Source organism: Pantherophis guttatus, chromosome 2 (genome assembly GCF_059756535.1).
Source record: "Pantherophis guttatus breed Tessera chromosome 2, ASM5975653v1, whole genome shotgun sequence".
Taxonomy (NCBI): domain Eukaryota; kingdom Metazoa; phylum Chordata; class Lepidosauria; order Squamata; family Colubridae; genus Pantherophis; species Pantherophis guttatus.
The window spans coordinates 27,934,426-28,006,514 of NC_142064.1; the positions used below are offsets into that span (position 1 = coordinate 27,934,426).

Sequence of the window (72,089 nt, forward strand, 5' to 3'; positions counted from 1 at the left end):
TGGGTCCCGTCCCCGAGGGAGATTCACCTGGTGGGACCCAGAAGAAGGGCCTTCTCCGTGGTGGCTCCCTCTCTCTGGAGCATCATTTCCCCAGAGATTAGAATGGCCCCCACTTTAATCCTCTTCCGGAAGGCACTGAAGACCTGGTTCTGTCAGTGGACCTGGGGAACCCAGAGCCCATTAAATGGCTCGCGTGAGGTGTTGTCGCCGGGGTGGGAGGTGGGGGGGGTGATTTTGTTATATTGTACTATATATTAATTTATTTGATTCTTTTTGTTAGTTTTTATGGTTTTAAATGTGGTTTTATATTATGTAAGCTGCCTTGAGTTGCCATGGGTGAATAGGTGGCAATATAAATTCAATAAATAAAATAAATAAATCTATCCAAATGCCAATCAGGCATGATTATGTCTAACTTTCAAGGTCAGCCAAGAGTGGATGGCCATATCTCACACCCAAAGCACAAACTTAAAAACTTTAGTGGTATGAAATAGTAGGCCCAGTTGTATTATTTTTTAAAAAAACCCTTGGCTCCAACTCTACTCCTACTTGCTGTTTGAAGAAAACTAGTAACTTCCCAGGGTCATGCAGATGAGATAGAGAACTATAGAGATATCAGCTTATTAAATAAACGTCACTAGAGTTCTACTAATACTTTTGCCATTGAGCTGAAGAGTGATATTGATAGACAATCCATTAAAAATGGGAAATGTTTAGCATCCTCAGCCATGGAGGCTTTTCAGCTGAAAAATACACAGTATGATATATTGTAGTGGGTTTCAAAATTTTTTACTACCGGTTCTGTGGGAGTGGCTTGATGGGCATGGCTTGGTGGGCGTGGCAGGGGAAGGATACTGTAAAATCTCCATTCCCACCCCACTCCAGGGGAAGGATACTGCAAAATCCCCATTTCCTCCCAATCAGCTGGGACTTGGTAGGCAGAGAATAGGCTAGTCAGAATTTTTACTATCAGTTCTCCGAACTACTCAAAATTTCCACTACCGGTTCTTCAGAACTGGTCAGAACTTGCTGAAACCCTCATCTGCTACAGGAAGTTTTCAGCATATCACTAACATTGGGATCAGAATTTCCATTGCTAAGCATGGCAGATTTTATGACCTTTTTTGCCATGGTTGTTAAATGAATTACTATAGTTGTTAAGTGAATCATATGGCCATTAAGTGAATCCAATTCTCCCATTGACTTTGCTCGTCCGAAGCTGTCTGGAAAAGTCACAAATAGCACTCACAGGACCCCGGGACACTGCAACCATCATAAATACATGCTAGTTGCCTAAATTTTGATCATGTGACCCTGGGGACGCTGTGATGGTCTAAGTACAAGGACTTCATAAGAGCCTTGGTGGCGCAGCAGACTAAAGTGCTGTTAAGTAGCACCAGCTGTCTGCAATTACTGCAAGTTCAAATCCTACCAGGCTCAAGGTTGATTCAGCCTTCCATCCTTTCGAGGTAGGTAAAATGAGGACCCGGATTGTGGGGGCAATAAGCTGACTTTGTATAAAAAGAACACAGCTTGGGGGTGGGGAGGGCGAAAGCCCTACTAAGCAGGTATATATAAAAGTATGAAGGCTATTGCTTAACGCATTGTAAGCCGCCCTGAGTCTCCGGAGAAGGGCGGCATATAAATCGAACCAATAAATAAATAAAATAAAATAATGGTAAGTCACTTTTTCAGTGCTGCTGTGATTTGAAATGGTCACTAAACGAATGGGTGTAATCAAGTGTAGTTGAACAAACACGTCTGCCATTGTCAGTTTTGAAATCTTCCAATGAACCTACTCCTGAGGTCAAATAGGAGATAAGCTAACAGGGTTTCCAAGTTCAAAATTTGCCAATCAAAGCCTCATTCCTCACAATGAACATATAGTAAATGCCAGTCTGATTGCAGACAAAATGGCACCATCTGCATACCAGAGGGAGGCATCCACCAATTGAATAGAACCACAAGATTTGCAGGAGTCCCAAAATTACTAAGGGGAAAACCAGAAAACCAGCAAGTAATGGCATCACTCAGTAACCCCAGATAAAGTCACAGTCGGGAAAGGAAAGGAGAATATGGCATGGGGGCAGAACGGAATGCTTTGCTGGAAGAGTGGTTGTCCAGAACCTCCCAAAAGGAGCTCTCCTGTTAGGAAATGCTTGGAGTCCCACTTGAGAGTTACTTATCCCAAGTTCTCTAGAGGCCATTATAAGCATTTGCTCTTCCTATAGCATTTTCTCTGGCAGCCAAGCCACAAGATTCCCACACTGCAACGCACAAAAACACAAGCAAAGAAAAAGTACAAGATGCTTCTTTTTTTAAAATGTGTGTAAATTCCAAACAAAGACCGTAAACATCTTGAGAGGAATTTTGCAATCTCATTCTGAACTGTTTGTGCTTTCTGCAAGAGGGGGAAAATGCATACAAGAAGTTGATTGGTTTTTATTTTCCAGTTTATTCTCTTCCAAAGACTTGGGCTTTGTACGACCGATCTTTCTCTTCGGGTGCATGTCCTGCTATCTAGTCAATACACTGATGGGTTACAACCTGTTTTCAGCAGCTGACCCAGACATAACATCAGTGTTTCCTGATTAGATTGATACGGGTTTCTGTTATTTGCTTTTTTTGCACCCTGAGAAACAATTCTTTTTTGTTGTTGTACGGTAAACAGCATTGCAAGGCCCATATTAAATCATAATTATTTACTGGGCTGTTCGTGCACCTTTGTCCCTGAGGAGTGCGGTGACGTGAATTTACAGGAAGATCAGGGTATTTCTCACCAACAGCTTCCTGTTATTGATATGCCTTTGTTTAGTTGTGATCTTACTTTTAGCCTTTCAGATTCTCAAGGGAAAAATAAAACAGCACATTCCATAACACTGGAGACCATAGTTGGGTGTCTAACAAAATACTTTAAATTCTGGGCAATGGATTCCATGCTATATTATGTCAAGGTTTAAAAATAAACTAGCTTTTTAAAAAAAAAAAAAAAAAAAGAATATTATTAGTTCAAATTATATTGCTTGGAGTAGCTGCAGTAAAGCCCCTGGGAGTACTTCGGTTGTAAACAACACTGCGCTGACTTAAAACTATGTTCTTTGGAAGTACGTGGCACAGCCAGCTGAATATTTTGGTCAACCAAAATCCGAATCAAGAGCGGAGCAATGGCTGTACAAATAAATTCCTTCGTGTGACTCTAAAACTGCTCTTGCCAGCCAAGCAAACGTTACTGATTGAGATGGCCACCACACTGGCCATTAAGGGAAGACACCAATCAGTGCATTAGGATGTCTGAAATACTTGTGACCATACCAAACCTCTGCACACATATCAGCTGCGAGGAATGTACATCCTAAAAAGATACTGCAGGTCTTTGCACAAATACAGGGGATTTCTACATAAAAGCTTGATTCTAGCTAGGAAAAGAATATCTTCACTTAGAAAACATGTTTAACAAAGCAGGCCTTTTTGGAACAGATTGACCTAATGCTGAGTACTCTGCATGTTCACCTATTTAGTTAATGAGTTTAAAAGAGAAATTGATGAGGCATTATAGCCTGAAATACAGCCTCGGCATCTCTTTGCTGCCCTGAACCATGTCAATTCCTGATGTCCTACCTTAATTATACCATGATTATCAGAGAAAGATAAAGCCCAGACCAGGATAAGTTCCTACCTGTTATAAACAGTGAATTGTGCAGTAATGTCCAAAATTGTGGAAACCTTTTGGGAAAAGTGTATTTTCTAAAACTAGCTAATAACACCACTTTTTTTTGGAGTAGTACCATAAAATTATATATCAATGGAAAGATAATTTAATCAAGAATGTAATGTAATAATTTTTATGAAGGATTTGCTATTAGAATAGCAGTTACAGTATAAAGAAGAAAAGTGAAACATGTAGAAAAAACGAGATATACAAAAATTATCACCATAGAAAAAATGAGATATACAAAGATTATCACGTCAGTTAATACTTAGTTAGGTAATCTTTAGCACGAATTATGGCCTTACAATGTCTTCCCATGGAGTGAACCAAGTCTTTTAGTTCTGCAGCTGTTATAATGTGAAACCAAGATTGAATGATTGCTCCTATTAACTGAGTTTTATTGCTGGGTCACTTCTGACTAACAAGTTTCTTTAGTCGGCTCCATAGATTTTCAATTGGGTTAAGACAGTGGTGAAATCCAAATTTTTTTTACTACCGGTTCTGTGGGCATGGCTTGATGGGCGTGGCTTGGTGGGCGTGGCAGAGGAAGGATACTGCTAAATCCCCATTCCCTTCCCACTTTTGGGGGAAGGATATTGCAAAATCTCCATTCCCTCCCCACTCTGGGGCCAGCCAGAAGTGGTATTTGCCGGTTCTCTGAACTACTCAAACTTTCCACTACTGGTTCTCCAAACTGATCAAACTTTCCGCTACCGATTCTCCAGAATCTGTCAGAACCTGCTGGATTTCAACCCTAGGTTAAGCTCTGGACTATTCCCAGGCCATTCCAGCAGTGGAATATGATTATCTTGAAACTCCAAAAAAAAGTGGCGTTATTAGCCATCAAGCCTCAATTTTGGCCACTACTGTACTGGAGAAGGAACAATAGGGAACACTAATGTGGGGGTGCATTGTCCTCCCCAGTAGGAAGGTATTGTATTTATCATCATAAGGAGTTTATTAATGACAATCCCTTCTCACCCCCTGAGTGTGTATTCCAAGGGCAGAAACATATTGATACTGTGCAATCCTCTCTATCTGCCTGTTCAATCTAAATAGGCCAGTCAGATTTACTGTACTTTCAGACAATTGGTAACAGCAACTGCTCTTCAGATTGGCGAGAATGATAAAAGCTGGGTTGGTTTTGACATTTTTCTACCTTCAAACCTGTTTAAAGTTAATTATCTCTGCTTTGCGGACAGGATCACATGTTCTCTGAGATGTTTTTCTGTAAAATAATTTAAGGAACAAAGATTAGGCAGTCTGGGCTCTCAAACACTAACCATGGTAAAAAAGAAATCAGTTCACTGATATCTATTATCTACACATGGAACATATGTGTACATGCTATATTCATACTGCCTTGGTTCCTTACATACACATTCTTTCATTCTTCCCCCTCAGCTGGAGGGACACTGTCCCATTACTTTAAAATGATATCTTTGGATGTGTTCATTTGCAGCCTCACTCTGCTGCTCTTTATTTTGCTGGATCAGGAATGTTCAAACTTGGCAGCTTTAAGACTTGCAGACTTTAACTCCCAGAAATGGTTGTTGCATGGCTGGCTGGGGAATTCTGGGTGTTGAAGTCTAGATTAGATTAGATTAGATTAGATTAGATTAGATTAGATTAGATTAGATTAGATTAGATTAGATTAATTAGATTAGATTAGATTAGATTAAGAGTTGGAAGGGACCTTGTAAGTCATCTAGTCCAACCCCCTGCCCAAGCAGGAGACATCATTTCTGACAGATGACAGTCAAGTCTCTTCTTGGAAGCTTCCAGTGATGAAGCTCCCACAACTTCCGAAGGCAAATTCTGTTCCACGTTCTCACAGTCAGAAAATTTCTCTTTTATTAAGTCTTAAAGTTGCCAAGATTGGACACCCTTGTGCTAGATGGAGCTTTTGACCTCTACCCCAAAATGCTATCCCAATATGCTCTTTGAGTATGACTGATATTTCATGACCCCCAGAATCTTATTCATTGTAATGGATTAGGGAATGAATGAATAAGGCAGTGGCCATAATAAGGGAGTGCCTATAATACTTGAAAATTCTTTATCAGGGTTACAGCCTTAGGTCACAATGTTCACATCTATCAGCTGTTACATTGCTTATCTCCTTCACTGGGAAAGTTATTCACTGGTCCTTTGGCACCATTCTGTCTGAAAGTTGCATTGTTTCCATCAACTGAGGATAAGTTGCAATTTTCCTGAAAAGAGCAGTTTCCTTTTTTTATATAGAAAAGGTTTCACCCAGCCCTCTATTAATCCAAAAAGATTAACAGAAAAGACTTCACTCACCATGCTCCTAAAAAATTGCAAATAATATGAAATGACACAACAAAATCCATAGCTTCATAAGTATTGAAAAACACTGTTAAAGTTTCTCTTAATTTTTCCCTATCCCTGTCCCTCTCCCCCTGTCCCTGTCCCTCTCCTTCTCCCTCTCTTTCTCTCTCTCTTCTTATGAAGAGAAGTAATGCTTATCACTGAAAATGATAATATAAAAGTAATAAGTAATTCTTTCCATATATTTTACAAATAATTAGCAGTCTGTAGAGATTCTCAGTCATCCAGGTCATGGTTGTCTCAAAGGTGCTTTTTCAGGAGGCAACTGCCTCCTGCACTTTCTTGTTTTTTCTTTGAAGACGTTTCGCTTCTCATCCAAGAAGCTTCTTCAGCTCTGATGGGATAGTGGGGAATGGAAGGATTTATACTCCTTGCAGACAGCTGGTCATTTGCATCCTTTTAGAAGGTTATTGAAGCACTTGGACGTTTATGTGTGTCCTCAGGGTCACCTGAGTAGTGCACCTGGTTCCTGTAGTCTGCAATTTTTCTCTGGAAATCCATTCCTACTCCCACACCATTCAAAGGGTGTTCATCCCAAATTGCATAGCTAAACGTCTGTAGAGATTCCCAGTCATCCAGGTCATGTTTGTCCCAAAGGCACTTTTTCAGGAGACAACTGGACTTTCCTGTTTTTTTCCTTGAAGACATTTCGCTTCTCATCCATGATTCACAAGAACATTCATTTTTTTGTTGCACATCCTACAAAGTACAAATAAATTTTAATGCCTAAAGGGCACTAAAATAGCATTATCTTGGTTAATAGTTTAATGGAGTTGGAATGAAGGATTAGGCTGACCCCAACAAAATGAGCTAACAATTACTTTCAGGTTCGAATATTCCCCTTTAGGGAAATAAAAGTCAACTCAGGAAAAAAAAAAGTGTGCTTCCAAATCTAATCTCTGCGTCAGGCAAAAATGTTATAAAAAGCATAGCAATTGAAACAGTAAGATGATTTGAGCTTAAACTGATAACGTTTGCATGTCTAATTCAAGATATTGGGACAGTAAAGGCCCCAGATCAGAATGTTGGTTGTTTTAATTCAATGTTTCTTAAACTTAGCAAGTTTAAAATGGGTGGACTTCAACTCCCAAAATTCTGGGCTAGCTAGGGAATTCTGGGAGTTCAAGTCCAGCCATCTTAAATTTGGCAAAGTTGAAAAGCACTGCTTTAGTTGATTAAAATAATAAACAAAAGAATAAGAAAAGAACCAGTATGGGACAATGGGACAATGAAGTGATACATTAAGTCCTATATTAGTGCTGTAATCCCAAAAGCCATGAAACAACCTAGGACCAAACTCTGTAAAATAGACTAGCAGCCCTTCCAATAAAGGAGAGTTTCAAACACAGCACCTACTATTAAAAAGCTTTTATATAAAGGGATGTCCTCACTGCACTAGGATATATGGTCATACAAAATCTCTTTTGGGCAGAATTTCAGTGATCTTTTTCTAAATCTCTATTTCCATTTGGAAAATCCAAATGTTCTATTAATTCTAAATTTCACTGGATCCAGGGTTGAAATCCACCAGGTTCTGACAGGTTCTGGAGAACCGGTAGCAGAAAATTGGAGCAGTTCGGTGAACCGGTAGCGGAAAGTTTGAGTAGTTTGGAGAACTGGCAAATATCACCCCTGGCTGGCCCCAGAGTGGGGTGGGAATGGAGATTTTGCAATATCCTTCCCCCAGGAGTGGGGAAGGAATGGGGATTTAGCAGTATCCTTCCCCTGGAGTGGGGTGGGAATGGAGGTTTTGCAGTATCCTTCCTGTGGAGTGGGGTGGGAATGGAGATTTTGCAGTAACCTTGCCCTGCCATGCCCAGCAAGCCACACCCACAGAACCAGCAGTAAAAAATTTGGATTTCATCACTGGCTGGATCTGCATATAATGTTAGACCTGAACTTTTACTAATCTAATAATCTAATATAAGGGAGATGAAGAGTTTGATATATAAATAAAATAAATCTACATAACTTCATTCAAAGGAGATCTAGAAAATCATAAATACTAAGAAGCAAAAGAAAAAAACCAGTTTTCTCAAATGATACTGACCAAGAAAGCTAACTTTGCCAAGATAAACACATATCTATAAAGCTGGCTAGGAGTCCTTGGGTTTCCTTTGAAGGAAAGAAAAGAATGTTTGAAATGCATTCTATAAGGAAGAGCTATAAAAGAGTTAGGGAAGTATTATAGGAGGCCAAACAAATCCAAAATAAAAATCAGGAATAGCATGCTAAAAATAGCAAGTAGGAAAATGTGTCACAGCTGCAAGGACTCTCTTGCATTCTCCTCTTCCATTGTATTCCATTCTTCAGGTCTTGCTAATATTGTTTTTGGATTTCAATAGCTTTTCAGTTTTGTGTTTTGGCCTTGTTCTTCAAAAATAGACCTAGGAAGAGAAGGAATGCTTTGATCTTCATTTCTGCACTTTGAAAATCCATTTCTCATCATGTTGACAAGCACAGAATTCTCCAAGTAGTACATTTTAAAATTAAAAAGACAACCAATATTATTTTTCTAATATTTTGCTATCAATTTGTGGTTGACAGAAAGATTTTTAGAATTATTCTGTTGTTTTTGTTCTGATTATTTGTTTAAGAATACTCTACTTTTCCTCAGAATCTGCAGAGTGATTTACAACATTAGAGCAGTATGAATAAAACCAGTGACAAATAAATAGCATCACAGTAGAATAAAAAAGAAATGGGTAATTTAGGCCAGCAAATCCAACTCACTCTTGCAACTATTCAAATAAAAATATCCACAATTGTTACCAACATTTGGCTAAAAACCTCCACCCCACCAATCTTCTTAGATAATAAGTGTTAACTAAGTGCCATCAAGTCAGGTTTGACATCTGATGATTGTGTTTGGACGAATGTTCACCATTTTGACCTGACTGTAATAATAAATAAGAATGCCATAAAAATATCAGAGTACATCAGAGTACAGAGTACATATTCTCTAACTGGAGCCAGGAAGAGGGAAATAAAGAGTAATGTGCCAATATGGGTAATCTAATATGTGATTGTTCTGTAATAAGCAAGTGACTGATATATAAATAAGAAATGAAAATGGACAAAGCTATCCAAAGACATTTTGATGCCCTTGGTTAAGAACAAGATGGATTTATACATGGATTTATGCATAGAAACCATATCATGCTCTAGTCCCTGAAAAGTTTATGGTGGTTGATTTTTATCTTTCCATGGTTATCAATGGCATCGGAAAGCTAAGTTCATTTAACTCTGGTATAGAAGCCATTAAGTTGAGACTGCTGTGAAGCCAAAGTGCTTTTGTTCAAAGGTTTTTGAGAATTTGAATATTAAAGTAGTATTGGTATTGTTCTGTCCCTTTTTTTCTTCATTCAATCAAGTGTGTCCAATTCTCAGAAATAGCCTGAACATATCCCTGCTGCAGGGATGAAATCCAGCAGGTTCTGACAGGTTCTGGAGAACCGGTAGCGGAAATTTTGAGTAGTTCGGAGAACCGGCAAACCTCTGGCTGGCCCCAGAGTGGAGTGGGAATGGAGATTTTGCAGTATCCTTCCCCTGAAGTGGGATGGGAATGGAGATCTTGCAGTGTCCTTCCCCAGCCACGCCCACCAGGCCACACCATGCCCACCAAGCCACGCCCACAGAACCAGTAGTAAAAAAAAATTGGAATTTCACCACTGCCCTGTAGTATTCTTGGCAAGGTTTGTCAGAAATGGTTTATCATTACTTCCTTCCTAGGGAGGAGAGTGACTGGGCCCAAGGTCCCCTGCTGGCTTTGTGACTAAGGCAGTACTATAACTCACCGTCTCCCATTTTCTAGTTGGATGCCTTAATCACTACACCAAACTGATCTCTTGTTATCTTTAGCCTCCTGATACCGGTAGTTGTTGCCGGTATTTTGTAAGCCAACTTGGGAGGATTGGAATACTAACAGAGTGGCCTAAATATTTTGGAATAAAGAATTGAACAAATGCTTTCTTTAAAATGGACAAAGTTATCCAAAGACATTATGCTGCCCTTGGTTTTGAGCACCAAGGTGAACTAAAGGATGGATGGGCATAGAACTGAAATACGAAACTGTGAATATAATATATCAAGGATTTGTTTTTGAGGAATGAAATTTGTCAGAGGTTATCTGCTATCTGTCATCAGTTTATGAGAGTTAGAGAGTGTTCCTATACATATTTTCTGCATTTGCTGGGTGGATGGATGGGAGGATTACACTACTATCTCTTCTAGTTTGTTCCATAGGCTTACTCTTTTGTAATTGTGTTTAGATTGCAACCACCAAGAATGATTAAAAAATAGCAAGGATGGCTAATAACTATTATGAATTGCATGTTAAAACTAATGTTATACTCACCACTTGTACAATGTTATCACAAAAAATAATATCACAGTCAGCATTTAACTAGTTTTGAACCCCAACAGTCAATTTTGTCTTTTCCAAAATAAAATGAGTTCATATTGATATCCAATAAGGAAAAAAACAAATACCCATTTGTAGGTCATCCAAGTGTCTGTCAAGGAGTCAGATTCAACTTGGGAAATTCCTGTCTTCTCCAGACACAATAAAAACAGGAAATATTTACCAAATTTCCAGGTGTCAGGAAATACTTTCAAAACTTTGCAGTGATCAAAACAGCTATTTAAAGAGATACGGTGCTATAGACAGGTGTTAATTATGATACCTAACTTTCAAAATATATGCTTTGGTACCCGTGGGATAGATTAATCTCTGTTCTTTAGCACCCTGTAAAAGGGATGTGAAGACTGACCTTTGAAAGATAGCATGAAAGCTGTTTTCCTCATTAACATTCATGAACACTAAGGTTTTATAAAACTAAAATTTCATACATTTCTCATTTATCCTTTTCTCTTTTCAAGAACTTCTGGGTATAAGCAACATTCTTCACATCCTAACACACAGAGTAACCACAAAAAAGGTTATATATTAAGTTATTTATTTATGAGCCCAGACTAATAAAATACAGGAAAGTACAAAATTTAAAATACAGGGGAAAAGCAAATGTGAAACCATTAATGAGAAGAGGATATCACCCAGCTTCTGTAAATTGTAGTTATATCTAGAAACTAGGCAACCTTTATAGTGGCTGTCCAAGTTAGGTCTTGCAAAAGGAAGATTGTAATTTCTTGATCAGAGAAAAACTAAAATTTCTGATAATCCAATGATTATGAGTACCAGACATCATGGGTGCTACAATGGATAGTATAACAATACATGTATCACTGACCCAGTCTCTGTAATGGGCAAACATATATTTCTTTTGGTATGGAAGACTCTTAAATTTGCCTAAGGTCTTGGTAATAGATAGTGCACCAATCTAAGCCAGGATGTTACAGTGTGGAGATAACTAGGAGTCATCCATGCCATGGAGAACTTTCAATTGTGCCATTAGAGGGCTGGATGATTTTGACCCTGTCATTTTATAGATCTTAATCCCAAATACTTTGTTTTAGTTCATTTATTTTTATTTTTTTATTTATTTGTCAAGTACATATTAGATAATATATATAAGTATAAGCACGAATTGAATACATAAAATGAATACAATTAAAGGGAACATTAGGACAGGGATGGTAAGCACGCTGATGCTCTTATGCACGCCCCTTACAGACCTTTTAGGAATGGGGTGAGGTCAACAGTAGCCAATCTCAGGCTAAAATTTTGGGGGCTTTGGGATGAAACCACAGTCAGGTAGTGCATTCCAGACGTTGACAACTCTGTTACTGAAGTCGTATTTTCTGCAGTCTAGTTTGGATTGGTTTACCATGAGTTTGTATCTGTTGTGTGCTCGATTATTGTTGTGGTTGAAGCTGAAGTATTCATTGACAGGTAGGACATTGTAGCAGATGATTTTATGAGCTATGCTTAGGTCATACCGAAGGCGGTTTAGTCTGGTGGCATAAGGTATTTTGTTGCGAGCGGAGGAGTGGAGGACTCTTATTGTGAAATATTTCTGGACACATTCAATTGTATTAATGTCCAATATGCAATGCAGGTTCCAGACAGATGAGCTGTATTTGAGAATTGGTCTAGCAAATGTTTTGTATGCTCTGGTTAGTAGTGTAATATTACCGGAGAAGAAGCTACGCAAGATTAGGTTTACACCTTTAATGCCTTTTTGGCCATGTTGTTACAATGGGCTTTGGCACTTAGATCATTTGATATGAGTACTCCAAGGTCCTTGACAGAGTGAGGGTCGTCTGTTAGGTCATATCCGCCCAGGTTGTATTTTGTGTTCTGATTTTTTTTTGCCAATGTGTAAAACAGAGCATTTGTTGGTTAAGATTTGGAGTTGCCAATTGTTTGACCATTCCTTTAAGGCTTTATCTTGGCTGAGTGATGATGCTATAAGGGATGAGAGACCAGATCGGAATCAGAATTTGCCTCTTTAAATCTATCCAGTAGGGTGAGATGAACCAGATATTTCCTCCCCAAAATTTGTTTCAACCAAAATTCAAGTTAGCTCAGTTTCATGTGGGCTCCAAGAGAAATGCAAACAAATTCTAGTGAAATGAGGACATAAGCATAGAACATGGAACTTCAGAACTGGATTGTAGGTACCTTTTGGGGAGTCCATCATAACTGTGAATGGTCACTAAGAGAAAAGTTGTAAGTTGAAGACTACCTGTAGAAAGCTCACAAAGTTGATTATTCCACAGGATGAAGAATTGAAGTAGATGTCTAGGCACTTGAAATCTTTAACTTCCTCATTTGGTCTTTTGTTAACTTCCCATTTAATAGCAGACTTAAAACAGTTTCCAAAGAAAATTGGAGGAGCCTCGGCTTTTTTTTTTTTTTTTTTAATTTTGATTTATATGCCACCCTTCTCCGAAGACTCAGGGCGGCTTACAATGTGCTCAGCAATATTGTGAAATTGACTTCAATAAATTGCTTAGAACAATAGGACACTAAATCAGCTAAGCGTCTGTAAAAGCGCACCTGGGATACAGGTAAAATGGCCAGGTCTTTTGCATTCAAGAGAATTGAAATAGGACAGTGGGCAAGAGAGGGTGAAATTCTGGTTTAGAAAGGGTCACAATCATGTCATTTATATAAAACAGTGATGGCTAACTTTTTTGCCATCGCATGCCAGGAGGGGGGGTGCAGGGGAGTCGTGCGCGCATGTGCCCACACCCATAATTTTATGTGCCCGTCCCCACGCATACACACGTGACCCCCCTCCCCATGCTCCTGGCACGCGATGGCCCGATAGGCCCGTTTTTCTCTCTCAACTGATTCCAGAGCCTCTCTAGGAATCTGGGGAGGGTGAAAATGGCCTCCCCCCCCCGGAGACCCTCCGGAGGCCAGAAACGGTCCATTTGCCAACTTCTGGTGGGCCCAGAAGGCCTGAAAATCAGCTGGCCGGCGCACACATGCGCGCCCGAGCTGAGCTTGCATGCCCACTGATATGGCTATGCGTGCCACCTATGGCATGCGTGCCATAGGTTTGCCATCACAGGTATAGAAGTTGAAAAAAAGAGTCACAGATAGAAACAGGAGAGGTTAAATCACTATTAAAGTTGCCTATAATTTGCATTCTGTTTTGATATAACAAAATTATCAGCTTGAGAAAGTGACAATCAATGGATGCTAATTTCCTCCCTAGTCTCTCATGAGAAATAGAGGAATAGAGTCAAAAGCTGCCCTTAAGTCAATATAAGCAGCATAACGGGTGCCATGAATAAGGATAGAGTATTTTTCAGCTAGTCCTCAACTTATGACACAATTGGGACTGAAACATCTGTTGCTAAGCAATGTGGTCATTAAGTGAGTTGTGCCCAATTTACAACCTTTTTTGCTGTGGTTGTTAAGTGAATTACTACAGTTGTCAAGCATATCACTGGGGTTGTTGTATGAATCCGGTTTCCTCCATTGACTTTGCTTGTTGGACGCCCCATGAGAAAGTCATAAGTGGCATTCACATGAATCCAGGATGCTGCAATCATTGTAAATGGATGCTGGTTGCCAAGCACCCAAATTTTGATCACATGTCTGCAGGGACACTGCAGCATTTATACTACAAGGACTGATCATAAGTCACTTTTTCAGCACTGTTGTAACTTTAGTCATTAAACAAATGGTTATAAATCAAGGAAATTACATATTAATCCATTGTAGAATATCCTGATCTAAAACCCACTTGTATAGGAGTCAAGATTTTCCCTCAGTACATCCAATCTAAATGTTTGCAGTATAAAAACCAGGCATAGAGTTTGCTAATTACTGACACTAAAATAATTGGGCAACACATAGCTGAATTTTGCCTATTGTTTTTCTTGTATATTGGGAGTGTATTAGAATTAAGCCATTCTTTGGCGAGCAAAAAAGTATAATTATTGGCACTAAATAGGTGATTTCTAACCCCGAGGGGAAAAATGAAAATGGAGAACATATATGTTCATAAAGCCTGGGTTATCTAAGGATTACCAGTACTTTTTATTCTCTAGGCTTAGTCATTCAATTTTGTGGATTTTTTTTTAAAGTCAAAGTGTTCATTGTGATATAAATTGAATTACACTCATATACACTAAAATAGCTATAATTCTATGCATTAGTCTTCAACTTTTAACATTTTCAGGTTTTTTTTTTTTTAAAATACTCTGTTTTTATGTCTTCTTGTCTGACATAAAATTCTGGTTACCATGTTCAATGTTTCAAGTTACAACAAAGTGAATAGTATAAACCTCCAAATCTGATAGAGTTAGATGTAGAGAACATTTTTGAAAAGTGTGATCAAGTACTATATGTGATGCTTCATTAACATAGAAGGACTTTCTATTTCCACAGATTTATGTATAAGCATATCTCAAATGGTTGAGTGATTGTAAAATAAGACATCTGTTCCAATGAAAGGCTAAGTTTTACTTGTTATTGCAACCTCAATGTGAGTGGATCTTCCAAGGAATTTTTGACATGATTAATTAACATGCTGATCAGGGGTGGGTTCTACTTACCTTTACTATCGGTTCGCAACGGGATTGCGCGTGCGCGTTCGCTTCGCTCGAGCACATGCTTTGCTTCTGCGCATGCGCAGATCGCTTCTGATGACAGCAGGGTCAGTGGGCGGAGCCTCCCACCAGTTTTACTACCGGTTCTATAGAACCAGTCCAAACCGGGGGCTACCCATCACTGATGCAGATGCTTCCACAACCCAATTGTTAATCCACACCTTTCAGTTTCATATCAGACATGGGCTGAGTTCAAAGAACACACTGTGCTATGGTTTGATTAACAAAGATTGTTTTGGTTAATCATAATTAGCTGGACTAATATACCATATTAAGCCATAAGTCATGATTACCAAACACAGTGACTGAATTCATACCTCATGTTATGCCAAATGGATGAATCTAGCCATGTTCTCTCTTTTTCTCTTTCTCTCTCTCCCTTCCTCCCTTAGTAACATTCCTAGTGTAAAGTGGAAAATAACTTCATGGAACCGGTAACTATACTTACAAGTTTATTTTAGTGTGTATGTTTTGACCTGTACTGAATTCAAGAGAGTTTTCAGAAATTTAAATATGCCATAAACAAAGCTTCTAAAATTGTTGAGTAGATATAACAATTTGCCTCAGCCTTTCCCAATCTACCACCCAAACAGGATGGCAATTTGGGACAATTTTCATCCTGTTTGGTTAAATCCTTTCAAAATAATGAAATTGCCTCTGATGTGAGATTGAAAAGGAGCTCAAATGAGAGAAGGACGAAAAATACAAAAAAAAAAAAAAAGGAATTAGGCCCACATGTATAGTATATGAAAGTGCTTTCTCTGGCTTCAGAAAGACTGATTTTTCAATTGCAATATTTTTCCAACAAATATCTATTATCAAGGACATGTGCTAGCAATGATATAGAATTGACAACAGTGTGCTTTTCAAAGTTGACCCAAGAAACATACAAGTCTAGAGACTACACTGTTCATAAATTTGAAGGGGCTGGATTAAAACTAACTGCTGGAATCAAGAAATAAATTATGTAAATCTAAGCTTTTGAGTCTGTGGAATGAGAAAAGAAAAAAAAGAAGCAGCAAGATCACAATACATGAAAGTATGAATGACTGCTGTTGTGAAAATGGTCCAAGCTCATCCCACACTATACAGAAGACACTCCAAAAGTCAGACAGTATTTGACTTTAAGGCTTTGCCTGCTGGACAGAGAATATGAGGACAAAAAGGAGAATATGTCCTCCTTTGGCTGGATGCCAGATAGCCCCACCTGAACTCTATATTTGCCTTTGGTGCAAAAATATCGGAATGAAGGAGCGCATTTGCATACCTAAGGTTAAACTGTATGTATGTTGAATTAAATTAATTTAAATGAATAAAACTAAACCTGGACAGAACTCAGACTGTGAAAGCAATAGGCTTTATCCATTTTATTAGGGATTAATTACATTAACAATAACAATTATAGAACTACAATCTTATATTGTAATAACAGTTAGTTAGTTACACAGCTTTGAAGGATTCATCGTATTTGGCAAAGCAAACAACGAAAGAGTTATACTCATGTAAATATTCACAACACTATTTAAATAAACTCTTTCATCCTGCCCACCAAACTACATAAGCAACTTTCTCCTTTTTATGCAACTCAGAATTCCTGAAGGAGCCTCAAATCTTATTTGCCTTCAAATGATCCATTAACATAGAGAGCAAGTGTTTGCACGTCTGTAATGTTGATTGTATTGGCACTCATATTGTGAGCTGCAATCTTCAGATACACAGTTCAGCTTTACGTTTCAAGCCAGCACAATTCAAGCCAGACTAAGTTTTGATTGACCACAAAAGGGAATAATGAATTTAATCCCAATAAACACATTATGAGACACAGAGCTTTCACAATTTAATTTTCACAAATATGTTACCTATAAGGAAAGTAATTGTTAAGACCAGTCTTCCATAAAGCTTTTACCATCTTCTTGATTTCAACAGAAAAAAACTAATCTTTGAGGATTGCAATCAGAGTTGGTATTCAGCCGGTTCAGACCAGTTCAGGTGAATCGGTAGCAGAAATTTTGAGTAGTTCAGAGAACCAGCAAATACCACCTCTGGCTGGCCCTGCCCTCCATCCCCTGCTGTTCCCTGTCCGATATTCCCTTGTTTTTTAGCTCAGCTGATTCGCATAGCAGAGCGGATTGTCACGCCTCAGCTGAGCTAAACAACAGCTCAGCTCACCAGCCCTGACACCGAGGGCAGTCTTTGAGTGCTGCGCATGTGTGCAAAGCACGCGTTAAGCAAAGCACGCTCTCACAGAACTGGTAGGAAAAGATTTGGAATCCCACCACTGCTTGCAATAAATGCTAAATTAGTAACCCAGAGATGAAGGGGAGACCTATCTATATCTGAGTCAGAAGAACTGAATGTGGGTAAAGCTAATTGGTAACAGTAAAAAAGTTGTTTAGTCTATGTTTTAGCTCTGAATAAGATTGTGGCCATATATTAAAATCTCTGAATGCTTAATAGAAAAGGAAATCCTACTGTATTCATTGGACCTGCTGGCAAATATGTATAGGATTCAGAATTAAGGCTGGTGCCATATTCAACAGCTATTGCCTGTATTATTGTTACTCTATTGCTGGAATTAGGATTTCAGTCTAGACAATACATATACTAATTTTTATCCCCCATACATTTTCAGTTCATTGATGAATAAATATTTTGTGCAGGACATATAGAATTGAGAATGTTAAAAAATAAGATATATGTGTTTTTCAATATATATACGTAAGCTCCAGCAATATGCAAGTTCCAACTATATTTTACATTCAAGGATTCATGATACATTTAGTATTCAGAAGATATTCTAAAAATCATGTACATTGTACACAGTTTCTTACTGAAATTCAATCTTTTCCCAAAGATGCACAAACCGGATCTTCTTTTTTAAAAATTACCATTTCCTCTGCAAGAGATCTACTGTTTTAAAGTGGTTTGTGGAACATTCACTATTAGACGAAAGCATGGGTTAGAAATCTAACCCACATAGGCTAATATCAGCGAGGATTTAGCCATTTCAGGATTGGAGAGTGAATGTCTTTTTCCTTCACAAAATCCTCTTCTACGGAATTACCATCGCCAGATCCCATGTCATTCTCTGAAAGTTTAAATGAGAAAAAAGGGAGATTAGTTTTTTTTTTAAATCAAGATGCGAATTTTTAACTAACTTTTTGTCTGAATCAAGAACTTTAAATATTATGTCCATTCGCAACACATTATGATGTTCTTTCATGCTGGCCACATGATGAGTGTCTCTCGGACAATACCGACTCCCTAGGCCAGTGATGGTGAACCTTTTTGGCACCGAGTGCCGAAAAAGGAGTGCATGCGCACACACGCGGCACCAAGTGCCAAAAAGGGAGCACACACATGAGCGCACTCATCAGGGCTGCAACCAGGAAGAAGAGCTGCCCAGGAGACATGCACACACCGAATAAGGTACTTCCAGTTTATGGCACTGCCACATGCACAAAGGCCAGCTGATCGTCGAATGTGCATGTGCGCCAGAAACCAGGAAGAGAAATGGGCGACGCCGCACGTGCCAGGCAACATGGCTCCGCATGCAACTTTGGGCACGCGTGCCATAGGTTCACCATCACAGCCCTCGGCTGAGAATCAGAGATGAGCACCATCCCGTTGAATGGTCTCAACTGGAGAGAGAAACTTTTAAACCAGTGGCCCCCAACCTTTTGGGCGCTAGGGACTGGTTTCATGGGGAAAGGGTTTTCTGCGGACTGGAAGGGGCATGGCTTTGTATATTGCCGGCATCCCGCGAATGAGGCTTCACTTGTTTGTGTGGCCTGGTCGCTGGCAACATTCGGTGTATAAGACACACTGCAATTTTCACCCACTTTTAGGGGGGGGGAGTGCGTCTTATACTCTGAAAAGTACAGTAATTAAGATAATCAAACATTTTTAATTGATTATGTGCCATCAAGTCATTGTTGACTTTTAAGTGTTTGTATCGATATGGTTATCTTGGTGAAAATATAGAACTGGTTTACTTATGCCTCCTCCTCCCACAGAGTATGAATTGATGCCTTTGCCAGTGTCAGTAAACTGACCATTTGCTTCCATCATCTTCCTAAATCACTGTCTCCATCATCTTCCATGATCATTTGCCTCCATCATCTTCCTAAATCACTGCTGCCAATTTAGATTTAGCAGGGCAAATGTGAGAGCCTTAACATCTTGGGTGACCCTGCTGGGAATATATACTTTTGGCATACGGTCCAGCATTCTTTGCTCATCCTCCTAGGAATATGCTGCTGCCATAATGGGGCAGCACAGCAGGAGTTGGGAGGTCAGGGGAATAATCAGGGAAGTAGTAATCATTCTTTGATTACAACAACAGTATTACTAAAGCACCATGCCTCATGCCTATTTAGTTTCAACAGTCTTCTCTGTGTGCATTTATTGAATTCTGAGCCAATAAATAATTACCGGGGTCAAATGTTTCTTGAAACAAAGCATCAGGGGATTGTCATCTACCAGGATAACAATGGGGTATGTATAATACGACTGTGATACACAACTCAATTAATTCAATACAATTTGCGAATGAGAATACCCTTGGCATGAACAAATCTTCAAATGCTTTATACCAGGGGTGTCAAACTCAATTTCATTGAGGGCCGCATCAGGGCTGTGGTTGACCTCGGTGGGGTGGGGGAGGCAACTGGGTGGGTATGGCCAACTGGGTGGGGGTGGGTATAGCCAACTGGGATGTTTCCTCTTTGCATTGGGTAGACTGGGCCATAGCTACGTTGGCCTGATCTTTCCTCTTTGAATTGGGTAGACCAGGAGGGTCCCGCACGCCAGATCTGACCACATTGTGGGCCATATCCGGCCCAAGGGCCTTGAGTTTAACACCCCTGCTTTATACCCTTAAGAAATATATGCAATTAGGTTTACCTGCAGATGGCAGTAATTTCCGTTGGTGGGGAGGTTTTGATGCAGCCAATTGGAAAAAAGAAAACTTTACACACTTCCCAGTTACTCTGTCACATATGCCAGATGGACAGCTGCAGGTTCTTAAACAATCCAACCCATAAGTACCATAAGGACACTCTGCAAGATAAAATATTAGAAAACAATAGACACATTACTATACTTTAAACTTTCGCTATATTGCAGAAGGTTTTGTTCTATGTCAGCATTTTGCAAGTCGCTATGAGTCTAAAAGATTCAGCAGCATGCAAATTTGATAATTAAACAATTAAGTAGAATGTTATGAGTACAACACTAAATATAGTTGCCTCTGCTCTCTTTACTGAATAGGCATGTATACCATGGAATTAAATCACAGAGAGTATGGCATTTCCTTTAAGAAATATGCAGAAGATTCACAATTCCAAACATACACAATTTTTACAAAGTAATCCATTATTTCACAATTATTTTTATTTTCAGTTTATTTAGTAAACCTCACTAGATTCAACAGCGTTCATTCTTGGATAGTATAAAATGTCACCTCTTCATTTAAGATCTCTTTCCCTCAAAAGAGTTTTTTGTCAGAAATACGGGATTGCAATTCCTGGAACTCCTAGGGACCAATCTTCCTAGGAATTATGAGAGTTGTGTTCCAACACAAGCGGAGAATGCCAAATGAGGAAGGCTTGTCTAAGGTTTTCATCATATAATAACATGAAAATTCATTATAGCAGTACTCATATATTTATCTTCCTACATTTCCAAGATTGCAAATAAATTATCTTTGTTCCTTGAAAAATTCTATGAATATGTTCTGTTCAACTGTATATATTTTTTTCACATCCAAGAGGTTAATCCCAGATTTCAGCCTTTTAAAATACAAATTTGGGAGGAGTGGATAAAGTTGGCTAGGTATAAAAATTGCTCGCATCAATCAGTACAAAGACTAGTGCTATTACCCACAATATTTGTCTATATTTTCTTTTCATTTGAAGGTTTGTTTGCACAGAGTGATGGTAGAACAATCCCACTCGACCGGAGACTGTATTAATATTGAAATAGCAGGGAAAAATAAATGAAGCTTGAGACAATAAACATATTCCTTGTTTTCATATGACATGTTCATGTGCAAATGCATATCATCTTCAAAAAAGATACATCCTTTCCTACAATGAGCTGGAAGGGGTTGGGTGTCATTTAATCCAATTTTTCCATGATGCCAAAATCTGTGGCTATAGCAATCTTTCCTCATCTCTAAGCAGCCACTTGCTTAAAACCCCTACAAGGAAGTATCTGTCACCTTTGAGGGGGGAAAAAGACAGCTTTTTTCATGGGTTTAAACTGTTGATACACCAAGGTAGTTTCCATAATGTTTAGCTAACACAAAATTAAGGGGCAATGACAAAGGGACATCTGGGTCATGACACACATTAAAAAGGGAAAGAGATTCATGGTTGCCATCTTAACATTCTCTCCTCATCCACACAGGTCCAATGGACGCCTGTGCTATTCATTTAAATATTTGAAGGAAAAAGTATTGCAATATTTACGAGAGCAATTTTTTAATAAAAAAAATCAGCTGAATGTAAATATGATTCAGACTGAGGGAGTTGGGAAAGTCTTGATAAATTATTATTTATCTAATGTATTATTATGGCCCTTGACGAACTAATTTAGCTACATTTGACTATGCTGCATTTCGACTTTGGAATGTAAGAAAGACAGAACTTTTTGCTCCACCTCAGGATCCAAAACGTATGTATTACAAAAATGTCTGTCATCCCCATTTAGTTGATTCTAGAAGTTCGATATGGCCTTCTGGAACTTCACCTTTTCTTCTAACAGATTATCCTTATTGTAGGAGTGTGAGGGTTTTTTTTTCCTCCTCAAGGCTAGAGAGCATGCCTAAAAAGCAATGATTAACCATGGCCTTTCCTTCTTACCTACAATGGTTATCTTGAATGCAGAAATAAAGACAGCCACTGGTAGATAGCAATTGATTTATTTTCTGTGTCTCTTTGCTCCCGTCTAGTGGTCACGTGGCTTTTTGCAGCTCAAACCTGACAATCCTATTGTTACTACTAGCCATGGTTTTGTTGATTTTGTTCTAGTAAAATTAAGTTATCCTTAATTGAGACTTTGCTCAATACTGGATCTTGTAAAAACAGTTATTTGATTTTATCTCTTTTATTCATTAAACATGAAACTCAGTCAACTGATCATTTAAAAATGTGTCACAAATACCATTGACTGGTGCTAATGGTTGATATGGGTTGCTGCCAGCGTCCTAGGTATCAGCCAAGTACATCATCATCATCATTATTAATTATTATTATCCTTCAGAAATCATGGGCGCTCCATCACTGGAGGTTTTTAAGAAAAAACTAGACAGCCATTTATTTAAAATAATATAAATTATCCTGCTTGAGCAGAGGGCTGGATTAGAACACCCCCAAAGTCCCTTTCAGTTCTATTTTATTCTAATATTCTAACTACTTTTAACAGCCTTGTGAGAGATTTAGGCTGGCTGTCAAAAGCATTCTTCTTGCATTGAGATTTGAATCAACATCTAAAATTGACATTTGAATCTAGATGGATCAAAAGTTTAATGGCTGCAACATGTATGGGCCTTTTCCAACATGCAAATTATTTAAACTAAACAATTCAATCAAGTTGTAGGAAAGTGTTAATTGCTTTAGTACACAGCAGTACATAACATATTAACCAACTTTTAGGTACTAATATAAGCAGGAAAGCAAGATATACTATCATCATCAACGTTGGTATTTTGAAGTTGGAAACTTGTAAAAAAAATATACAAAACATGCTATACTTTAAAGCAGGTTTATATAAGATGTAATGCAAGCTTACATCTTATATAACCAAAAATGATTATTTGAATAACAGAAATCTTTTTTTCCCCTTTGTTACTAATAGAAGAAGGACATATGGAGAAAGCCCCATGTTTGCAAGAGCTAATAATCTATTTACAGGTTATGTAAATAAATTATTTAGTTAAGACTGAACTGGATTTATCAATTTAGACAGTAGATAGAAAATTATATTCTGTCAGAGGAAAGGGGAGAGAGAAAGAATGTTCAGAATGTTTATTTTGGATAAGAGAAGCATCTCATTTTCTTATTTCCTATTGGCACTGATCTCATAGTTACATAAATTGTTCTTAACTGTCAAGAAAATATCTGTAAAGGCGTTCAAATGACTACAGTATATTTTGGAAGACTTCAGAACCTGGCAACTGAAGGATCCTTATTATCTCCCAGCGTATTTTAAAAGAGAAGGGGAATTTATCAACATTATTAATCCCCTAGTGGGAGTTTAAAATCTTCTTGGTAGCCTTGTTTACTTATTGAACAACAAAATGTGGGTTCAGAGATTGCTGTTCAGAGTTAGAAGCCCCTGAGATTTATTTTATCCATGTGCTTTTCCAGTTTTTATTTCGAATTCTGTATGCACTGGGCACCCGCCATGCTCTATCTTTATTTAGTTTGCTTTTGTAAGAATGGGATACCCCTTCTCTCTGCATGTTTGTCTTTCTTTCTTTCTTTCTTTCTTTCTTTCTTTCTTTCTTTCTTTCCTTCTTTCTTTTTTCTTTCTTCCTTCCTTCCTTCCTTCCTTTTTTCTTTCTTTCCCAAGTTAAAATAGACCAGCAATCTAAGGTGTTTCTTGGGTGACATACCACAAATGCTTTGAACACTTTTTTAAAAAAGTTCTCAAAGTTATCAAAATAGATTGATAATCAAACTAATTACTGAAGAAAATAATTCTCCAATAATTGTGTTTGGACATTAATGTTAAAAGTCGGCAGATACTTACCTGGGAGTAAACTGCATTGAATGCAGTAGGACACACTCCAAATGAACATCAGAAAAAGTAAGTTGTATTGCTATTTGTAAATAAATGATGTTACTGAAGTTATATCTGGAATAATTTGAAACTATTTATTTTGTCAGAATATTTAGCTTATCTTCTCCTTTCTTAAAAACCACCAAATCACTTCACTCACAGTACACCACTCCAACATCTAAATATGTAATATATTCACTCAAGAAGCCTGTTTGCAAAAAAAGTGTTTTCTATAAAATGACCAAGAAGTTTACTTAAGAAGTAATAACTGCAAATTTGAAGGAAAATTGAACACAGTCACCTAGAAGATATTCTCCAACAAATGTTTGCAAGATTATAGCCTCAACTAATCCAAAAGAGGCTATAGTCACTTTATTTATTTATTTATTTATTTATTTATTTATTTATTTATTTATTTATTTATTTATTTATTTGCACGTATTTACCAGTCTAACAGATTCCTATAGCTATATAGACACTTTAATTTATACTAACAAAAAAAGAAATGACCAGATTCCTTCTGACTTCTGTACAGGCATTTTTTGCCAGTTTGTTAGCCTTGCTCCAAATTAACTGGACCATTTCAATCTCACTGAAACTCAGCAGAAACTTCTTAATCAGCTAAGTCCCATATATCTGGACCTACACTTTTCTTTTAAAGTGTTCAAAGCATTTTTGGTACGTCACCAAAAAAAACATTTAGATTGCTGGTCTATTTTAACTTGGAAAAAAAAGAAAGAAAGAAAGAAAGAAAGAAAGAAAGAAAGAAAGAAAGAAAGAAAGAAAGAAAGAAAGAAAGAAAGAAAGAAAGAAGAAAAGGACTGCATACAAAATTACTTCAGTAGAAAGAAGAAAGTACATAGTTGTCTACATAGCATACTTGTATACAATGTGCAGCAGGCCTTTTTTTTTAACATGGGCAGCATTTTAAAAAATGGAATCCTCCTTCTGCAGCCTAACGTAGTCCACTCTGCTTTTTACATAATATATAGGTGAAAGCTTTAGACCAGGGGTTTCCAACCTTGGCAATTTAGCAACCTTGGCAAAGCTGGCTGGGGAATTCTGGAAGTTGAAGTCCCCCAGGCTTAAAGTTGCCAATGTTGGAGACCCCTAATTTAGACGATCTGAAGAGAAACCAGAGTATATCACCATATCTATGCTTTCCTTCTAAAGCTTATATCCATGTTATTAAATGCAGGTGTTATTCTCTTGATTGCAGCACATATAAAATATACATTATATATCTCTGGGAAAGAATATTGACCTAAGCACTTTTGAAATACTTTTATAAATCTCTCAGATAATATTTGCATATTGTTTCCCTACAGGTAATAGAGTGCCAATAGAATTAAGATTAAATGCTCAACTTCTTGGGTACTTTAGGCAATTCTTTTCCAGTCTGACAAGAAGAGAAACTCTGAACCATTTTACAGCCTCTGGTAAAATGAAGATACCTTTGCTAGGTATATGAATAGCATCAATAACTATCTTTTTCAATCACGGGTTAATTATCCTACTTCAAAATATTATATATATATATATATATTCTTACTTTTTCGTAGGTTTTATGAGTGTTTTTCTTTTAGCCAGGTTTTTCCTACGTAACCAAGATTTTTCTTAGTAACCAAGATAAACCTGGCTAAAAGAAAAACATATATATATATATATATATATATATATATATATATATATATATATATATATATATATATATATATATATATTGGAGCAATAGATATATATTGGAATAATTTTCAACAGCTATACATTGACCATTAATTGTCATGATCAATAATGTTATCCAATGACCATTCTTTACCTTTGCAGATACCAAACTCATCTCCAAAATCATCTTCTTCAGAAAAAAATTGGCACTTCAGTCCGGGCCCACATTTAACACCATCCATTCCTGCAACTGTCCGGTAGCAAGTTTCTCCCAGAGCTGCAGCACACACCCTACAACAGCCACAGTCATCCAATACAGTCCGCTTACAATGCTGCGGATTTTTACATTCACTGCTGTCGCAGGACTCCGGACAATCTACTGCATACTTGGCGCTCCAGGTAGCTCTGACATTCATGGGTACCAGAAGTAGAGTGAGCACCAGAAAACCGGTCATGGCTCCTGGTGTGATGAAAGCCCAATTCCACTGTCCGCAATGACAGGTTGCAAAAGTTCAGTCAGATGTCTTCTGTTCAGGGATGCAGGAGTGAAGAACCCAATGTGGAAGTTCTGAAGATCAGCTTACAAATTTTGGAGCTTTATACAGCCTCTTGCCCACAAGGCCTGCCGTCGTCAGTTTCCTCAATCTGTCCTCTTGCCAGCCTCCCTTGTTTTACTTTGCGAAATCCAGGATGAAGTTTGGATTAGCACGCTGCTACCATCCAGGAATTGAAAAGCCTGAGCTGATGTAATCTGTTATGTTTAGTTGGCTTGTTTTCCAGTGAGGACTGAAATTTTCTCACATCCGTCTCAAGTGCTCAAGGATGTCTGCCAGAAAAGTGCACAGGAATAAAAAGGGGTGGGGAAAGAGCGAGTAGGTTACATACCTTCTCTCAGGACAAGTGTAGTTCTCACATTGGCTCTGTATCTCTGCAAATCTTTACAAACATTTTGCACGAAAGGAACACCAAGCGTCAGGAAGAGAGATCATATATCTTAGTGTGTAGCTTCTGTCTCTATCCTTTTTCTCAACTGCAGCAGTAAACAATAGATAGTTACTTTAAAGTAGTCCTACCTCAACCTGGTGCCTCCAGATGTGTTGAAATCCCATAATCCCTAAACCAGCTAACAAGAGCAGCAGGATAGAGAAAACTGCTTTAAAGTTTGGCAACACTACTTTAAAAGCCAGAGAAAAGTATTCCTTGAAACAAAAAAGAATGACCCTGTCAATATTTAGATAGGTAGATTGCATTCAAAGACCAATGCCAAAGACAACAAAGAGAGGAGAGATGTCAGGGACCTGTGGTTTCATCTTTCCATACCTCAGATAGTTATCATTTTAGCATCTTTTAGATGATTAGCACTTTTCATACAATCCATGGATATTTATTTTGATTAGGCTGGAAGAAAACTAAATGAACCTTCCTTCAATAAATTTCCTGCCTTCCAACTTCATGCTAACAGATTTTCATGGGAGGAGATACCTAAGATTCCATTCAAGCTGTCAAAGCCAGTTCAAGAAAGGGCTCAATAAAATGCATGCAACTCTCAAAAAGAAATTGCTCAAGCAGTAAGTCCTCAGTGATTTCCAACCAGCAGTTTACATATTTTCTAGCTGTTAATCTGCAAGGTATTTCAAGGAGCTTTGAGAGTAATCATGATATGGACAAAGCAGGAGATGCAGATGAAGGAATGTGGTGATGTGGTCTTCTGGGTGCGCTTCAAGGTATTGGTTCTCACCTTTAAAGCTCTCCATGGCTTAGCACCCGGTTATTTACGAGACCACCTTCTGCCACCGATAACCTCCCACCGGCCAACTCGGTCCCACAGAGAGGGCCTCCTCAGGGTGCTGTCGGTCAAGCAATGTCGACTGACGACCCCCAGGGGGAGAACCTTCTCTGTGGGGGCACCCACCCTCTGGAACGAGCTACCCCCAGGAATACAACTAATCCCGGACCTCCGGACCTTCCGTCGAGCTTTGAAGACCTTCCTATTTCAGCAAACTGGGCTGGCTTAAAATTTTAATGGGTTATTTTAAGGGTAATGGGTTTTAATTTTTGGGAAGCCAATTTGATTTAATTCTGTTTTTAAATTATTTTAAATTTTATATTGTATGTATTTTAATTTTGGCTGTTCACCGCCCTGAGTCCTTCGGGAGAAGGGCGGTATACAAATTTAAACAATAAATAAATAAATAAATGTATCTAGAGGAATCTAAAGCAAATCACAATAAGACCACATGTATCCTAACAGCATAGCAGAAACAATATGAATTATGTGATGTCATTAAAATCATAACATTGAACATTATTTGACCCCTTGCCCATGTCATGGACACCCCAGCAAGTATCCTATTTTCAGAAAAGAATCTGTCAGATGAAGGCCTCTTCTATTTGAAGGGCTGCCAACTCCAAAGTTCATTGAGGGATAACATACATAAATATTATGTATCAGTAGTCAGCAGGCAAAATCAATATCCTCATTATTAGACCTAAAGATAAATTTCTATTTAAGATAACCATGATCATATTTACCTCATGCATATATAAATTAGCACAGACAAATCTTAGATAAACTTGTCCCTGTTCACTATTTGTAGTCTAACTGAATCCATAAGTGTTTTTTTGCAAATAGTCAACTTTGTAACACAAAACCACCATTCCTGCTCATCTGCCAAAGTGGCCTGCTAGAAGTCCTCCTTGCCATAACCACAATTTCATCTATTGCTCTTCTCGTGTTCAAAATTGCCAGCTAAGATTAACAGGATGGCACTCTTCCCAGGCTAGTTTTTAACCAAGAGCAACTTGTAGAGTAAGCGCCCAGGAAAAAAAAACCCATCTGACTCATTAAATTTAGGGTTGTAGACTTGATTTTATGACAATATTTGTTTTAATAGAATCTTTTATGTCTGTATAAAAGCCAGTCAGATAGATAATAGTATTATGCATACATAAGCATTCCCTGATTGATGAACCCCTTATGTTGCGTGTGAAGGGTTTACCTTACCAATATCCACATCAATATATACACATCAAAGCAATTACTTTAGAGGACCTCCATTTTCCATTAAATACCACCTTTGACTGGATACCTTGTGGAGCATAATGTAGACATACTTAACATCAAGAACTAATTCTGCTTTTCTGTGAGTGGTTTAGGCTATTTAAGAACTAGACAGTGGAAATGAAGCTGGTCCTCTTTAAATTATTTTTAGGAGAGACTTCAGATTAATAGAATCTATAGTTTGGAAGGAATCTTGGAATCTAACTCTACCAGATGGCCTTCCATCTTCTATGTAAACTCCTTCAATGAAGGACATTCCATCACCTCCTGTTCCACATTGAAAAACAACTTTAATCATGAGGCTTTTTTTTTTTCCATAAAACATTTCTTTTTATTCAGGCTATTTATAGTTTTCAAATTAGGTGTTCGGTGGATTAAATGATTAGATGGTTGAATAGTATTGTTTTACAATACTACATTTTAACCACCCTTGAGACCCAAAATGAAAATAGGCAGATATAAATTTTTAAATCAAATACATTTTAAAAGTTATCAGTCTTAAGAGTTATACATACACATGGCCAACATGTTAATAATTTATTATGTATCATAAACTAATGAGATTTTGAGGAAATGACAACTTTTATCAAGAAAAACTTCAACACTAAAAATCCTTGATATTTACATTTTTCACAGGGTTCAAGGATTTACAGAAAGAATTAAGAGTTCCTGGTATATTGATAGTTCAGCTTCTTTGAAGTTTCCACCAAAATGATGAAAATGGCTTTTTTAAAAAATGAGGAACGTTTGATACCAGCATTTCAGAGTATTTATGAATAATTGTGATCAGGCTTCAGATATTTAAATCTTTTTAGGCAAGGACAAAAGTCGTACCTTATTCCAAAATGAATTAATCTGGAAAAGAACTTCAACTTTCATTTAAACATATGTATATATATACATAGGTAAATGTTTTTCTGTGAAGTGTAATCAGATTACTCAGGCTTCGTCTGTAAATATATTTAGGAAGTACTTACTAGGCAAATCTCTAAACAATATCAGATGGGATGAAAGAGATCTCTGGCATTTTTGAATTTCCCAGAGGAACAAAATAATCCAACAAAGTAATAAAAACAGAAGTGTTAACACAAATAAGATTGTGAGAGCTTCTTGAAAAGAAAACATTTTGTAGCAAATGCCTCCAGAGCTGTCCGATACTATTGAAAATAGAAGGCAAAACAGCACGAACCAGTTAGTCACAAGTTAGGTCAAAGAACAACATGACTAAATAATGTATGGTTTATAAAGCTAGATGGAATATAGGTAGTTCTCAATTTATGACCATAAATGAGCCAGAATTTCTGCAACCAGGCAATCAAAGCCCTATTCCATTTTACATGAATCACAGTTCATGCAGGGCTTCAATTCAGGGATGAAATGTTCCCAGTTCGGTTGGCAATGGCAGCGGGTGGTTCGGAGAACCAGTAACAAAAATCCCTGCGCCCCCCCCCCACCATGCCCAGTTGAGCCGCCCAATCATCAGAGGCTTTTTTAAAATTATTTTTAAAAGCATTTTTTCTACAACCTCTTCCGATGAAAAAATGCTTTCAAAAGTTAAAAAAAAAAGCCTCTGATGATCATGCGGCTCAGCTGGGATCGTCAGAAGCTTTTCAAAGCATTTTTTTCTGCAACCTCTTGGCCGAAGAGGTGGTAAAAAAAATGCTTTGAAAAGTCTCTGACGATCCCAGCTGAGTTGCCTGATCGACAGAGAGGCATTTTTTAAAAAGCTTCTCTGATGATCGCAGCTGAGTTGCCTGATCGGCAGAGGCTTTTCAAAGCATTAGAAAAAATGCTTTGAAAAGTTAAAAAAAAAGTTGGCCACGCCCACCCAGTCACATTACCCCACCACCACGAAGCCACGCCCACAGAACCGGTAGTAACAAATTTTACATTTCACCCCTGCTTCAATTGTATAGTCATGGCTACCCCTTTGATTTTTTTATCCTTCACCCCACTCCAACAGACAACAGAAAACACTTCTAGACACCAATGCTCAATAATAAGATATAAATGAGGTTTAGGGTTGTGACCCAGCTGTTCAAACTTGCCTTATTGCAGTGAAGGCCTGAAGCTCATGACTGTATGCCCCCGGCAATCCCCTGAGATCATACCTCCAAATATCTATGTGAAGAGGTGGATGAGGAGAGGTGTGGAAGTTAGTTTATTTTTCTTTCCCTTTGTTATGGAATGAGAGGGCCACGTTTTCTGATGCTGACCTTCACGGGGAAAGGGAATTTCCCTCCTCATTCTCAATATTTCTAAATTGGCAAGAATTTTATTTATTTATTTATTTATTTATTTATTTATTTATTTATTTATTTTATTTTATTTTATTTCTATACCGCCCTTCTCCCGAAGGACTCAGGGCGGTGTACAGTCTAATTAAAAACACAAAGACAGACAAAATTTAAAAATAATTAAAATTATTAAATGATAGGCCAAATTTATAAAACCCCAAATTTAAAATCCCATTTAAAACCAATTAAAATCTTTACATTGATAGCCCAGCCTGGCGGAACAACAAGGTTTTGAGGGCACAGTGAAATACACGGAGATCAGAGATTTTACGAATTTCTGGGGGCAGTTCATTCCAAAGGGCAGGGGCTCCCACAGAGAAGGCATAAAGAATAAAGATGAAAGCACACAGTCTTCAAATCCCTTCTGAAATTTAGGGAATAAAAGTAATCTTTGCTCAGGAAGAGCTGTATCTGAGAGGAATCCAAGGTAAAAACTGGCAATGAGATACTGTACTACCTTCTTTTACATTTGTGTGATAAGTAGATTCCCAAATATGTTCAAAGTAAGGTTTGGATAACATCTTGCATGTAAACTTAACTTGGTCCAGTGGTGGGTTGCCACTGGTTCGGACTGGTTCGCAAGAACCGGTAGTAAAACCAGTGGGAGGCCCCGCTCACAGTCCCAGATGTCGTCATTGGTGATCTGCTCATGAGCAGAAGCAAGGCGTGCACGCAAGCGAAGCAAGTGTACATGTGCGATCCCGTTGCAAACCGGTAGTAAAGGTAAGTAGAACCCACCCCTGACTTGGTCAATGCAGAATGTAAGATTGCCCCTTAAGAACATTATTCAAAAATAATATCTAGAATCCAATACATCAAGGAAATATACTTAAGGTTTCAGCCATTTTCATCTCATTGAACAAGTTATTTTTATTACATATATCATATTATTAAAGAAATAATTATTTTTTATAATATAAATACACACACACACCATAATGTTTATATGGTATATGTTTATATAAATGACCGAAAGATTCATTCCTTACATTGCATAACTAACCACATTTTCCTGTAGTTTCCTTTACACAAAGCTGTAAGCATAGTACTCTTAAAAACAGAACTCTGTGGGAGTGCTACAATAGGAAGCCAAGCTATGAATTCCAAAATATGATACCAGAAATAGAATACTAAGGGGGGGGGGAACCATTAAAAAAAGGAAATTCCAACAACATTCCTTATCCTTTTGCATGATATCTCTTTGTATGTCTTTTCAATAAGTTATTAACAGATTTTTTTTGAAATGTAACAATTTAATTAAAATAGATGATAAAAATAGATGAAAGAGAAGCCGAAAGAAGTTTATTTCCTCTATAGATATTAGAGGCTAAAGATCACGGTGTTGTTTCCAAGTTTGAATAAAAGAAAGAGATCTTAAAGTGGAGGAGGACAATAATCTCAACAAGTGAATGTTTGAGGGTATCTTTGGAAAACTCAACATTAAAATGGAAACAGAGAGCAAAAATTGCTTAGCTGGGGGTGCAAATGCAGTAAGTGAATCAACACTTGGCCTTCCAGTCTTTTGTAAGGAGGTATAATGGGATTTGTAATCTCTGTCAGAAAATGCTAATTTCTTAAGAAAATCTGATGCTTTTAATGGAATGCTCCATTTCAGCATGCAAAAATGTTCTGGATTATTTTGAACAAAGACATTGAAAAATCTTTAAAGATGGGATGTTACAGGGCCTTTTTTGGAAACAAGCTTAAATAACTTGCAGAACATCATCAAGCTCTGTAAATATCTTGTCTGCCTGGGATTGCAAAAATAAGACAGGCCTGAGATTTTTAATAGGCTCTAATGCAGTATTTTTCAACTTTGGAAACAGTCAGCATGGCTGTCTGGGGAATTCTGGAACTTGAAGTCCACAGGTCTTAAAGTTGCCAAAGTTAAGAAACACTTCAACGCTCCAATATATGGCTGAGATGGTCTGTTCATCAGCAGTGATCTGTGCAATTTTATACCTATTTCCTGAAGGTATAATTTTGCAATGGGTGCTGGTGGCAAGGAGGCATTATTTTTCCCCCAAGAGAAATGTGAAGGATTGATTTTATTCTACTTTAAGTAAATAAAGCAAAAATGTTAAAAATGCTGTTTGATATAAGATTGCAAGAAGGTAAGTAAACATGCACTGAAAATAGGGGTGAGGGGAATGAAGTAAAGTAGGTGTGCTTTCCCAACACTTTCTCAATTGATTCAATGTCCTCTGCACTATCTTAAATGGTTTATTGCAGTGATGGCTAACGTTTTCAAGACTAAGTGGCCAAAGCACACGTGCGTGCGAATGCATGTGCGCGTGCTCGAACCCCCAAAATGCAATGCATGTGTGGCACCCATGCATGCGCCCCACCCACCCACACCCCACACCCGTGCCCCCTGCACATGCATAGACAGGGGGCCCGCACGCACCCCACCGCATGCGCCCCACACCCCACGCATGCACAGCAAAGACCCAAAGACCAGCTGGCCGGAGGGAGGCTTTGTGCCACCTCTGGCACGCATGCCATAGGTTCGCAATCACGGGTTTATTGTCTATTTTTACTTTAAGAGCCAGGTACCAAATTGCTACTTACTTTGAGTTAATTAAGAAATCTCCAAGTCTTTGTATAAAAGGTTGCAGAGGTCAATGGGAAGACATTATAAAATAATAGGGCTGGAAGGGAGATCTTCTAGCCAACCTCCTACTCAAGGAAGGATACCTTATACCTGTGATGGCGAACTATGGCACGTGTGCCACCAGTGGCACACGAAGCCATATAGGTGGGCACGCGAGCATTGCCCTAGCTCAGCTCCGACGTGTGCATCTGATTTTCGTGCCTTCCGGGCCCACTGGAAGTAGGCAAATGGGCCATTTCCAGCCTCTGTGGGGGTGGGGAAGGCCCATTTTTGACCTCCTCAGGCTCCTAGAAAGCCACTGGAGCCCGGGGAGGGCAAAACCCGGGGCTTTAGGTCCCACCGGAAGTCAGCAAACGGGCTGTTTCTGACCTCTGGAGGGCCTCCAGGGGGCATGGGGAAGGCTGTTTTCACCCTCCCCAGGCTCCAAGAAAGCCTCTGGAGCCTGGGGAGGGTGAAAAACGGGCCTACTGGGCCTACCGTGCCATCGCGTGCCAAAAGTGGGGGGAGCGTGGGGGGGCACTTTGAATTATGGGTATGGGCACACTCGCACATGACCCCCCCCGCCCTCCCCCCACTTTTGGCACACGACGGCAAAAAGGTTAGCCATCACTGTTTTATACCATCCAATCATTTCCTGAAAACTTCCAGCAATGAAGCACCACAACTCCGATTAATCAAGCTGTTGCATTGATTAATCGTTCTCACTGTCAGGAAATTCCTTCTTATTCAAGTTCAGAGGTGATCTGGTTAAGTTCTGAAGAGTTGCTTAACATCACCCATACTCTACTTTCTAATACAAAGCCTAACTTGTTTTCTTGACCTCTTTAGCTTACAAAGAGACATTTGGAAGACAAAGAGAAACTTTTCTAAGAAACTTCAATGTTCCCTTGAAATGTGGCAATTTGTGGGCAAGGCCTCTACTGTAATAAAAATAATAATTAAGCCACATGTCTTTAAAAAGTCCTGCTCTGGGCATATTTATTGTAGGTCCCACTGTGCTGAGTGGAGTTACTGCAAGGCAGATTTGTGTAGTTAGACTTTAAACCTTCTCTGTGTCTGGGGCTACATTATAAGACAAGAAAGGCCTCTGGAGTGGACAATGTCATGCTACGGAACAAAGCTGGAGATTTCTACTTTTTCCCCTGCTTTTTGGTTGCTGTTTAGAGAGCAATTTTAAAAACTTGTTACACTAGTCTAAGGATTAAAATGGCCCAAGGCTGCATCTCTAAATATCGCAGAAACATTGGAAAGTAAAAAAAAAAAAAAAGGAATTTTGGGATTTCAAGTGGCTTTGAAGCTACAACAGACAGTCAGATACACTGCCAAGTCTCAGAATTACTCTGGTGTAATTCCATTGAGAGGCAGATGTGAATGAATCAGGTATAAACATTCCTCTTTCTTCCCAAATCTCTGAAAATTTTTTGGATACAGAGGTACCCTGAACTTCCAGGGTGTATTTTGAGGATAGGCAGCTGCTGAAGAGAGAAACAGAAGATTGCTCATAATACATTGGATTCCCTACAATTGGAGAAGAGTTCCACTCTTGCTCATTTGCCCCAGTCCCAAAATGAACAGACCTCACTAACCATTTCTCCTCCTATGTCCTTATAACTTTCCCTTCATCTCTTCCCAAGTTCATACTTGAGCAATTTAAAGCCAATCTTACTGTAGAGGTCAGGGTTTTCCCTCTTCTCCCAAACCAATTTTTGCATGGAAGTTATCTGGCATGTTTCCCTGATCATGCAGTTGCTGATTCAAGTCAGGGGTTGGGAATATGCTTAACTTCTATCAGTCAGTTATGGGTGCAAGAGGCAAGCAAGCCTTGCCTCACCTCATCCTCCAATCCAGGGGTGAAATCCAGCAGGTTTTGAGAGGTTCTGGGGAAACCAGTAGCGGAAATTTTAAGTAGCTCGGAGAACCAGCAAATGCCACCTCTGGCTGGTCCCAGAGTGGGGTGGGAATGGAGATTTTGCAATATCCTTCCCCTGCCACTCCTACCAAGCCACTTCCACCAAACCACAGAACCGGTAGTAAAAAAAATTGAATTTCACCACTGCTTCAATCAATCACTGGGCATTGTTCTAGAAAGGTCTACTGAAACTTTGTTTAAGTAGAAGTTCAATACTACACTTCTTTTCATCTGGTTGTTGATTTCTGTTCCCCAGATAACGTTACTTAGGTTAGTGTTTTTATCAGTGGTGGGATTCAAGTAATTTAACAACCGGTTCTCTGCCCTAATGATTTCTTCCAACAACCAGTTTGCCAAACTGCTCAGAAAGTTAACAACCGGTTCTCCCGAAGTGGTGCGAACTGGCTGAATCCCACCATTGGTTTTTATTGTTGATTTTATAAACCTTGCATAAGTCAAGCTGCCCATAGTCATTTGGAAATGGGTGGCCTAGAAAGCTGATCAGTAAGAAATAAATCTTATACTGTATGTACAAACTAGAAAGAATGTCATCTTAATTTGGGGGTTTTGTTTTGTTTTGGGCAAATAAATGTATGTGCTTATGATGCATTTAACCTGCTTCTTCTATATTTACCTGATTGCATATAGTTAAATAACTTTTCTGTTGTACCATCTTGCATTTATTTCCATTCTCCTCCATTCCATACCAATCTACCTTTTGATCCCTCCATCATAAAATATAGTTTTTGAAGATTATTCTTTTTAAAGAAAAAAAATAAACTAAAGCAGTAGAAATGGAGCTGTGGGTAAAGGCAACAGGAAGGCAAAAGGAAGCAAAAACAGAGTCGCTTTATTATTTATAGCAGCACAGAATCCAAAAGTGTTCTGTAGAACTTTCTTGGACACAGGTATAACTGAATGCCAATCACAGAAGGACCAAAACAAGAAGAAATGTCACTCCTTGAATAGCAAAGGTAATTTGTACATTGGAGGTATTGTTGCAAACTGGGAAACTGGGAATCCCAGCTCTGTAAACATTTTTTTTTCCTTACTCTCAGATCACATTACCAAAAGGAAGTTTTCTCTGATAGTACAGCCATGTGAATAAATGAACCTATTTGGAAGATAAACCAAAGATTTATTTTAGCCACAGAGAACAGGGATCCATTCTCAAAACATTCCTTTCCCCAAAAAATCCTCCTTTTTGTATTCATCTCAGCATTGTTCACCGATAGCAAAAAATTATTGTAATAACAAAAAGAAGGGAGGATGAAACTTGCATTGAATATGGAGAGCCCCATATAACCTCAAAGACATTGTGGGAACATGCCATTATAATATAAGCATTTTTAATATCATAGTTTCTGGGTCCTGATTCTCAAATTCCTCATTAGATTATTTTAAAGGACAACAATTCTAACTATAATTAGGCCACTTAAAATCTCACTGGAATTAATGGCATTTATTTAGCCTTATGTAGGATTTTAACCAAAGCAAAAAAGGAGATTAAATAGGTCAGTTTATTTAGTCATGACGAGCCTTTCTTATGAATGCCCTCAAAAGGTAACAAGTAGACTTCACTAATATGCTATACCATTGTGGAAACTAACCAATAGAATGCAAAAATAAAAGTGTTCATAAGAAATAATCTATAAATAAGGCTGCCAAATTTGGTGCAGAACAATCTAGACAACAACTAGATGGCAACAAAAGAAGACCATTTTCTAAAGTCTTTTGGATTTTTGGAGCCCAGCTATGATAACCTAATAAAAATAAAATTTAAGAAGTTAAAATAATATTTTGATAATTTGTACCAGCATTGTTCAACATAATGTCTCCAGATTTATCAAGATTACAATACCTAGAGCTCTGTGATGGTTGGCCATTTTGAACAGCACCATGTACAGAAGAATCTATACGGTTAGATCCCGGCTTATTTTGGAACTAGATAGAAGACTACATAGAAGGTGAATTAAGAATTTGGGTTTAAGAGTAGCTTTGAACTGGAAAAGAAAGAAAAAGGAAGGAAGGAAGGAAGGAAGGAAGGAAGGAAGGAAGGAAGGAAGGAAGGAAGGAAGGGGGAGGAGGAGGAGGAGGAAGAGGAGGAGGAAGAGAAGGAGGAGGAGGAGAGGAGGTTTGCAAATGCTCAGCATTCCTTCCATTCAGTTTTATTACATTAGCTGTCATCTCACCAAGGAAACCAAATAGGTATCACAACCAGATAAACTAATTCCACTTTTTTATAAGGCTACATTGACAGAATCATGCAAGTCTGAAAGTTCAATTCTCCCCCATCTCCTTTCCAGCCCAAGAAACTAGGGAGGGTCTCTTCTGAGTCTCTTGCTCTGCCTATCATGTAGCTGTGAGCTTGTATGACTATTATCTGACCACTCTCTCCGCAGTCTTTTTGCTTGGTCTCCCAGGTCTTTCCCAGGTCTTTCCTAGGTCACCAGAATGCCCTATATTTTTACACTTACAAGGCAAATGTTTAGCCTTCAGCACAATTATATTTTTTTTCAGAAATGACTATTAAGTAGACTGCAACCTTCTTTCTTTAAAAAGTACCTTTATGGTATCTTCTGCAACATGGTGGCAATAAAGCAGGTAAACCTGGATAGAATATAACTTGTGTAATCTGATAATATAAGAACTCTTTGGAAACCCAGTTTATTGGAAAGATGGTAAAATGTCCCTTCTAACTAGAAAGGGATAAATGAACAATGTAACCCAGCAATATGACTGAATATACAAGATATATATGTGTGTTTGTGAGCCCTCTAGTGGGCAGAAAAATATGTGGAGTTAACTCGGTGTTGCTCTGAGATAATTTCTTCATTGGTGATTTATAACAATTTACTATGCTGGTATAAAAATTCTCTAGTCATTAGCAAATTTTAACTAGCCTCCAAACTCGTATTGGTCTTAAGCATGACTCAATTCTAGGAAGAAGCCACTGAAATAGTTGGTGGGTCTTTCTTGACTTAAAGGTGCAATTTCCTCTTTATACCCACCACAGTTTCATTCTGCTGCTGCTTTCATCCCTCTGGTGGTTTAACACATTGCTCTTTACGTCTTGATCTTTTTATTGGCTGACATCTTTGTTCCAACATTCTGCCACAAGAAACCGGTTCTCGTCTTTTAGCTATCATATGGACAGCAGATTAAGATGCTATTTCAACTGGTAATATGGAAAGAGAAATGGCTATAGCCACTGGGGGATCCACATAGGAAGAGGACTTCAAGGAAATCAAGATGGTGATTATGTCTCAATGCTCAAGTCCCTTTCTCCTTTTTATGTCCCTTGTAGCACGACACATGTAAAAACGTGTGGAGCTTCAACTGTGCATTCACAGTCGCCATCTTGCCTTTTTTAACTCCCTCTGCAGATGCCCCTGGACCCATGGGTAACCAAATTAACTAAATAGCTAAGGCCTCTCCATCCCATTTTATTGAACATGAAGCCAATGGAATAGGTAGCCTAGAAGGAGCTTGCCATGTTGTATTCCTAAGGTAGAGAAGGAAGATGCCATCCTCTCTGAAACAAATTTGCCCATTTTCACTCAGCTGCCCACCCAATGAAACTGGCATGATGCCTTCTCTGCTAATGGAGACACTAATTACATGGGAAGGCATTTTACAGGAGCCTTTTTGGGGAAAAAAAAAAAACCAACAACCCTAAATTAGCCAGATAAATAGATGCAGCAGCATGATCCATGATGGCCATAATGGTTAATTTGGTCTTCAAATGACCAGCATTAAATTTTCTGAATGGTTGCAAGCATTCATACGTATATGCTCCAAATTGATAACAGACTTGGCAGTATAGCACTGCTTGCTTTACTGAAGTCCTTCTGAGCTACGGTAAATAACATGTAGACAGCGTGGCAGTTTCATGAATATGACAAAAAATATTAACTTTTTCTATGAGCAGATAGAGAGGAGACTGAATAAAGATGCTTTAATGTCTGGTTTTCTCAAGGATATGAAATGCTTAAGATAAGCAAAGGTGCCAGGAGGCAGAGGAGTACTGAAAAATCCTTCCAAAAACAGACCAACTCCATGGATGGCAGAAATACTATAGAGCTTAGCGTAGTCACCATATAACAAACGGACTATAACTTTGAAAACATAAGCATTTCAAAGGCAAAACTGGAGGGGTTTTTTTTGTTTTGTTTTTTGATTTATATGCCGCCCTTCTCCAAAGACTCAGGGCGGCTTACAATGTGCTCAGCAATAGTTGTCTTTGTTAATGGAAATGATGGGAGTGGAAGACACATAAATCAATTTACATTTAGAATGACTTTTGTTTCATCAAAATTGTCCGTGCAGAATCATCACTCGCCCAATTAATAAGAGTTGTCTAGAGAATCTCTTCATTGTATATGATGATATTCTCAAAATGGAGCTGAAGGAGCAGCCACACATCAAACATTTTATCTTCATGTATGTAGGCAGGACATTTTAGGAAACTCATATTTCTTTTATTAATGCAACTTTTTCTCGGAATAAAGACCTAAATATGATGTTTTACTTGGTTCAATAGCCTTGTCCTACAATTTTTACTCAGCAACCAAAACCACATCTCTCTCTCACACACAGTTACATGCAAACATGAAAACATAACAAGTATTCTCTCATATCTTTTGTTTTCCACCTCAATAACCATGTTAGTTAAGTATGACAAAGTCTTCATACTAGAAATGAAAAAGAAAACAACTTTGAACGTCTTAGTAATGTTCCAGTTTCACAATGTGTAAAAGAACACCCTTTATAGGATGAAACAAGCAACCACTTCCTTACCATCCTCAGTATATATACATTCTGTACTTTGATGTGGAGAAACACAAAAAAGCAAAGATGGTCCTTCTAATGGGCTTGTGGTTCACTGTTGTGATTTTTCTCCTCGGCATTCCCAGAGGTAAGTGCTAAATTATACTACTTTTTTTGTTGTTCGTTTCTTTTCATTTCTGATAATGTCACTTCAGAACAATCAATGAAAGGGTAAGCAGATAAGCTACACAGTTTGTTCCAAATGTATGGCTTTCTCCTTTAATTTGGACAGTGATGAAGAGAAAATAGCTCAAGTCTCCTTCAGGCTGAACTGATACTGACAGTAGGAGGCCAGCAGGAGATAGTCAAAGCTAAGAGGGTAGTTTTATTACAAATACTAGAAAAGCCATGAATAATGAGAAAAAGCAACTATCGTATAATTCAGGATAAATGTACTGCATATAGTTTTATATACATGCACAAACACACACATACATATCTACACACAGAAAAGGTCCAAAGTCCAAATCTGACATCTTTTCTCCTGTTCATGCAACCTCACAGGCTGAGAATCACACAAGTCGCAGGTGTGGTTAACATCAATATACTATTGTTGTAACAGACCAATGAGATTTTTGCCTTTGACCATATCATACCTAACCCATATAATGCCAGAGTTTAGAATTGTCTCAGGAAAGGACAACTTGAGTAAAATGCCGGGTTTATCCTTGCATACAAATTGCAGTATTTAATTAGGAAGGGTTTATATTATTGCATCAAAAACCCATCGTTTCTAAGTATAAGGGCAATGTGAATAGCCCTTATCAGTAAGGAATAAGTTCACTCCTTTTGTGTTGCTTTTTCCCTTTGGGTCTCTGCAGCAGAGCTGTCCTGACAGTTCTGTTGACTAATTGGAGATGTGGCTACTGAATTGGTTATTGGGAAAGTGTTGGCAGAGAATACAAATCCAGATGAGAACAGGAAAAAGGAAGAAGTGTCAATCTCCGTCAGCAAAGGCCTGGATGAAAGGAAAAGAGAGACAGAGAGAAACAGGGAGAATTTTTGTTGTTGTTGTTTTCTTATCTTCTTTGTGTTCCTTACTCTTTCATTCTTCTCTCTGTTCTATTTCTTTCAATATACTGGTAGCATAAAATAAATAAAACAATTATTAGATAATTCTGCATTGTATCCATCAATAAAGACATTTGATTTAAACATAAACTTAGTTTATTACATTTAATTTAAAGTTTAATTTAAAATTATTTGGTACTTAATTTTAGGAGAATCAGGCTTGCTCAATATTGTGTAGAAAGCATGCAGAACATTTAGCTTTTTAGAATAGGACTGTAAGGCTATCCTGTAACTTTGTGGAGTAATGCTCTTGCAGTCACATATCACAATTTATTGAGATATTCAGTATACAGCATGTCATACAAAAAATACACTTTTTACAGAAGTCTGAAAAGTAATCATTAAATTTAGCTATTACCAAGCACAAGCACAAAGCAATGTCCACATTTGTATATGCTTCAAGGTATGTAACTGTACTTCTCCAATCTGGTATCCTCCAAATGTAATCCCTAAAAGTCCAAGATAAGCATGACAAAACTAGAAGTGCTACAATCTAAAGGTGTGAAATGTGTTAATAAGTGCAAAAAAAGCAAGATTGATTTCATTGGTTGGTAATACCCCACCATAACACAAACTGTGGAGCACTTTGTATGATGAAATATTTGCATGTTGTGTTGGCTTCTTTTTCCTCTTTAGCTAATGGATTAACTTAAAGTTGTATTTTGTGACTCGTGATTAGCTTGGCTTCTTCATTCTGTTTAGATCACTGTGTCCAGATCATTGGAGGAAAAGAATCAGTTCCACATTCAAGACCTTTTATGGCCAAAATTAAAGGCTCAATGCTTTGTGGGGGGAGCCTGATCAAACGAAACTGGGTATTAACAGCAGCTCACTGCAACACGTAAGTTTGGAAGTTTTGCTAGTTTTTTATTTATTTCTTTTAAATATCTTGTTTTATTTATTTATTATTTCAAGCATAACATCACCCTGCTCTTTAGGGATAAGCAAACCTAAAGTTTCAACCCAAGTAAAATTGTCAGCTGGGTATCATTTTTCAGGTAAATTGTTCACTATCCCAGCTTCTTGGCATAAATTCTAGGAATGACAACAAAGCAAAGAAATCCAATCTATGTTTGTGTGTATGTGTATGTGCCTGTGTGTGTGTTTCTAGAATTTTTCAATACAATAAATATGTACAAAAAAAGATTGAAAATAGGAAAAGGGGGGAAAACAGAAATCAATTAAAAGAGAAGAAAATACACATTCTTTCTATAAAGTAATTATCACTTTATTAGTTTCACCATTCTTTTTGACCTTTTTTAATTCCCAAATAAATACATCATCAATTTAATCTTTTCTTCTTTCTTCTCTATGTAAGGTTTCCAGCTTTTTAAAAGAAATTATTTTTCTTTCCCCCTCCTCCCATTCCCCCCCCCCACCCCAGTATCCAGAATGGAAAGTCTTAGTTATTTTTGCAAGTTCAGTTAATGTTATAATCCAATCTTTCATCGTAGATATTTCATTACTTTCCCAACCTTCTGCATGCAGTTACCATATGCAATATTGATTTCTCATACTATTTTTCTAATTCCATGATCATAAAACCCAATAGGAATAATTCTGACCACACACCCCAAAAACAATCTAGTTTAGATGGCTGGGCTCTAGCCAGATGAAGGGCCAGAAGCCACAGTAGGGACAAACTGGGATAAACCACAAAATGTGGTAAAATAGCAGACAAGATTGTGCTGGCCTACTTATGAGTCAGAAATTGGAATCAACTTTCATAGGTGATATTAGAGAATTTTTTTGTTCTCTCAAAAGCCCTCTTCCAAATGTTTCTTTTCCATGGCGAGCAAAGCATGACATAGCATAGGCCTCCCTGCACATTATTGGTGTTCTTGTTCTTGTGAAAATTGCATGTAATTTCACCTCCCTTTGATTTCCAAAATATCCATATATAGGTGTGAATGTTCATGTATTGTAATTTATTTTTGAACGTAGCCAGAAATAGGCCATTGAAAGTATTTTGCATCTTCTATCAAAATATATACTTACTTTCACTGTTGAAATAATACTCCAATGAAAATTGAAGTAAAGCCTGCCCTCTCCAAATTTTAAATTTACATGCCAGGATATAAACAATGTTAAATACAGTAGAATTTATTTCTGAAGAAACACAGAAGATTGAACTGCCAAATGATAAAACTTAATATCCTTCAGCTGAGATTATAACGTATTATACTTGCTAGAAAAGAACTTTACTCAATTCTTATTTTATCCTCTCTGCTTTTTAGAACAAAAAACGCTGAAGTTATTCTTGGAATTCATTCAGAAAAAGACAAAACAAAACAAGTTTTCAAAGTTAAGAAGCCCATACCTCACCCGTGCTATGATAGAGGCACAAAGGAGAATGACATTATGCTTCTTCAGGTATATTCTAAAGGATGTACATAAATAATATACACATGAAGACAGCAAGAATGGTTTTTCCTTTTCTTTATGGGTACAGGGAGTCCTTATCTTACAATCACATTTGGGACTGGAATTTCCATTAATAAGCGAGGTGGTTGTTAAATAAATCATGCTGAATTTTATGACCTTTTTTTTTTTGCAATCTTTGTTAAGTGACTTTTTGCAGCTGTAAGTGAAACATTCAAATCCAGCTTTCCACCAGCACCACCCGACTCTGCTTGGGAGAACCGGTCATAAGTCACTTTTTTGATTGCCATCATAACTTCAAACACCAGCAAAACAAATGGTTGTAAGTTGAGGGCTACCTGGATTTGAGATTGTTGAGACTGTTGAGATCATTGTTGAGATGTGTGGTTTTTTTTAATTGTATAGATTTTATATGCATGGCTAAAGCCACTGTTATGGGAGGCCGAAAGTCAGCTAGCCTGCTGGTAGTTGCCATGGGGGTGGGGTCAGTGGAGAATTTTTCATTATAGCTTTGCAACTACCTCTGGGCTTTGCTTATCTTTCCAAGGTCATTTCTTCTAGATTTGGTATGCAGCAGCCAGCAGCTACTAGGGGATTGGGCTTTACAGTTTGTTTCAATTTGCTGCTTGGCGCACTTTTGCCTCAGATCTTGCCTAAGACTTGTTGCATTCAGTCCTCTCCTAGTAAAAGTACCTTTTCTCTGAATCTATGGAGCCAAGGGTTTTCCTTTCCTAGGGAATGGACGGAGGCAGCCCTGACAACAGCTATACATCACCTTGCAGAAAGCAGTGTACAAGGGATTTAGCTCTGGCCTTGAGAAGGGAGGGGGAGAAAAAGAAACAGTTATTTACTCATGTTGTTGATCTGGCCTACCTCAAAGGGCTGGCAAGCAACCCATAAGAGAGCCTGACAGTTGAGGACAGTTTGATTGGCATGGGAACCACCACAGACGATGGCATCAGTGGAATAAAGAATATTCTCACACTTGTGTGTTGGAAACATTCTTTTCCCTTTCATTTTAGAGATGGAGAGTAGGAGGGAGGAATTATTATTTCTATATAAACAATCAGCAATATAATACTAAAGAAGTTCAAAGTTTTAATGTTGTTATTATTTCTATTATAGTTTGTTTTTATTGTAAAGGGCTAAGATGGTATGTATGTTGCTTCTCAGACCCATTGCATGTGCACCAGGGGTGAAATTCAAACTTTTTCCCTATCGGTTCTGTGGGCGTGGCTTGGTAGGTGTGGTAGGGGAAGGATATTGCAAAATCTCCATTTCTGGGCTCAGCTAGAGGTGGTATTTGCCGGTTCTCCGAACTGCTCAAAATTTCCACTACCGGTTCTCCAGAACCTGTTAGAACCTGCTGGATTTCACCCCTGGTCTGCACAATATTTTAATATAAGTCAGACTGAGATAGGGTGACTCTCCAAGGTGCAAGTCTAACATATGATGCCTTACACACCATATTGACTGTTAATGTAAGGATTAATCTTTTTTGCCTTCCCTCTTGTCTCATTTAAGCTTAAAAAACGAGCAAAACTTAACAAGAATGTCGCCATCATCAAGTTTCCTCAGGCATATCATGACCTCAAGGAAGGAACACAGTGTCTGGTAGCTGGTTGGGGGGCTACTGATAATAAAAATAAAATAGCATCAGATGTCCTCCGTGAAGTTAATGTCACTGTCATTGCAAGAAGCACCTGCAATGATAAAAAGCACTATAATTCCAGGCCTCTAGTGACAATGAATATGGTCTGTGCTGGTGACAAGAAAGGAGGCAAGGATTCATGTATTGTAAGTATATCTATCTATCTACCTGCTCTGAATGTTTGAAACTCAAAAATAGTATACTGAAAGCAGAATTTGAAAGAATGAGAATAGAATAGAATAGAATAGAATAGAATAGAATAGAATAGAATAGAATAGAATAGAATAGAATAGAATAGAATAGAATAGAATAGCAGAGTTGGAAGGGATCTTGGAGGTCTTCTAGTCCAACCCCCTGCCCAGGCAGGAAACCCTACATCACTTCAGACAAATGATTATCCAACATCTTCTTAAAAATTTCCAGTGTTGGAGCATTCACAACTTCTGCAGGCTAGTTGTTCCACTTATTAATTGTTCTGATGGTCAGGAAATTTCTCCTTTGTTCTAAGTTGCTTCTCTCCTTGATTAGTTTCCATCCATTGCTTCTTGTTCTACCCTCAGGTGCTTTGAAGAATAGTTTGACTCCTTCTTCTTTGTGGCAACCCCTGAGATATTGGAACACTGCTATCGTGTCTCCCCTAGTCCTTCTCTTCATCAAACTAGGCATACCCAGTTCATGTAACCGTTCTTCATATGTTTTAGCCTCCAGTCCCCTAATCATCTTTGTTGCTCTTCTCTGCACTCTTTCTAGAGTCTCAACGTTTTTTTTATAATGGTCACCACATTATACAAAAAAATGTTGAGACTCTAAAAAAAGTGCAGAGAAGAGCAACCAGGATGATTAGGGAACTGGAGACTAAAACATATGAAGAACGGTTACATGAACTGGGCATGGCTAGTCTAGAGAAGAGAAGCACCAGGGAAGACATGATAGTAGTGTTCCAATATTTGAGGGGCTGCCACAGAGAGGAAGGGGTCAAGCTATTTTCCAAGGCACCCGAAGGCCAGACAAGGAATAATGGATGGAAACCGATCAAGGAGAGATTCAACCTAGAAATAAGGAGACATTTCCTGACAGTGAGAACAATCAACCAATGGAACAGCTTGCCTTCGGAAGTTGTGGGAGCTTCATCACTGGAGGCTTTCAAGAAGAGATGGGACTGCCATTTGTCAGAAATGGTGTAGGGTCTCCTGCTTGGGCGGGGGGGTGACCTACAACATCCCTTCCAACTCTGTTAATCTGTAAACAGTTGTTAACTGAACTTTGCAACTTTGAATGGTTACTAAATGAACTGTTGTAAGTCAAGGACTACCTGTACTTATCGATGGAGCACTTGGGGGGGGGGGATTTTTTCAGAACACTAGTCTGAAGTGTAGCTGGCACCTTGTCTGCCTAAATGTGGCTACATTTTCCATCTTTTCAGAATTCACACTTGTAGAATAGAGTGTATCTTTATGCAGCTAAAAGTATTTGGTCATTTCCTCGTCAAAAAAGGTTATTTCTGGCAGTGATGGGAGTGAGCCAAAGCACAAACACACACACAGATACATGCACACAGAAACACACGCACCTATCTCCTCTCCTCTCCTCTCCTCTCCTCCTTCCAAGGTATTGGGGTGGGTGGTAGAGATTTTGGCTTTAACTCATGTTCTGGCATCATGACATAAGGAGAAGTATATATGCACAGTCAGAATTAAAGCTATTTTCTAAACAGTGCCATTTTAGATTTAGGTTTATTTCTCTGTTCTGTAGATTTCCATCAAGGATTCCCTCTTCCCATCTTTTCCCATCCTATTAACTTTACAAGATAGGCTTGACTGAGAGATAGAGAGAACAGAGACAGAGAGATATTCAGTTCTGGGGGGTGGGACGGAAGGTGCTGCAGAAGGTGGGAAAAAGTCAACATGGAAGCCAAAACCAGGCAATCAAAGTCCTGCTACTTTTACATGCTTCAGGGCAGAAGGATGATTCTGTAACCAGGATGGGCATATTTCTCCATTTCTGGTCTTGGAAGAGGGTCAAGGTATACCAGAGTGAGAGGACGCCAACTGAGAAAACATCCTCTGGCCCCCTTTTTCCAGTCACCTGAATGGGGCACTTGCAGGGTCCCCTCCAAGCCAGCCAAAATTGGAAGGATACAGTCCTAAAGATAACTAAGGCCCAAGCTACTTAGTGCTTTCTACATAAGAACAAGCCTCTTGAATTTGAACAGAACCTACCAGCCACCAGAGCATCTCCCACTGAGATGTTACCATTATTTGGCTAAGCTGGTTAGCAAAAGTCAGCGAGAAAGACAGTGCACTTTGTGTGAGTTTCAGCTTCTGAATCATCTTCGGGGCAGTGCCTTATAAAACGAACTACACTAGTCTAACCAGGAGATGGCAATGGCATGAATCCTACATTATTGTATATTATAATTGTTCCTTAAAAGAGAAAAGCATAACAGAGTCGCTGTATCAGTCAGATGGGCAGCATAGAGATTTAATGAATAAATAAATCAAATACAACAACTGCAAATAATGCAAAATTTCTCTTCTCCCCACCCACCCCTTTTTCTCCCTTGCACAGGGTGATTCTGGTGGTCCTTTGATATGCAATGGGGAACAAAGAGGCATCGTTTCCTTTGGTAGAGAATGTGGAAATCCTCAGTATCCTGGTGTCTACACCCTTCTGACAGATAAATATTCTCTTTGGATAAAGAATGTTATACAAGGCAATTTATAGAATTATCGTTTGATGTTGACATTCTTTTTTATTATATTCATTCATTATGATTTCTTTAAGACAATCTTTTCCAGCCTTTTCCCTCCAGATGCATTTGACTAGTAACACCATACTCAGCTAACACAAAAACATTGAGCCTGACAGCTAAAAGTAACAACAATTTCAGATGAATTCATCTGGAGGGTAACTGATCAGTTTGGGTATTTACCATATTTTTCGGAGTATAAGACACACTTTTTCCCTCCTAAAAGGGGGTGAAAATTTAGGTGCATCTTATACACCCAAGGTAGCCCTGCCCACTCACTGGCCCCCACCCTTTGGCCTCTGCCTCCCAGCAGTTTCCTCCTTGTAGCAAGCAGCAAGAAGAAACAGCCCATTTCAGCTTCAGCACAGCCTAATTAGCACAAGTTGATTGTCCCTTGGATCAGCCTCCCGACTCTCACCTGTTTCCGGCTGCAGTGATTGCCATAGCCTATTGCTGTACGGACCTCTGCTGCTTGCTGCAAGGAGGTAATTGCTGGGAGCAGATTTTTTTTTTCCTTGTGCTAATCAAGCTATGCTGAAAACGAAAATGAAAATAAAGCAGGCTGTTTGCTACAATGAGGCAAAATTGCAACAAACAATTGGGAGGCAGAGGCAGATTTCTTTTTCTTGTATTCCTCACCCAAAAAGGTAGGTGCGTCTTATAGTCCTGTGTGTCTTATACTCCAAAAAATATGGTAGGTTTCCTATTTAAATGCAATTTTGTAACAAAGTTTATAAAAGCTTTATAAAAGCTAAGCACAAGTTTCTAGAAATTATTTATAGTATCTTTATTTTTTTCTCTATGTGTGTGCACTTACTCTGCTAGATAAAGTTATTATTATGTTTATCACAAATAAAATGGTAGTTTATTTTCAGAAAGCAGAAGAAAATAAACCCTTCTTGAAAATCATTTTGTTGTTGGTTCTTTTGTTGTCGTTGTTCATCTGTGCTATGTATCCAGTGTTTTCTTGTGGCAAACTTGAGATTTTTTCTGTATTTGGAAGAATGAATTTCTGTTCTGGGAATTATTTCTATAGGGTGGCATAACATAATTGGATATCTCTTATAATTGGAGGTCTTTTGATGATAGGGACACCTTATGTCCTTATCATTTGAGACTTCTTATGGATCTGTACACCACTTTTATGAGTGGCGATGTGAGAGCACTTGAAAGCATTGGAACCACTGGTCTCCTGCAGTTAGAAGTCTTCATCACTCCATGTTTTCAAACAAAGGTTGGACAACCATTTGTCTGAGATGATATGAGACAGGGGATTGACTACAAGAGTAGTTTATCTGTAAGGCATGACATGTTGTATGACAAACATATTGTGGAGGAAGTGAGAGGACACCAAGCCAACAAGTTCAATTTTTTTCATGCACTGCTCGGAAGAAAGGAATCAAGGAGCGATCTTGACTTTTGTTAAGGATTTGGGAAGAAATTAGAACAAAGAGAGCCAAATGCTTATGATAAACTTAATGGGACTTGTGTCAACTCACAAAGCATCCCTGGCCTGCTCTCAAGTTGCCATAGGCAAGGGCTATGGGAAACTGATAAAGCAGCATGGCAGCCATAAACAGAAGTACAATCCAGATTTATCTCTCTCACGGCTATCTCCCAGGGTTACCCACAGTAGCCCAAGGGGAGTGATCTCTACCACCCACAAAATTGCTCTGTTGGCAAATGTGATTGATGACACACCCTGGGGGGGGGGAAACAGGGTCATGATGATGAGGGGGGAAGCAGGGTCTTGATGAGACATGGCTGAATTCATCACTACCAAACACATGCTTGATGAAATACAAATAAAAATAAAAATAAATGATTGGGGCATAAATCGCGTGGGGTCAGAGTTGGCTTCATTTGGGTACGTGCTGACATGGAGCTCCTAATAAATAACTGGATTTCTTTTGAAGCTTGGCTCGAGGCTCATGTTTTAATTAGGGCATCCTTCAGAACCCTGACCACTTGCACTCCAGTCACAAATAGGATGAGGAGGAAGGGTTAACTTTTTTGGTCCATCTAGTGAGGGGCTAGATCCTAAATAAGTGGACTGCAAGTGTTCTCAGCTGACAGATTGTCAGATTTTATAAGGCTACATTGACAAAATCATGCAAGTGTCAACTTGCAAAGTTTTCAAGTTGCCATGAGCAGGAGGGAGGAAGGGGCATCTTTTGGAAACTTCACAGCAAGTCTGAAAGTTCAATTCTTCCCCATCTCCTTTCCAGCCCAAGAAACTAGGGAGGGTCTCTTCAGAATCTCTTGCTCTGCTTATCATGTAGCTGTGAGCTTGTCTGACTCTTATCTGACCATTTTCTCGGCAGTCTCTTGGCTTGATCTCCCAGGTCTTCCCCAGCTACCCACCATTACATCACCAGAATATCCTATATTTTTATACTTACAAGGCAAAAGTTTAGTCTTCAGCACAAGGACATTTTTTTCAGAAATGACTATTAGGTAAACTGCGACCTTCTTTCCAAAAAAAGTACTTTTATGGTATCTTCTGCAACATGGTGGCAATAAGGCAGGTAAACCTGGATAGAATATAACTTGTGTAATCTGATAATATAAGAACTCTTTGGAAACCCAGTTTATTGGAAAGATGGTAAAATGTCCCTTCTAACTAGAAAGGGATAAATGAACAATGTAACCCAGCAATATGATTGAATATACAAGATATATATGTGTTTGTGAGCCCTCTAGTGGGCAGAAAAATATGTGGAGTTAACTTGGTGTTGCTCTGAGATAATTTCTTCATTGGTGATTTATAACAATTTACTATGCTGGCATATGAATTTTACAGTCTTTAGCAAATTTTAACTAGGCTCTAAGCTCATAGTGGTCTTAAGCATGACTAGATAAGCATTCAACTCAATTCTAGGAGGAAGCCACTGAAATAGTTGTTGGCTCTTTCTTGACCTAAAGGTGCAATTTCCTCTTTATACCCACTGCAGTTTCATTCAAAGTCAATAACTTTGAAGGTCTTAGTAATGTTCCAGTTTCACAATGTGTAAAGGAACACCTTTTATAGGATGAAACCAACAACCACTTCCTTACCATCTTCACTATATATACATTCGGTACTTTGTTGTGGAGAAACGCGAAATAGCAAAGATGGTTCTTCTAATGGGCTTGTGGTTTACTGTTGTGATTTTTCTCCTCGGCATTCCCAGAGGTAAGTGCTAAATTATACTACTTTGTCAAGAATGTATTAGGTAATATATATAAGTATAAGCATGAATTGAATACATAAAATAGATACAAATAGAAGAAACAAGGACAGGGATGGTAGGCATGCTGGTGCTCTTTGCATGCCCCTTACAGACCTCTTAGGAATGGGGTGCAGTCAACAGTAGACAGTCTAAGGTTAAAGTTTTGGGGGTTTGGGGAAGAAACCACAGTGTCAGGTACTGAATTCCAGGCATTGACCACTCTGTTGCTGAAGTCATATTTTCTGCAATCGAGTTTGGAGCGGTTCGCTTTAAGTTTGTATCTATTGTGTGCTCGTGTATTGTTGTGGTTGAAGCTGAAGTAGTCATTGACAGATAGGGCATTGTAGCAGATAATTTTATGAGCTACGCTCTGGTTAGTAGTGTGATATTACCAGAAAAGAAGCTACGCAAGATTAACTTTACAACTCTTAAGGACTTTTTGGCGATGTTCTTACAGTGGCCTTTGGCGCCTAGATCATTAGATATGAGTACTCCAAGGTCCTTTCTTTTTTTTCTTTTCATTTCATTTCATTTCTTTTCATTTCTGATATTGTCACTTCAGAACAATCAATGAAAGGGTAAGCAGACAAGCTACACAGTTTGTTCCAAATGTATGGCTTTCTCCTTGAATTTGGACAGTAATGAAGAGAAAATAGCTCAGATCTCCTTCAGGCTGAACTGATACTGACAGTAGGAGACCCACAGGAGATAGTCAAGGTTATAGTTGTTAAGGGGGTAGTTTTATTACAGATACTAGAAAAAGCCATGAGTAATGAAAAAAAGCAGTATTGTAAGATTCAGGATACACACACATACATATCTACAGAGGTCCAAAGTCCAAATCTGACAAATTTTCTCCTGTTCATGCAACCTCACAGTCTGAGAATCACACATTAAGTGGCAGGTGTGGTTAACATCAATACATTGTTGTTGTAACAGACTATTGAGATTTTTGCCTTTGACCATATCACACCTAACCCATATAATGCCAGAGTTTAGAATTGTCAACTTGGGTAAAATGCCGGGTTTATCCTTGCATACAAATTGCAGTATTTAATTAGGAAGGATTTATATTATTGCATCAGAAACCCATCATTTCTAAGAATAAGGGCAATGTGAATAGCCCTTATCAGTAATGAATAAGCTCACTCCCTTTGTGTTGCTTTTTCGCTTTGGGTCTCTGCAGCAGAGCTGTCCTGACAGTTCTGTTGGCTAATCGGAGATGTGGCTACTGAATTGGTTATTGGGAAAACGTTGGCAGAGAATACAAACCCAGATGAGAACAGGAAAAAGGAAGAAGTGTCAATGTTCCTCAGCAAAGGCCTGGATGAAGGGGTGGGGTGGGGAGAGAGAGAGAGAGAGAGAGAGAGAGAGAATTTTTGTTGTTGTTGTTGTTGTTTTATTTTTATTTTACTCTACGGTTGCAGGAACTGGGTATGTCCAGTTTAATGAAAAGAAGAACTAGGGGAGACATGATAGCAGTGTTCCGATATCTCAGGGGCTGCCACAAAGAAGAGGGAGTCAAGCTATTCTCCAAAACACCTGAGCGTAGGACAAGAAGCAATCACTGGAAACTAATCGGGAGGACCCCTTGGAGGGCAGGGCTGAGGATTTTGTGCAGTATCTGCATGACAAAATCGCTCAGATTCGGGAAGGCTTGGACTCTGACTGGATAGATGCAGGTGGGGTGATGGAGGCAGGTCTTGAGAGTGTTATCTGGGAGGAGTTTGACCCGGTGACCACCGACGTGGACAGGATTCTGGGTAGACTCAGCGCGGCCACGTGTTTATTGGACCCGTGTCCCTCCTGGCTGGTGCTGGCTTCCCGGGAGGTTACACAAGGCTGGCTCCAGAGGATTATGAACGCTTCTTTGAGAGAGGGTTGCTTTCCCGCCACCTTGAAAGAGGCGATTCTGAGGCCCGTCCTCAAGAAGCCCTCCCTGGACCCAGCTGTTTTAGCAAATTATTGTCCAGTCTCCAACCTCCGCTTTGTGGTGAAGGTTGTTGAGAGTGTGGTGGTGCGACAGTTCCCCCAGTACCTGGATGAAGTGATTTATCTTGATCCATTCCAGTTGGGCTTCAGACCTAGGTACAGCACAGAAATGGCATTGGTCGCATTGGTTGATGATCTCTGGAGGGCTTAGGACAGGGGTTGTTCCTCTGTCCTGGTCCTATTAGACCTCTCAGCAGCTTTTGATACCATTGACCATGGTATCATGCTGCGCCAGTTGGAGGGGTTAGGGGTGGGGGGCACTGTGCTACGGTGGTTCTCCTCCTTCCTCTCTGACCGGTCGCAGTTTATGTTGACGGGGGGCCAGAGGTCAACCCTTGTATGCAGGGTGCCCCAGGGGTCGGTCCTCTCACCCCTTCTGTTCAACATTTATGTGAAGCCGCTGGGTGAGATCATCCATGGTTTCGGGGTGAAGTTCCATCAGTATGCTGATGACACTCAGCTGTACATCTCCACCCCGGACCACCCCAATGATGCCCTTGACGTGATGTCCCGGTGTCTGGAGGCCATGCGGATCTGGATAGGGAGAAACAGGCTCAAGCTCAACCCATCCAAGACTGAGTGGCTGTGGTTCCTAGTGTCCCGATATAGTCAGTTGGTGCCATCTCTGACTATTGGGGGTGAGTCATTGGCCCCCACGGAGAGGGCTCGCAACTTGGGTGTCCTCCTGGACACACAGCTATCCTTAGAAGAACATGTGACGGCTGTGGCCAGGGGAGCTTTCTATCAGGTTCGCCTGATACGCCAGTTGCATCCCTTTCTGGATCAGGACTCCTTGCGCACAGTCACTCATGCCCTCGTCACTTCCTGCCTGGACTACTGTAATGCTCTCTACATGGGGCTCCCCTTAAAGAGCACCCGGAGGCTCCAACTGGTCCAGAATGCAGCCGCGTGGGTGATTATGGGAGCGTCATGGCGCTCCCATGTAACACCTCTCCTGCGCGAGCTGCACTGGCTTCCGGTGGTCCTCCGGGTGCGATTCAAGGTGTTGGTTACCACCTTTAGAGCGCTCCATGGCTTAGGACCTGGATATCTACGAGACTGCCTTCTGCCATTGAGAACTTCCCACCGGCCAGTACGCTCCCATAGAGAGGGGCTCCTCAGGGTGCCGTCAGTCAAACAATGTTGACTGGCAGCCCCCAGGGGGAGAGCTTTCTCTGTGGGAGCACCTGCCCTCTGGAACGAGCTCCCCCCGGAGATACGGACAATTCCGGATCTACATACTTTCCGTCGGGCCCTCAAGACTTTTTTATTTCAACAAGCCAGGCTGGCCTAACTTTTCTAATTGTCTAATTTTAATTTTAATTTTAAATGGGGTATTTAAATTGTTGGGCCAAATTGTTTAATATATTTTAAATTGCTTTTAAATTTTGTATTTTTATGTTTTTTATCTTTGGCTGTTCACCGCCCTGAGTCCTTCAGGAGAAGGGCGGTATATAAATTTAAATATAAATAAAAAATAAAATAAATAAATAATCAAGGAGAGAAGCAACTTAGAACTAAGGAGAAATTTCCTGACAGTGAGAACAATTAATCAGTGGAACAACTTGCCTGCAGAAGTTATGAATGCTCCAACACTGGAAGTTTTTAAGAAGATGTTGGATAACCATTTGTGTGAAGTGATGAAGGGTTTCCCACCTAAGCAGGGGGTTAGACTAGAAGAGGTCCAAGGTCCGTTCCAAATCTGTTATTCTATTCTATCTTTTCTGTGTTCCTTACTCTTTCATTCTTCTCTCTGTTCTATTTCTTTCAATATACCAATAGCATAAAATTAATAAAGCAATTACTAGATAATTCTGCATTGTATCCATCAATAAAGACATTTGATTTAAACATAAACTTAGTTTATTACATTTAATTTAAAGTTTAATTTAAAATTGCTTGGTACTTAATTTTAGGAGAATCAGGCTTGCTCAATATTGTGTAGAAAGCATGCAGCACATTTAGCTTTTTAGAATAGGACTGTAAGGCTATCCTGTAACTTTGTGAAGTAATGCTCTTGCAGACACATATCACAATTCATTGAGATATTCAGTATACAGCATGTCATAAAAATACACTTTTTACACTGAAAAGTAATCATTAAATTCAGCTATTAGCAAGCACAATAGAAGGACCCAGCAATGTCCACATTTGTATATGCTTCAAGATATGTAACTATACTTCTCCAATCTGGTGTCCTCCAGATGTAATCCCTAAAAGTCCAAGATAAGCATGACAAAACTGGAAGTGCTACAATCTAAAGGTGTGAAATGTGTTAATAAGTACAAAAAAAGCAAGATTGCTTTGATTGGTTGGTGATACCCCACCATAACAAACTGTGGAGCACTTTGCATGATGAAACATTCACATGTTGTGTTGGCTTCTTTTTCCTCTTTAGCTAATGGATTAATTTAAAGTTGTATTTTGTGACTCGTGATTAGCTTGGCTTCTTCATTCTATTTAGATCACTGTACCCAGATCATTGGAGGAAATGAATCAGTTCCACATTCAAGACCTTTTATGGCCAAGATCAAAGGCTCAAAACTTTGTGGGGGGAGCCTGATCAAACCAAACTGGGTATTAACAGCTGCTCATTGCCACATGTAAGTTTGAAAGATTTGCTAGGTTTATATATATATTTTCAAGCATAACACATCACCCTGCAGTTTAGGGATGAGCAAATCCTAAAGTTTCAACCCAAGTAAAATTGTCAGCTGGGTATCATCTTTCATGTAAATTGTTCACTATCCCAGCTTCTTGGCATAAATTCTAGGGATAACAACAAAGCAAAGAAATCCAATCTATGTTTGTGTGTCTGTGTATGTGTCTGTGTGTGTTTGTATGTGTGTTATTACAATTTTTCGATACAGTAAATATGTACAAAAAAGATTGAAAATAGGAAAAGGGGGGAAAACAAAAAAGGAATTAAAAGAGAAGAAAATACACATTCTTTCTATCAAGTAATTATCACTTTATTAGTTTTACCATTCTCTTTGACCTTTTTTAATTCCCAAATGAAGAAATCATCAATTTAATCTTTTCTTCTTTTTTCTCTATGTAAGGTTTCCAGTTTTTCAAAATAAATTATTTTTTCTCTCTGACCCCACCCCCCACCCCAAAAACAATCTAGTTTAGATGGTCGGGCTCTAGCCAGATGAAGGGCCAGAAATTGGGATAAACCAAAAAAACTTGGCAAAATAGCAGACAAGATTGTGCTGGCCTACTTATGAGCCAGAAATTGGAATCAACTTTCATAGATGATATTAGAGAATTTTTTTGTTCTCTCAAAAGCCCTCTTCCAAATGTTTCTTTTCTATGGAGAGCAAAGCATGACATTAATAGCACACACCTCCCTGCACATTATTGGTGTTCTTGTTCTTGTGAAAATTGCATGTAATTTGACCTCCTTTTAATTTCCAGAATATCCATATATAGGTGTGAATATTCATGTATTGTAATTTATTTTTGAACGTAGCCAGAAATAGGCCATTGAAAGTATTTTTCATCTTCTATCAAAATATATACTTACTTTCACTGTTGAAATAATACTCCAATGAAAATTGAAGTAAAGCCTGCCCTCTCCAAATTTTAAATTTACATGCCAGGATATAAACAATGTTAAATACAGTCGAATTTATTTCTGAAGAAACACAGAAGATTGAACTGCCAAATGATAAAACTTAATATCCTTCAGCTGAGATTATAACGTATTATACTTGCTAGAAATGAACTTTACTCAATTCTTATTTTATCCTCTCTGCTTTTTAGAACAAAATACACTAAAGTTATTCTTGGAATTCATTCAGAAAAAGACACAACAAAACAAGTTTTCAAAGTTAATAAGCCCCATCGTCACCCGTGCTATGATAGTGTCACAAAGGAGAATGACATTATGCTTCTTCAGGTATATTCTAAAGGATGTACATAAATAATATACACATGAAGACAGCAAGAATGGTTTTTCCTTTTCTTTATGGGTACAGGGAGTCCTTAACTTACAATCACATTTGGGACTGGAATTTCCATTGATAAGCGAGGTGGTTGTTAAATAAATCATGTTGAATTTTATGACCTTTTTTTTGCAATGTTTGTTAAGTGACTTTTTGCAGGTGTTAAGTGAAACATTCAAATCCAGCTTTCCACCAGCAGCCCCCGACTCTGCTTGTTAGAAGCCATCTAGGAAAGCTGCAAATGGCAATCACATGACCTTAGGCTGCCGCAACCATCATAAATCCATGCCATTTGCCAAGGACCCAAATTTTGATAATGTGATCACAGGGATGCTTCAATGGTTATAAGTGTGAGAACTGGTCATAAGTCATTTTTTTGAGTGTCATCATAATCTCAAACACCAGCTAAACAAATGGTTGTAAATTGAGGACTACCTGGATTTGAGATTGTTGAGACTGTTGAGATCATTGTTCAGATGTGTGGTTTGGTTTAATTGTATAGATTTTATATGTATGGCTAAAGCCGCTGTTATATGGAGGGGGGGGCGAAACTCAGCTAGCCTGCTACTAGCTGCCATGGGGGTGGGGTCAGTGGAGAATTTTTCATTACAGCTTTGCAACTACCTCTGGGCTTTGCTTATCTTTCCAAGGTCATTTCTTCTAGATTTGGTATGCAGCAGCCAGCAGCTACTAGGGGATTGGGCTTTACAGTTTGTTTCAATTTGCTGCTTGGCGCACTTTTGCCTCAGATCTTGCCTAAGACTTGTTGCATTCAGTCCTCTCCTAGTAAAAGTACCTTTTCTCTGAATCTATGGAGCCAGGGGTTTTCCTTTCCTAGGGAATAGATGGAGGCAGCTCTCACACAACTATACATCACTTTGCAGAAAGCAGTGTACAAGGAATTTAGCTCTGGCCTTGAGAAGGGAGGGGGAAACAGTTATTTATTCATGTTGTTTATCTGGCCTACTTCAAAGGGCTGGCAAGCAGCCCATAAGAGAGCCTGACAGTTGAGGCCCATTTGATTGGCATGGGAACCACCATGGATGATGGCATCAGTGGAATAAAGAATATTCTCACACTTATGTGTTGGAAACATTCTTTTCCCTTTCATTTTAGAGATGGGGAGCAGGAGGGAGGAATTATTATTTCTATATAAATGATCAGCAGGTGTAAAATTTCCCATATTGAAGAAGTTCAAAGTATTAATGTTGTTACTATTCCTATTATAGTTTGTTTTTACTGAAAGGGGCTCAGATGGTATAAATGGTGCTTCTCAGACCCATTGCATCTGTACAAGGGGTGAAATTCAAAATTTTTCCCTACCGGTTCTGTGGGCGTGGCTTGGTGGTCATGGTAGGGGAAGGATATTGCAAAATCTCCATTCCTACCCCACTCTGGGGCCAGCTAGAGGTGGTATTTGCCGGTTCTCCGAACTGCTCAAAATTTCCGCTACCGGTTCTCCAGAACCTGTTAGAACCTGCTAGATTTCACCCCTGCTCTGCACAATAATGTAATATGTCAGACTGAGATAGGGTGACTCTCCAAGGTGCAAGTCTAACATATGATGCCTTACACACCATATTGACTGTTAATGTAAAGATTAATCTTTTTTGCCTTTCCTCTTGTCTCATTTAAGCTTAATAAAGAAGCAAAGCTTAGCAAGAATGTCGCCATCATCAAGTTTCCTCAGGTGTATCATGACCTCGAGGCAGGAACACAGTGTTTGGTAGCTGGTTGGGGGGCTACTGATAATAAAAATAAAATAGCATCAGATGTCCTCCGTGAAGTTAATGTCACTGTCATTGCAAGAAGCATCTGCAATGATCAAAAGCACTATAATTCCCAGCTCCTAGTGACAAACAATATGGTCTGTGCTGGTGACAAGAGAGGAGACAAGGATTCATGTTCTGTAAGTATATCTATCTATCTACCTGCTCTGAATGTTTGAAACTCAAAAATAGTATACTGAAAGGAGAATTTGAAAGAATGAGTAATCATACTTGCATGCTTCTAGTGTTCAAAGAAATCAAAGTCCTACACTATAACTGTAAAATTAGTAAAATCTTCCCATCATAAAGTCAATTGCAAAAAACCATCTGGAATTATTCCTCCTTCCAGATTGGTAGCATTATGATATGTGATGAATCTTTAAAAAGAAGTGCAGGCAGTCCTCAATTTATGACCCCGAGGCCAAAATTTCTATTGCCAAATAAGACAGTTGTTAAGTGAATTTTACCTCATTTTACAAACTTTCTTGCCACACTTGCCATCCACAGATGGATCTTGACAGACTTGAACACTGGGCCCTATCTAACAAAATTAAATTTAATGTAGAGAAATGTAAAGTCTTACACTTAGGCAAGAAAAACCAAAAATACACATACAGACTGGGTGAAACCAGGCTTAATAGCAGTAACTGTGAAAGGGATCTTGGAGTCTTAGTGGACAACCAGTTAAATATGAGCCAGTAGTATGCAGCAGCAGCCAAAAAAGCCAAAGCAATTCTAAATTGCATTAACAAAGGGATACAATCAAGATCAAGTGAGGTACTAATACCACTCTATAAAGCCTTAGTAAGACCACACCTAGAGTACTGCATCCAGTTTTGGTCACCGCACTATAAAAAACACGTTGAGACTCTAGAAAAAGTGCAGAGAGGAGCAACCAGGATGATTAGGGAACTGGAGACTAAAACATATGAAAAACAGTTATAGGAACTGGGCATGACTAGTCTAGTGAAGAGGAGAACCATGGGAGACATGATAGCACTGTTCCAATATTTGAGGGGCTGCCACAGAGAGGAAGGAGTCAAGCTATTTTCCAAGGCACCCAAAGGCCAGACAAGGAATAATGGATGGAAACTGATCAAGGAGAGATTCAAGCTAGAAATAAGAAGAAATTTTCTGACAGTGAGAACAATCAAGCAATGGAACAGCTTGCCTTCGGAAGTTGTGGGAGCTTCCTGAGGTTTTCAGGAAGAGATTGGACTGCCATTTGTCAGAAATGGTGTAGGGTCTCCTGCTTGGGCGGGGGGTTGGACTAGACCTACAAGGTCCCTTCCAACTATGTTAATCTGTATAAGTATATATGTACAGTCAGAAATAAAGCTATTTTCTAAACAGTACCATTTTAGATTTAGGTTTATTTGTCTATTCTGTAGATTTCCATCAAGGATGTCCTCTTCCCGTCTTTTCCCACTCCATTAACTCTGCAAGATAGGTTTGACTGAGAGAGATAGAGAGAACAGAGACAGAGAGATACTCAGTCGGGGGGGGGGGCTGCACAGGGTGAAAAAAAATCAATATCGAAGCCAAACTCCTGCCACTTTTTTACATGCTTCAGGGCAGAAGGTTGATTCTGTAACCAGGATGGGCATATTTCTCCACTTCTGGCCTTGGGGGAGGGTCAAGGTATACCAGAGTGAGGGGAGCCTACTGAGAAAGCATCCCCTGGCCCCCTTTATCCAGTCACCTGAATGGGGCACTTGCAGGGCCCCCTCCCAACCAGCCAAAATTGGAAGAATACATTATGTTATATATAATATTGGACATAATATAAATTTGGATAAATGGGAAACGATCTGGAATAGATATTACAAACTAACAAAAGAGGCAACATATAAAGAAAACCAATATAAAATGTTATACAGATGGCACCTAGCACCTGCGAGATTAGCAAAAATCTATCCAAATGTAAGCCCCAAATGTTGGAAGTGTGGATATCACCAAGGTACATTCTTTCTGTGATGTTACAGTGACTCTGCATACAGAGTCACTGTATCAGTCAGATGGGCAGCATAGAGATTTAATGAATAAATAAATAATATTCAATAGTCAATTTTTATTGGCCAAGTGTGATTGGACACACAATGAATTTGTCTTGGTGCATATGCTCTCAATGTAATAAAAGAAAAGATACGTTCATCAAGAATCACAAGGTACAACACTTAATGACAGTCATAGGGTACAAATAAGCAATCAGGAAACAAATTAAATACAACTACTGCAAATAATGCAAAATTTCTCTTCTCCCCACCCACCCCTTTTTCTCCCTTGCGCAGGGTGATTCTGGTGGTCCTTTGATATGCAATGGGGAACAAAGAGGCATCGTTTCCACTGGTATAGAATGTGGAAAGCCTGAGTATCCTGGTGTCTACACCCTTCTGACAGATAGATATTCTCATTGGATACAGACTGTTATACAAGGCAATTTATAGAATTATCGTTTGATGTTGACATTCTTTTTTATTATATTCATTCATTATGATTTCTTTAAGACAATCTTTTCCAGCCTTTTCCCTCCAGATGCATTTGACTAGTAACACCATACTCAGCTAACACAAAAACATTGAGCCTGACAGCTAAATGAAATTTTGTAACCAAGTTTTCTTTTTCTTTATAAAAGCTAAGCACAAGTTTCTAGAAATCATTATTATTTAATTATTAATTTAATTTAAATTAATAATTTAAATTAATAATTTTATAATTTATAATTTAATTTTATAAATTATAAATTTATAATTTATAATTTAATTATTATTAAAATTATTATTGCTAGACCAATTCTTGAATACAGCTCATCTGTCTGGAACCCACACTGCATATCGGACATTAATATAATTGAACGTGTCCAGAAATATTTCACAAGAAGAGTCCTCCACTCCTCTGCTCGTAACAAAATACCTTATGCCATCAGACTTGAAATAGTAGGTTTAGAAAATTTAGAACTACCCGCCTTTGGTATGACCTAAGCATAGCTCATAAAATCATCTGCTACAATGTCCTACCTGTCAATGACTACTTCAGCTTCAATCACAACAATACACGAGCATACATTAGATACAAACTTAAAGTGAACTGCTCCAAACTCGATTGCAGAAAATATGACTTCAGTAACAGAGTTGTTAATGCCTGGAATGCACTACCAGACTCTGTGGTCTCATCCCCAAACCCCCAAAACTTTAACCTAAAATTGCCTACTGTTGACCTCACCCCATTCCTAAGAGGTCTGTAAGGGGCGTGCATAAGAGCACTAGCATACCTACCGTCCCTGTCCAAATGTTCCCTTTAATTATACTCATTTTATATGTTGAATTCATGCTTATACTTATATATATTATCTAATATCTACTTGACAAAAATAAATAAATAAATAAATAAAATATTTATCTTTATTTTTCTCTCTATGTATGTGCACTTATTCTGCTAGATAAAGTTATTACTATGTTTATCACAAATGAAATGATAGTTTATTTCCAGAAAGCAGAAGAAAATAAACCCTTCTTGAAAACCATTTTGTTGTTGGTTCTTTTGTTGTTGTTGTTCATCTGTGCTATGTATCCAGTGTTTTCTTGTGGCAAACTTGAGATTTTTTCTGTATTTGGAAGAATGAATTTCTGTGCTGGGAATGATTTCTAAATGCCCTTCTATGGGGTGGCATAACATAACTGAATATCTCTTATAATTGGAGGTATTTTGATGATAAGAACACCTTATGTCCTTATCATTTGAGACTTCTTATGGATCTGTACACCACTTTTATTAGTGGCGATGTGAGAGTACTTGAAAGCATTGGAACCACTGGTCTCCTGCAGTTAGAAGTCTTCATCACTCCATGTTTTCAAACAAAGGTTGGACAACCATTGGTCTGAGACGATATGAGGCAGGGGATTGATACAAGAGTAGTTTATCTGTAAGGCATGACATGTAGTATGATAAACATACTGTGGAGGAAGTGAGAGGACACCAAGCCAACAAGCTCAATTTTTTTCATGCACTGCTCGGAAGAAAGGAGTCAAGGAGCGATCTTGACTTTTGTTAAGGATTTGGGAAGAAATTAGAACAAAGAGCTGTATACACTTGCTCCAGGACATGTACAGAGAAAGCCAAATGCTTACGATAAACTTGATGGGATTTGCACTCCAGTCACAAATAGGATGAGGAGGAAGGGTTAACAATTTTGGTTCATCTAGTGAGGGGCTGGAACCTGAAAAAGTGGACTGCAAGTGTTCTCAGCTGACAGATTGTATCACCAAAATCATGTGAATGTACTCTGCAAGTTAAAACAATAATAATGCCTAACCTCAGAGCAGACTTGACTAGAACCTTTCATAAATAATGTATCTATTGGCTTGCAAGATTCTCTGTGGCGCATTTCAAATAGTGGCACCTAGCACTGATAAAGGGCGTGGTAAATTTACCTGCTTCAGTTTTTATCATTTTCCAAATGCAATTCTTCAATAGAGCAGAACAGAATAGAGATCCAATTTTCTCACAATGAGAGTAGAGCTGCAGAGCTTTTTCCTTCTTTCTTTTGAAACTCAACCATACCTGATCTACACTCATTTTAAGATTAACATTAGGCCAAGCTTATCATCAGTAGGGAATACATTTTAATATCCGTTTATTGTAGAAACATAATATAAACATTATAACATTAAACATTATAAATTCAGTTAGAACCTCTAAGTTACAGTATAACAGCAACTACGCGAGTAGGACTTTTCTGTTCTTAGACAATATTTCTTTGCAGTATGTGTAGTCGTCTTTAGAGCAATTTCATTTTGAACTGAAACCACAAAGGAAACCCAGGTATCAACGCTGTGTTCTAGGAATCATTAGGACATCACTGAATAACTGTAATCCCTCTAACGCACAATCATCTAATTCATAAGTTCTCCAGAGAATCCACTATTAGTGGAAAGAGAATTACACATAGAAAACCAGGTGTAGAGAATGGGGTTATATTGGAAATAGGCCGTTTATGTAGGGGAATGTACATCCAGGAGGATTCCAGCTCATCAAAAGTTTTTGATGAACTTGATCAACACTTAAAGAAGCCATTTAAAAGAAGTTTAACAGAGGCTGATGAGAATCAAACATATAACCCCCTTGGACGATTTATACTACTCTTGTGTTTGGAAATGGTAGCTTATGAGACACATGCTTAACATTTTATATAGCAAGAGCAGCTTGAAATCATGAAGCAAAAAAAGAATTTATTTCCTTCTTCACTGAATTCCACATCTGAACCGCTTCCGCGGAAGCCACATTTGAAACAATAATGAATAAGTGTGTGTGTGTGTGTGTGTGTGGGCAGTGCAATGTTTGAACCCTGCCAATACAATTGCAAGAACCCAAGGATATTCTACGCAAGGATAGAATGGACATCTGGGTTTTTTTTCCCACAGGCTTGGTTCAAGATGCTGGTGCCTATCTATCTATCAAGACCCTTGAGAGGACAGATATTTTTCTTTCCAGAATTTGCAATGTGAGGCCAGTACCACGTCCTGTGTTCTAGATAAGTGAAATTGGAGAATATTTTGCTTTTTTATAGCATTTCCCAAACAAGGACTCTTACCTCGATTAACTTTTAAATGGCTGGTGAGGACCAGATTGTTTGATGGAACTTTTAATAGTTAATCCTTCTTTATGAGTTTAGAATTATTCTTTATTTCCAAGGCATGAAATGCTGTTCAGCATTGTCATCTAATATACTTTTTTAGTTATTTATGTTGGTTCATTCTCTTGAGCACTCACTGAGCAGAACATTACAGTACCATATGGTTCTCTACTGATTAAACAAAAAAAATGGCTAATCAGGAGTATTTATGATTGTTGACAATTTGACCCTTCCCCAGTCAAAACTAAATTGTGCTCAACAGAAAATTTCTAAGAATTTTCTTTCATCTTTTGATCACAATTAACTCTACAACTACCTGAAATGAAACTTTCTGTGCAAATGTTTTATGCTTGCCTAGTCTGCCAACCACATCTGCTTCTCACCAACTGTCAAGAAGTAATAAATAATGAGGCTTGAAAATGACAGGAAAATAGGAGAACACAGTACAAAAATAATGTAAAGGATCTCTGTTTGCATTTCTACTGTACATGAACCTACCTACTTTAGCTTGTCCTTGCTACAAAGCCACCAGTTGTAAAAATAGACTAGAACAGTGATGACTAACCTTTTTGTCATTGCGTGCCAGGACCCATAATGCAATGCGTGCATGAGACACACACACACACACACGCAGCCTGTTTTTGATTCCAGGAGGCTGAAGGGAGGCCTGCTAGGCCCAAAACGGGCTGTGGGGGGTGCACAGCATCCCCCCATGGTCCCCCCGCCAGCCCCCTGGGCATGCACCCCGTGCCCTGCACCCCACACATGCTTGGCAGAACCCCAAAAATCAGCTGGCCAGAGAGGGCTCCGCGTGCCACCTGTGGTATGCTTGCCATAGGTTTGCCATCACTAGAATGTATAAATTAAGGTATCTATTAATGGGGTTCAAATATACAATTCTCATGAAAACAGAATCACTCTTTATTCCTTTTATGTATTACATGGTGAGCTTCTACAGAAAGTTCTTCTTTGAAAGAAGTCAGTCAACAGTTGACCCAGTATGGAATGCACCATATAAGCCTTAGGGACAGCACCCTTCCTCCAGAGTTTTTACTAATGGATTTAGTCATCTTCCAAAGATCTGTCCCAAAGAATGATGAACATTCATCCCATCACACAATTCCAGAAGTTGCTGGAGGAGTAGAATGTTGATGTCATAATCATGCGGGCCTCTAGTAGACTTTTGTTCAGTCTTTCTCCAGGAGTAGTGTTCCGCCTACAGTATTGTAACCTACCTTGTTTTGTATGACAACTCTAATAGCTACAGCTAATTTCTCTCTCTTTCTCTTTCTCCACTGCACACCTTGCTAAACTCTGCTGCCTAGAAATGATACCTCCTTCTCCAAAGTCTTTTTATTATCAGTGAATATTTCTGAACTTGCCAAGAATGCATTTAGCAAATGAATTCTGGGTTTTTTTATGTGTTCAATGTATATTGACTATCTTGTTGTTGGTGAACTCAAAGTAGCACCTATGGAGCTTTTGTTTGTTTTGTGTTTTTCTATTACCATTTTCTTCCTCAAAAACCAGAGGGGTAAGTGCTATTTTGTGAATGTATTTTCCTCACTTTGCACAAAAGCAATTGTTTAAACGTGAATGGGAGGTTTGCCATAATGGGAACAAGGTGATCTAAAGAAACAGAAACCTCTCAAACAGAAGGTTCAGCTCCATGCTCATCTCCAACTAGCAACTGATCTTCTAGCACCAACAAGGCTTTAAAAGATTTAAAATAAAGCCTTTTTTCAAAGCCTCAGTGATATATGGAGGGATTTGTGCTAAGGCAGAGGTGACCATAGGAGAGGATTAAAGGGAAGCATGATGCAAATTTCATGCCTTTTGAACATGCTCTCTGATGCCAGATGGATATGTGAAAGAGATGGAAATGTCTATTGCCCTTGCATGATGATGCTCTCATCATAGAGAAAAGGACTACTGCTGACGTGATAGCAGTATTCCAGTATTTGAAGGGCTGCCACAAAGAGGAGGGAGTCAACTTATTTTCCAAAGCACCAGAAGGCAAGACAAGAAACAATAGATGGAAACTAATCAAGGAGAGAAGTAACCTGGAATTAAGGAGAAACTTCCTAACAGTGAGGACAACTAGCCAGTGAAACAGCTTGCCTTCAGAAGTTGTAGGTGCTTCATCACTGGAGATTTTTAAGAAAAGACTGAACAGCCATCTGTCCATCTGAAATAGTATAGGGTCTCCTGCTTGAGCAGGGGGTTGGACTAGAAGACCCCCCAAAGTCCCTTTCAGGTCTATTCTGATTGATTGATCGTTTTGATAAAAGTATTGGATCCTGCTGACACGTTGAGCAAAGGATTAGTTTCTCTCCAAAATAGAAAAGCATTTCAATAAAGCTTCAAAGAGTTTCCACTCATTTTGCACTTGAGGTTGCTATTCATACATTTGAATTTTGAGTATCCAAATGCAAAATGCCTCCACTTCATTTCTCTCTGATAGCATTCTTTCACAGCTCAAGGTGGTAGCTTAAAGATTATAACTATCACATGTTTAAAACATGTAGATTTTGTTTAAAAACAGGTTGGCTCCACTGTCTTGCATAGAATGATGTCCCACTATTCTACTTCCCCCCCCCCAAAAAAAGTAAACTGGCGAGGGAGAGGGATCCTTCTATGACAGGAAGCAACCTCACATGTTTCCTTCAATAAAATGGAGGGTTTGCAACTGGCTGCCATTTTGTATATGGACAAGCCTCCCCAACATTCATTTTGTTAGACCTCCCATGACACAATCTCAGGCTGTGAAATGAAATCCAAAATCACAATACTCTCCTCAATTGTAACTGGAAAAATATCCTACTGTAAATATAAGGATAGAAGGAATAAGCGCTTTATGTTAACCTCTTCTGTCACCCTTTGCACATACAGGGTAATTTGTGCATCAGAAAATCTTCTCTGTTGTGCTCGCTATATGATTTAAAATTTTGATTGGCAGAGTTCTAAACTCTGCAGAGAAATTCTAGCAACTGAAACTTTACCCTAAATATGAAAACCTCCCACCGACCAGTCAGCTCCCACAGAGAGGGTCTCCTCAGGGTGCCATCGGCCAAATTATGTCGGCTGGCGACACCCAGGGGGAGGGCCTTCTCTGTGGGAGCCCCTGCCCTTTGGAATGAACTGCCCCCAGAAATTCGTAAGATCTCTGATCTCTGTATATTTCACTGTGCCCTGAAAACCTTGTTGTTCCGCCAGGCCGGGCTATCAATGTAAAGATTTTAATTGGTTTTAAATATGGGATTTTAAATTTGGGGGTTTTATAATTGATCCAATTATTTAATAATTTTAATTATTTTTAAATTTTGTCTGTCTTTGTGCTTTTAATCAGGCTGTACACCGCCCTGAGTCCTTCGGGAGAAGGGTGGTATAGAAATAAAATTAATTAATTAATTAATTAATTAATAATAAATAAAACTGAAGAAGCAGAACTAGTGTGATCATCTTTCCTTGCATATGATTATAGTCAGTGAATGGAGCTCTTCAGTAGTTACTTCATAATTAATCCATAATATTATGTGCTTATTCAACCTGATCCAACTGGCTTTTCTCATAGGTCAATCTGCAGATGTATCTGAAGAGGAAGAACATTCAGTACCATACGTGGTTGGTCTCATCAAACACAAACATTTATTATGTGCAGGAACATTGATCAAACAGAATTGGGTGTTAACAGCAGCCCATTGCTTTCCGTGAGTATCCATATTTTGTTCAATTTTTTTCTTGCAATTGCATCCGTTCAGGCATACTTTAGGAAAGCCTATTAAACATTTTCCATCCAGATATCTAGAGTTGAATCCTAATATAAATTGCTAGAAAGAGTTATCTCCCATAGGATTTAAGTTAACTCAGAAAAATACAATTGCTAAATACCTATCAATCAATCAATCAATCAGTCAGTCAGTTAGTCAGTCAATAAATCACAGGGAGTAGAAATCCCATTGTAAGTGAGAAATGTGAAGTGGAAGATAGACTCTAAGAAGAAAGGAAAGTGAGATTCATCTTCTTACATTTTTGGCAGAATAATGTTCCAATGTCATGCTTGTGTAAAAAAAATCCATTCCTGTAATTTCATCATATTTACATCCTACAAAGGGAGAGATAATTAAGAAAATATTGGAAAATATTGCAGAAATGAATAGGTTGACATTGGCAATTAAAAGGAAAACAGAATCGGAGTATTACAACATTTGGGGGAAATTTTATCAATCGATAGAAAGTGAATATAGACAATAAACATGGTAAAGAGAAGAACTTTGAGATGAATATGTTGTAGGATGTTAAAATTAAATGAAAAAAGAAAGATAAATATATATGTTAAGAAACGATGATAAACTTTGACGATGATGGCACAAAAGTTATACCCAGATGATACATGGATTGATTAATAAAGTACAGGAATATTAGAAGAGGAATAATTGTAAAGTAAAAAAGAAATTTGAAATGAAGATGTATGTAAATAGAAGTCGGGTTTGCTCGAATACCATTTTAGATTGAATTAAAAAAGGAAACAAAAAGGGAATGGGAAAGGGGGAGGAGTAGAGAGGGGAAGGTAGGGGAGTTGGGAGTTGAGAAGAAAAGAAAAGAAGAATGGGAAAAGGAGAGGAAGAAGGAAGGGGAAAGAAGAGTAGGAGAGAGGGGGAGAAGGGGAGGAAGAAGAGAGGAGAGGGGAAAGAGAAGAGGAAGTAGAAAAGGAAAGGAGAGGAGGAATGAGGAAAGTAGAAAGAAAAGAGGAGAAAGAAGGGAAGAGAAAAAGGAAAGGTTGTAGTAAAACAAAGGAAGGAAATGGTAAAAGAGCAGACCTGAAAAATTCATTAATTAGCTAATAGAAGTTAAAGAATAAGACGAACGAACAATGTATAAGGATGGATAAAAGACTGTACATTTAAATATGTTGATGAAAAATAAAAATATTTTTTTAAAAAAATTACATTGCTAAATCTATATCACTCCAAGGCTTTTTTCTGGCCCATAGTTAACCTTGAGTGCTAACCTCTATCAATGTGTGAATTTTAGCTATGCAAACAGACAATTATTCTTGTTAATGTTGCTGTTATTATGGTTCATTGCGCAGTCAGCCATGCTGGATTTGGTATTTCTGCCTCCTATCGAATCTTTCCCAAAGACTTGGGATATGCAGCAATTGTTCTTTGATAGTGACTACATATTCCAGATGCTTGGAGTTATGGTCCCCCAGACATGTGGTTGGCATTATGCTGTGTAAAGTGGAATTTCAAACACTGAGAGATGTTTTGGGGAAGATGCCCAAAGAAAAACATTGTATGAAAGTAGGAAGAAGGACAGATATAAGAAGACAAATATTACTACCGTATATTGAATTACTACATACTCTAACTTACCTTTTTAGGAATGAAGAAACATATATTGGTGTTGGAAGACAAGCCATAATTAAAGATGAAGGAAAAGATTTTATAAACATTACTAAAATCTTTTTTTACCCAGGATTTGATCCAAAAACATTTGAAAATGATATCATGCTTTTGAAGGTAAATCTGTAAATTGACAATGAACATTCTGAGAAAAAAACTATAGCATTGCGCTTATTGGAATGAGCATGATTCTTGAGCAATATGTAATTAAAATTTATACTTGTTTATTTCCAGCTCTTGACCAAACACAATGAATTAGTTTTATAAAACAATAACACAATAAAATAATCAAACCAATAAGGTTTAGCAAATCAGGAATGATCATTACTATATAATGATAGGGTGAAAAACCTAAAAACTTCAAAATTACTAGAGCCAAGAAGCCAAGAAGCATAATTAAAATAAGAACTAAAGAGTGAAGAGTTAAATGGAAAAATGAAAGTGAAAAAGACTTTAACTCCAACAAGATCCCAAAATTGGAACTTCCACAGTCTGGGCGGTACAGGCCTGCTTGTCACTGAAGAGCAGAGGTGTTCAAACTTGGCAGCTTTAAGACTTGTGGACTTCAACTCCCAGAATTCTCCAGCCATCATAGCTGGAGCTTAAGTCCACAAGTCTTAAAGCTGCCAAGTTTAAAGACCTCTGCTCAAGAGAGTTTTTGCTTGTTCAGATTGCAGAGTAATTTCCTGGGAATGCATCAAGAATTATAATAACAGGGCAATTTGTAAGAGCAAACTTTTTCACATGGTAGTCCTGCTAAAACTCCATTATCAAAAATGTATTGTGTGTTGTTTCATATGACTACTCAACTTCATTCTATCTCCTTCACTTAGCAGGCATTCAAAAGTGATTATTTATAGCTATAATATGGTGAGCATTCTGGGGATATTAGAGGTATTTCTCTGCAGAAGTACTTACTCTTTTCTGGGAAATACCAATGTGCTATCTGGAACCAGCTTTGAATTCCATTAGTTATTTTTGGATGTGCTGTAAGCCAGGCAAGGAATTCATGGACTGTAGGCCAAATACAGTTTTCAAGATTTCCATTTTACCTACTTTTTTCCCCAGCTCCATTGGTTTCCCATATTTTCTCATTTCACCTGTCCCAGCATTAAGGAAGAGGAAAGATTTATCTTTGATCTATAGTAGCAAAGAGTTACGTATCTCAGCACTGGAATATGAGATTTACCTCTCATCTGCAGACCCCAAATAAGCCCTTTTATTGGAGTGGGAAAGTGCACCAACTGGTAAGAAAAGAAGATTAATTTCCCACAAATCTGAGATAGATTAGAGAGTGATATAATCATTGGCCTCTATCAAAACCTATTAATTCAAATTAGCTATTCTTATTTATTTTTTTACCAGCTTCATGTTATGGCAACGAAGATTAAAATAAACATCCTCCCAATTCCTAACTCTACCCATGATATCAAAGCAGGAACTTCCTGCATAGTAAAAGGATGGGGAACTACTAGTAAAAGGAGGAGATTTAAGAAATTCCGTGCAATTAACGTCACCATCGTTGACAGAAATATCTGCAATGACAAGAAACATTATAATTCTCATCCTTTTGTGACAATGAAGATGGTGTGTGCTGGAGAGAAGAACAGCGGGAAGGATTTATGTGTGGTAAGTTAACTCTATGCAGATTAAGGTTGCTGGCCAAATCATTTCCATAGACCCCATATGGTTTTGGGAGAGTAAGGGTTAAGGAAACCCACTTTTTTAGCTGTGGCCCCAGTAGTGGGTTGCCCCCGGTTCGGACCAGTTTGCAAGAACCGGTAGTAAAACCAGCGGGAGACCCCATCCACTGCCCTGGATGTCGTCATCAGCGATCTGCACATGTGCAGAAGCTTCTGCGCATGCGCAGAAGCAAGGCACGTGTGCAAGCAAAGGGATCACGGGATCGCATGTGCGCGATCCCGTTGCGAACCAGTAGTAAAGGTAAGTAGAACCTGTGTGGCCCCATTATATGATCACTATCCACAGAAACAAGGAGGGCCCCTAGTCTGCAAGTAT

At 38.6% G+C, this 72,089-nt stretch overlaps 4 protein-coding genes across 4 annotated transcripts in view; 3 read left to right on the forward strand and 1 right to left on the reverse strand.

The window, feature by feature from the left end:
- Positions 1–16,443: 16,443 nt before the first annotated feature.
- ESM1 (endothelial cell specific molecule 1) lies at positions 16,444–26,721 on the reverse strand. The gene is made up of 3 exons (XM_034440872.3): positions 25,698–26,721; positions 19,997–20,152; positions 16,444–18,179 (listed from the first exon to the last, which is right to left on the reverse strand). Exons 1-3 carry the CDS (start codon positions 25,996–25,998, stop codon positions 18,079–18,081), a joined length of 558 nt encoding a protein of 185 aa, XP_034296763.2. The 5' UTR covers positions 25,999–26,721; the 3' UTR covers positions 16,444–18,078.
- Positions 26,722–39,597: 12,876 nt separating this feature from the next.
- Positions 39,598–49,016, forward strand: LOC148115056 (granzyme A-like). The gene is made up of 5 exons (XM_087885026.1): positions 39,598–40,342; positions 42,028–42,166; positions 43,563–43,698; positions 45,232–45,504; positions 47,927–49,016. The coding sequence occupies exons 1-5, from the start codon at positions 40,282–40,284 to the stop codon at positions 48,080–48,082; spliced, it is 765 nt and encodes a 254-aa protein (XP_087741152.1). The 5' UTR covers positions 39,598–40,281; the 3' UTR covers positions 48,083–49,016.
- Positions 49,017–51,221: 2,205 nt separating this feature from the next.
- On the forward strand, positions 51,222–61,617 carry LOC148115057 (granzyme A-like). The gene is made up of 5 exons (XM_087885121.1): positions 51,222–51,282; positions 55,776–55,914; positions 57,080–57,215; positions 58,898–59,170; positions 61,322–61,617. Exons 1-5 carry the CDS (start codon positions 51,222–51,224, stop codon positions 61,475–61,477), a joined length of 765 nt encoding a protein of 254 aa, XP_087741247.1. The 3' UTR covers positions 61,478–61,617.
- A 4,201-nt stretch (positions 61,618–65,818) lies between these two features.
- The window catches only part of LOC117679188 (granzyme A), an 8,772-nt gene continuing 2,501 nt past the window's right edge, over positions 65,819–72,089 (forward strand). The window contains exons 1-4 of the mRNA XM_060690796.2: positions 65,819–66,196; positions 68,237–68,372; positions 70,049–70,187; positions 71,436–71,699. Coding sequence (XP_060546779.2) covers positions 66,082–66,196; positions 68,237–68,372; positions 70,049–70,187; positions 71,436–71,699 — 654 coding nt within the window. The 5' untranslated portion in view covers positions 65,819–66,081. The remainder of the gene's footprint in view (positions 66,197–68,236; positions 68,373–70,048; positions 70,188–71,435; positions 71,700–72,089) is intronic.

Coding starts and splice junctions, on each gene's coding strand:
- ESM1 (XM_034440872.3), bottom strand. CDS start 25,998: ATGACCGGTTTTCTGGTGCTCACTCTACTTCTGGTACCCATGAATGTC. Junction 20,153..25,697: donor TGAGTTTGGTATCTGCAAAG/GTAAAGAATGGT, acceptor TTTATCTTGCAG/AGTGTCCTTATGGTACTTAT. Junction 18,180..19,996: donor GAAATTACTGCCATCTGCAG/GTAAACCTAATT, acceptor TTAAACTTTCAG/AGAATGACATGGGATCTGGC.
- LOC148115057 (XM_087885121.1), top strand. CDS start 51,222: ATGGTTCTTCTAATGGGCTTGTGGTTTACTGTTGTGATTTTTCTCCTC. Junction 57,216..58,897: donor ATGACATTATGCTTCTTCAG/GTATATTCTAAA, acceptor GTCTCATTTAAG/CTTAATAAAGAAGCAAAGCT. Junction 59,171..61,321: donor GAGACAAGGATTCATGTTCT/GTAAGTATATCT, acceptor TCCCTTGCGCAG/GGTGATTCTGGTGGTCCTTT.
- LOC148115056 (XM_087885026.1), top strand. CDS start 40,282: ATGGTCCTTCTAATGGGCTTGTGGTTCACTGTTGTGATTTTTCTCCTC. Junction 40,343..42,027: donor TCTCCTCGGCATTCCCAGAG/GTAAGTGCTAAA, acceptor CATTCTGTTTAG/ATCACTGTGTCCAGATCATT. Junction 43,699..45,231: donor ATGACATTATGCTTCTTCAG/GTATATTCTAAA, acceptor GTCTCATTTAAG/CTTAAAAAACGAGCAAAACT.